Source organism: Hevea brasiliensis, chromosome 11, assembly GCF_030052815.1.
Source record: "Hevea brasiliensis isolate MT/VB/25A 57/8 chromosome 11, ASM3005281v1, whole genome shotgun sequence".
Taxonomy (NCBI): Eukaryota; Viridiplantae; Streptophyta; class Magnoliopsida; order Malpighiales; family Euphorbiaceae; genus Hevea; species Hevea brasiliensis.
The window spans coordinates 2,905,344-2,975,885 of record NC_079503.1 but is presented as its reverse complement, the minus strand read 5'-3'; the positions used below and the strand labels follow the sequence as shown (position 1 = coordinate 2,975,885).

General features: G+C 35.3%; 7 protein-coding genes across 8 annotated transcripts; 5 read left to right on the top strand and 2 right to left on the bottom strand.

Moving 5' to 3' along the window:
• The first annotated feature begins 881 nt into the window (after positions 1-881).
• LOC110661076 (peroxiredoxin-2) lies at positions 882-2,575 on the top strand. The gene is made up of 3 exons (XM_021819604.2): positions 882-1,201; positions 1,311-1,390; positions 2,136-2,575. The coding sequence occupies exons 1-3, from the start codon at positions 1,047-1,049 to the stop codon at positions 2,387-2,389; spliced, it is 489 nt and encodes a 162-aa protein (XP_021675296.2). The 5' UTR covers positions 882-1,046; the 3' UTR covers positions 2,390-2,575.
• A 24,591-nt stretch (positions 2,576-27,166) lies between these two features.
• On the top strand, positions 27,167-30,148 carry LOC110661080 (rac-like GTP-binding protein ARAC7). Its single transcript, XM_058129668.1, has 8 exons — positions 27,167-27,508; positions 27,813-27,900; positions 28,053-28,162; positions 28,483-28,546; positions 28,647-28,711; positions 28,816-28,881; positions 29,002-29,108; positions 29,775-30,148. The coding sequence occupies exons 1-8, from the start codon at positions 27,410-27,412 to the stop codon at positions 29,803-29,805; spliced, it is 630 nt and encodes a 209-aa protein (XP_057985651.1). The 5' UTR covers positions 27,167-27,409; the 3' UTR covers positions 29,806-30,148.
• A 916-nt stretch (positions 30,149-31,064) lies between these two features.
• LOC110661079 (cyclin-dependent kinase F-1) lies at positions 31,065-33,460 on the top strand. Its single transcript, XM_021819607.2, has 2 exons — positions 31,065-31,706; positions 32,290-33,460. Exons 1-2 carry the CDS (start codon positions 31,206-31,208, stop codon positions 33,208-33,210), a joined length of 1,422 nt encoding a protein of 473 aa, XP_021675299.2. The 5' UTR covers positions 31,065-31,205; the 3' UTR covers positions 33,211-33,460.
• Positions 33,461-33,659: 199 nt separating this feature from the next.
• LOC110661078 (probable plastidic glucose transporter 2) lies at positions 33,660-41,383 on the bottom strand. 2 transcript variants are annotated; one of them, XM_021819605.2, is made up of 15 exons: positions 41,095-41,383; positions 40,833-40,901; positions 40,262-40,370; positions 39,763-39,874; positions 39,582-39,649; positions 39,353-39,485; positions 38,555-38,654; positions 38,332-38,444; positions 38,153-38,246; positions 37,543-37,696; positions 36,746-36,889; positions 36,592-36,665; positions 35,524-35,612; positions 34,291-34,405; positions 33,660-34,210 (listed from the first exon to the last, which is right to left on the bottom strand). In XM_021819605.2, the coding sequence occupies exons 2-15, from the start codon at positions 40,851-40,853 to the stop codon at positions 34,028-34,030; spliced, it is 1,509 nt and encodes a 502-aa protein (XP_021675297.1). In that variant the 5' UTR covers positions 40,854-40,901; positions 41,095-41,383; the 3' UTR covers positions 33,660-34,027. The 2 variants fall into 2 exon arrangements, with proteins under 2 accessions (XP_021675297.1, XP_057985650.1); XM_058129667.1 differs by lacking the exon at positions 33,660-34,210 and having other exon boundaries at positions 34,365-34,485; positions 41,095-41,313.
• Positions 41,384-43,475: 2,092 nt separating this feature from the next.
• LOC110661081 (uncharacterized) lies at positions 43,476-48,961 on the top strand. Its single transcript, XM_058129666.1, has 3 exons — positions 43,476-43,786; positions 47,312-47,615; positions 48,146-48,961. The coding sequence occupies exons 1-3, from the start codon at positions 43,591-43,593 to the stop codon at positions 48,744-48,746; spliced, it is 1,101 nt and encodes a 366-aa protein (XP_057985649.1). The 5' UTR covers positions 43,476-43,590; the 3' UTR covers positions 48,747-48,961.
• Positions 48,962-51,238: 2,277 nt separating this feature from the next.
• Positions 51,239-57,934, top strand: LOC110661082 (protein tesmin/TSO1-like CXC 5). Its single transcript, XM_058129665.1, has 8 exons — positions 51,239-52,339; positions 53,278-53,385; positions 53,778-53,955; positions 54,640-54,999; positions 55,543-55,646; positions 55,719-55,813; positions 56,335-56,754; positions 57,340-57,934. Exons 1-8 carry the CDS (start codon positions 52,050-52,052, stop codon positions 57,588-57,590), a joined length of 1,806 nt encoding a protein of 601 aa, XP_057985648.1. The 5' UTR covers positions 51,239-52,049; the 3' UTR covers positions 57,591-57,934.
• Positions 57,935-59,197: 1,263 nt separating this feature from the next.
• LOC110661083 (peroxisomal fatty acid beta-oxidation multifunctional protein AIM1-like) lies at positions 59,198-66,858 on the bottom strand. Its single transcript, XM_058129664.1, has 18 exons — positions 66,571-66,858; positions 66,386-66,457; positions 66,221-66,283; positions 66,089-66,145; positions 65,899-65,966; positions 65,742-65,823; positions 65,551-65,606; positions 64,907-65,212; positions 64,548-64,634; positions 63,710-63,884; positions 63,171-63,292; positions 62,724-62,887; positions 61,595-61,849; positions 60,768-60,889; positions 60,564-60,685; positions 60,247-60,395; positions 59,559-59,697; positions 59,198-59,422 (listed from the first exon to the last, which is right to left on the bottom strand). The coding sequence occupies exons 1-18, from the start codon at positions 66,662-66,664 to the stop codon at positions 59,387-59,389; spliced, it is 2,169 nt and encodes a 722-aa protein (XP_057985647.1). The 5' UTR covers positions 66,665-66,858; the 3' UTR covers positions 59,198-59,386.
• Positions 66,859-70,542: the final 3,684 nt, after the last annotated feature.

Below are 70,542 nucleotides of genomic sequence, written 5' to 3'. Positions count from 1 at the left end.
TTTAAATTTAACTAGCAATTTTAGCTGTGTATTTTTGTAAATTATTTGTTATTTTATTTTCATAATAAGAATTAATATTATATATTTTATAATTTTAAAATTGCAATAAAATTATTATCCATTCTTATCAAAGATGTTTATAAAAATGATGTGTCTTTTAACTATAAAATGGTGTATTTTTGTGAATCAGAAGAAATTTATTACTATATTTCTCTCTTATGTAATGAATATAAATAAAAATTACAGAATAAAATTTGTTAGCCTTATCTAAAATTATTTGATTTACAAATGATTAAATTTTATGATTATAGATGATTATATTTAAATTATCTTATCATTTAAATTAATTTTATTTTTAAATAAAATTATTAATTTTTAAAAATTTTTGTTATTATATAGTTGATATAAATACAGATTATACGATAAGGTTTATTAGCCTTATTTAAAAATAATTAATTTATAAATGATAGAATTTTATCATTAGAAATTAATTTAAATTATTATTATCTTTTAGATTAGTTTTTTAAGTAATTTTTTTTATTGTGTTAAAAACACTTATCAAATTATCGTGGTTAATAGTTTTTGAATTTTTAGTATTAAATAATTTTTAAAATATTTTTATATTATTGAATTAATTTTTTAAAAAATATGATTTAATTTAATTTAAAAATTAAAATCAAATCGATTAAAATCGAAATTAAAATCGATCAGTAGTTTACAGAACCTTTAACGATGTATTAACGTATTTTTTTTATATTTATTAATTTATATTATAATATATAATACTATTAAATCACAAAATTTTAATTTAATAAAAATAAAGTTTTTATCTGTTTGATGATAAAGCAACCATCTTTACATTTTTCAAATCATCTCGATAATTAAAAAATAGCCGGAACCCAAAATTTGTTCAAATGCACTTTAATAGATAGCGCCATTCTGTATATATACTCGCGCTGTCTGAGCTTTCTGAATCACAGACGCTTGGGCTACTGCTTACCCTACGATCAACCCTTCTTGAAAAATCAGATACAGTTGATTAAGCTATGGCTCCGATTGCTGCTGGGGATACTCTGCCGGAGGGAACTCTTGCTTATTTCGATGATCAAGATCAACTCCAGCAGGTGTCCATCCACTCCCTCGCCGCCGGTAAAAAGGTCGTAATCGTCGGTGTTCCCGGTGCGTTCACCCCTACTTGTAGGTAATATTCTTCGTTTTTTCCCTCTGTTGCAGGTTACCACTGATTATCATTTTTAATTTTTGTAATTGAGATTTTGTTTAATTGAGGAGTTTGATTTGGCGTGTGTTAGCTTGAAGCATGTACCAGGGTTTATCGAGAGAGCAGAGGAGCTGAAATCGAAGGGAGTGGCAGAAATTCTATGCATTAGCGGTACGTCTCTTCTAAAACGATTTCTACTATTCTTCTTTTGTTTCTGTTATTTTAGGTCTAAACACTTGAATTGACTTGGATTCTGCTTCCAACAAAAATTGAACGATTTTCCTCGTAATGTTACAGTAAACGATTTACCTTTCCGTCATTTGTTGACTTTGTATTGGCAATTACCGAGAATTTAGCGAGTGGCAAATTCTTTCGATCCGAAAATTCCGACCTTTGATTTCTCCGTTTTTGGATGGGGACATGGTAAAAGAATATCCTGGCTCTCTAGTTTATGAAGTGTGTGGGACATTATTGATAAAATGATTAGAATGCTTCAATTTTTTTCTCCATTTTCTAGGCATCGGCACACGCAATTTGCCGCCTTGAATTTCAAGGAGAGAGTAACTCGTGTGTGCCTTTTGTTGAACCATGTATGAAGAGTATGCTCGATAGAATATAATTGAATGTGATGAATTTCAAGTTTCGTCCAACGATAAATTGGAAACTCCAATGACTGTTAAGTTAAAGATATGCAAGGTTTATTGAATTTATTTTTTTGGTTGAGAAATTGTCCTTGTGTGAAAATATTTTGTAATGAATTTTCTCGGTTGCGATTGTGGTTAACAGATCATTGTTAAATTTGGAATTTTTTTAGCTCTAATGCCTGCTGAAAGCGATTATCGGGATAATTATCTTGTGCTATTGTATTGTCGTGTGTTTTAACGTCCAACTCACTGGTTCTGGATCTCATTTGCAGTTAATGATCCCTTTGTAATGAAGGCTTGGGCAAAAACTTATCCTGAAAACAAGCACGTCAAATTCCTGGCTGATGGCTCTGCAACATATACACATGCCCTTGGCCTTGAGCTTGATCTGAATGAGAAAGGACTTGGCACACGATCTAGGAGGTTTGCTCTCTTGGTTGATGATCTCAAGGTGAAGGCTGCAAATCTTGAACAAGGTGGAGAGTTCACCGTTTCCAGTGTTGATGAAATCCTGAAGGCACTTTAAGTTCCCCTAGTTAGCTCTCCCCACTCCAGTTACTTTTGTTTCTAAAACTTTTATTCCCTGATGTATTGTTATCGGTAATGCTTGCAAGGAGTGATGTTTCATTCTGTTATGAATCCAAGTTCCCTGTTTGAAATAGTATGTATTGACTTAAAAAGTAAATAAAGGAGTTTGTTTCTTGTCTTAAAACGGCATGCTGCTTGTGAACTTATTTTAATGTGGTTGATTTGTTTTGTAAGAACCTTGACACAATTTCAGCTACTTTTATTTTATTATTTTAATATTTTTATTATTAAAATATATTAAATTTAATTTTAAATTAATCTTTAATATATTTTAACTGTTAAATTCAATCTGACGAAAAAGGCCAAGGCTTCCATGGTTCTTGTTCTGATTCTGGGCTTGCAAATCCATCATCCATGGGGCTATGTAATTCTTTTTTAATCACATTACACAACGCTTTACTCTTGGAAGCTAGACTGTGCAAAGCATGGATGGTTTAATTAGTCTCATCCTAAAGGCCTTGTCAACTTCTTTTTTTTAACCATTAATGGATCCTGTGGGTTGGCTGGCAAAGTTGAAGCAATTATTCCTGGTAAAAAAAATTTGCTCAACAAGCAAGTCACATTTATTTTATGTCACCACTCAACCTATAGGCCGAATTGACACTAGGACCTGCGTCAGCATAAAGCCCTCGAGGCCCGCAGTAAGCCTTACTGTTCTCAAACTCATAACTAAGCCCACAATTTAGGCTCAATATGCATATAAAATATTTAAATTAAACTGTTATAATTGTATTTTTGGTCAACTTAACCCAATAATTATCAAAAACTAAAATTAGGGGAGCCCAGCTCAACCCTGTTACCTCATTTACAACCATTTAAAACTCATAAAAAAAAATTTTCATTTATTAATACGAAAACTTAAATTCATGCAGTCCCTGACAGGCTTAATACTATTACTAGCACATGCGGAGTCCTAAATTACAAATTTGGAGAATAATAATATAATTAAGTAATCTTTTCATAACCTGAGAGGAAAGGGAGAGATTATTCTGAAAAATGTCTCTTTCTTTAGCCTGGAAAAATATGGTGAACAGGAGTGAGCGTTCGACTCAGAGAGTAAAATATCAATTTTAACCATAATCTTTATAGCTATCTAAAGCTAATGCATTCTGTTGAGTGAAATGCAACATTATCACAAATTTCATATAAATCACATCAAAAAGGCAATTTGGAGTACTCACACATCCAGTACTGTCAAACAATACATATATGAGAGCTGATCCTCTATACAGCCCTCTTAATCCAACCTATGCCAGTGAAGAACTCAAGCCGGACTTTCGCTTAATAAACCAAATCGGGGTCCCAGCGAAGAACTCAAGCCGTGTCTACCTCGAAGGACCGGGTCCCAGCGAAGATCTCAAGCCGTGTCTACCCGTCCTATCCATAGCCAACACCATACCACACGCACGCCAACTCATGCAAACTGCTCCAAATTACCACAACAACATTCATGGCACTTTAACAATTATAAATGCAACATAAAACGTGCCTAGCGTTTAACTATATAAATACATATTTATGAGTGATGCATGGGCATGCTTGAACATATAATAATATCGAAATTATAATTAAAATTAATATTTTACTCACAGTACACCGAGGACTATTGTGGCTGCTAGATGGAGGAAAATAGCTGACATCGATCACCTAATTATTAAATTATAAATTATAAATTTATTAGTACTAAGTCAAAATAAAACTCTAAAGAGGCAACAGACAGCCTAATTCATGCCGGAAATCCGGCAGAGTTTCCCCTACACCTGGGACCTACCCAACCTGCAAAAAGGCTCAAATAACACTTCTAAATTCAACTCATATCTCATCATCATTATATGGCCCCTCCTGGGCCCTCCAAACCAAGCAATACTCAAAACCTTAAAAATTACGTTTTAGTCCCTATAATTGACATTTTGTAAAAATCCACTCAAACAAGCTCTAAAAATTCTAAAATTTTGCCCCATGGTCCTTAACAATATTATAAGGCTATTGAAAAAAGGAATTGTAATTTTCTAATCACCCATGAATATTTTACTCAAAAATATTACTCAATTTCATAAGTTTTCAACAGCTAACATATTCTTAATTCAACCCAATTTAATATTCACATATTTAAACCTCCATCCTTAAGCTTCAACCAATCATATAAAATTTAAATGTCTTAATTTCAAATAATCTTATATGCCCATATGCTAAAAATCTAACTAAAATTCATCTATATTTTTCAAAAATATTTTACAATTACTCAAAAATTCAACAAATACCATAGAATATCTCCAAATAATTTTACTTTCATCATATATTTTCCTTAGAATTTTTCTCAAATTTTTTTCTGTTTAAGAACACTGCATTTATGCTCCATAAACAGAGAAATAATGAAAATAATCTTACCCGAAGCTTATCTGTGCCTCAAAAATTCTAAAAATTTTTGAGGAAGCATTTGGAAGTTAAATCATCTCCAAAGCGCACCGGAGCCATCGCCGGAACTACCGCGCATGGTGGCCGACTGCCAGTCACCGGCTACATTTGCCGGATCTGATCATACCATCATGTTCCTCTCCTCTCTCTTAGTCCATATGTGGTCTTGGATCGTCAATCCAACGGTCGGATCATCGGAAATTGTAACACCCTCCTTGTAACAACTCCGTACAGTCTATTGTTTCGGTGACCAGTGTCGGTTCAAACAGCTAGAACGTCCGGAAAAATATTTAAACTAAAGTGAGGAATCATAATTAACTCAAATATTAATAAGAAAAATTTAGGAAAAATTTTAGAAATAAAATACAACCAAGTTAAATGAGCCGGTGCCCTAGCAATGGGTAACCTAGTGAGAAGTTGCGGTTCTCGCAACTAGGAGCCCTAGACTCGGGGGAAAAATTATAAAATAATTATTGGGACTTCAGAGAAGAGTCATTGAGGTTCTTATGGCATTAGAATGCTAAGAAAATACTTAGAAAAATTTTTCTATCGGTACAGACAATTTTAGCTCGTTAAGCCAAACGGAGGGCATTTTGGTCATTTCGTCTTCGGAGATGATTTTTGGCTAACTTTTCCAGTTAAATAAATAATTTATATAACATAAAATATGAATAAATATTGTTAAAAATTTAATTACAATTAAATAGATAAGAAATGGAGAGAAAATGAAAGAAAATAACATTATGACATCATAGTGATGTCATTAAAGTTTTCCCAACAAACCCAATGTTGACACATGGCATAAACTTGTTTAAAAGAGACCAAATGGGCTGGAAAACAAAAGAAAATCAGAACTCTTCTTCCTCATCTCTTCCTTGCCGTGACCTATCCACCATTGGCAACCATAGCAAGCTTTTTCAAAGCTTGATTTCCTTAGCTCTCACCCCACTAAACCCTATACTCCCAACACAAAAAAGTGTTCTTGCATCTTGGTGATTCTTTTGGGAGCAAAAAGAAAAGGAAAAGAGCAACCCTAGCAAGTGGGGAAAACTTCACTCCATAGAGGTTAATGATCTAACCATGAATTTTACTTTAAATTCATGTTAAGGACTAAGAATGAGTGTAAATTATAAAGAAAAATTGTTGAATACTATTTGTATGTAAACCCTAAATTTCAGCAGCTTTGGTTAGGGTAATATGGTGATGATTTTTGTGAGCTAAAATGCTAGTGTGGCTGCCCACAATATGTATCTACTAAGTAGATTAATGAAATAAAATGAAAATGCATGGGTTGTAATGTTTGAGTTAGGGTTTGGTGTGAAAAAATGGGACATTGACCATGTGATGATGAAAATACATTTTAATGGTCAATTAGTGACCATTTGGTTCTGTTTAAATAAAAAATGAAGTGTGTTGAGTAGTGGGATTTGGGTTTGGTGTGGCTGGCCTTGATGACTGGCAAAATTGGACATGAGTCCAGCAGGTTTGGGCAGCAATAACTTGAATTGTAGAGGTTTAATTGGTGCAAGGCTAATTGAACATGAAACTAGAAACATAATGGCACAACTTTGGTGAAGAAACCATGCCTAGAAAACCAAATCAAGTTGACCAAAAGTTTGCCCTAATCCGGGTGACCTGCGGTCTACCTGGGCAAAATAACTAAATGAATAGTGTTTGGTCATTTCGCCATAACTCAGTGTAGAAAGGTCCAATTGACCTAAAATTTTACCAGCGACAAGCTGAGATATAGACCAACAACTTTCATGAAGAAACCTAACTCAAATTATGACCAGAACATATTCAAAAAGTGAGTTGCAGTCACTGTTTTTAACACTGTAGATTTGGTCAATCCAGAAATTCTGGAAAAATTTCAATCCGGCCAGTTGTGGTTTTTGGGCAATAACTTAAGTTAAAAAACTCCAAATTGAGTGATTCAAAAAAGGAAATTCAACTAGACAAAATAAGGAACAACTTTCATGTTGATCATTTTGCCAAATTCTCACTGCAAAAATGACCAATGGAATAGTAAAGACAAAGAGTGAAAACTGAAAATTCTGCTCAATTAACATTAAGCTTAGAAATGGTATTGGCAACCAATACCAACAAATTTTGAATGCAAAATGTGATATGTTGGGAGTATTAGAACCAATGTACCTATTGCCTATGCAAAAAGTCAATATTTTAGTTGACTAATAAAATGAATAGTAACATTCAAACTTGAAGTTCAAAAATTATGAAATTTAAAAGCGTAATATGCCCTAGTATACCTAATAAGATTGGTTTGGATAGCTTGGCATGCCAATAGGGTTCTATTAGCAGTACTGCATATGGCTTTATGTCATTCTGTGTTTTATAGCTTTCCATGTCATTCTGTGACATAATAGCCTTTGGCTATGTTATTTGAGTTGATATACTTGAGTTTTAACCCTGATAATTATTACAGCTTATTAGCTGTTCTGTTGCACACCGGGAGACACAATGTGACCGATGGTGTGATAGTCCGAGGTACTTACTGCCCAGTACCAGTTTACCGGTTTATCCAGTCCAGTCAATTAGTATGGGTTACTCGAGCAATGATAATAAACCTTATCAAATTTTAATCGAATAATAATACAAATAATATCAGAAGTTAAGTCTACCAAAAATGTAAACACACATTCTGCATATTCGTTTATTTTATTTTTTTTTTATATTGTCACTACTAAGCAGAATTGCTTAGCGTGTCGCTTTTGCCACGCGCAGGTACTGGAGACCTAGCTGGTGAGCCCAGCAGACATCAGACCGGGTGAGCCTTTAGATTTGCATTTGGAGTCCCGAGTCACCTCACACCTGCAGTGCATATAGTAGGACATAGGATTTTCGGAGCATTTTGTATTTTCGCATTTTGTATTAGTTTGGATTGTAACTGTAAACTCTTGTAATTATGTATTAATGTAAATATATGAAATTTCATATTATTGAAATTTCCTGTATAATGTATGTTGATAAATGAAATATTGAGAAATATTTATGAATATGCTTCAAGTGATGAAGTGAACAGAAAAGTTTTGAAAATAGTGTTGTGATTTGAGATTGAGATTTTGAAATTGACTTGAAATGTGTATAACGGAGTTTGGATTTGGAAATTATATTGGAAGCGTTTTTAAACAGGTTCAGAAGAACTGTTTTTCCAATTTACGGCCGGCACTCTACCGGATTTTCTATTAAATTTACGGAAAAATTCATATTTATCAAAATTGAAAATAAATGAATAAAAAGGGATAAATTGTAATAGAAACATAAATTGGTGCTCCGACACACTATGTAGCATAACTGGCTCGGCTACACTGTAGACGGGTAAGGGGTGTCACATTTAGTGGTATCAAAGCATTGATTTAGGCGTTTATGGGCCTAGATAGAGTGCATATCATTGCATTGTATTTGTAAGTGTTGAGGTGACACTGATGCAGATCTGTTTATTTTCTTATTTTGAATAGGATATGGATCCTACTTCGCAAAGAGCAGTTGATGAAGAGGTGGTGAGTCGTGCTCCACCTAGGGCTAAATCTGAGGGCAGGGGAGAATCTGCTCCACCAGCAGCTAAGGCACCTGCCCAACCTCAGTTTGCTCTATTTCAGCAAATGACCGAATTCTATGGGCAAATGATGGGGGCAATTCCACCACCACAACCACAGCCACAACCTCCACCAGCACCACAGAAATCTCATATGGAGTAACTATGAAAGCATAGGGCTGTGGACTTTTTGGGGAAGAGGGAGGATGATCCCATGACAGCAGAAAACTGGTTGGATAGAACCATTAGAGTGCTAAAATAGCTAAACTACACCCCCCAGCAGAACCTGGTGGGTGCTGTGTCCCTACTTCAGGATGATGCATATCAGTGGTGGGACACAGTAACCAGTGAGGTGCAACCTGAACGGATCACCTGGGAATTCTTCCTCACAGAGTTTAGGAAGAAATATGTGAGCAAAGTGTATTTAGAAGAGCAAAGAAGAGAATTTATCAGTCTGAGATAGAGGCAATTGTTAGTGGTTGAATATGAGCGTGAGTTTATCAGACTGAGCCGGTATGGGAGGGAGATAGTCCCTACAGAGGCAGAGAGGTGCAGAAGGTTTGAAGAAGGGCTCAATGACAATATCAAAGTCATGATCACAGCATTAGAGATCACAGATTTTGCTAAACTGGTAGATGCTGCATCAAAAGTGGAAAGATCTGAATAAATGAACAAAATAGAAGGGAAAGATAGCAGAAGAGGGGTCCAGGTCAGTCCAGTACATTTTCTGCTCCCAGTAAGAAGAGTAAGGGTCCTCCTGCTCAGAGTTCAAGACCACCACAGGATCAGGGTCAGTCTCAGGGACCCAGACCACAGTTCACACCTAGGAGAGGCCAGTCCACACCATTAGTGGGCAGCTCTCCTGGGACGGTGTTTAGGGGACCAGCCCCGGCATCTTCTGCCTGTCAGTACTGCCAGAAGTGGCATAAGGGAGATTGTTGGCGAGTGACCAGTGCATGCTTATGGTGTGGATCTACAGAACACTAGATCAAGAATTGTCTGAAGAGGACTACTACTGTTGCTCCGACACAAGCTGACAGACCTGCTCTTGCACCACAAAGGGTTAGGAAGCCCGGTAAACCTGAGGCAGCTGGTCCATCACTGAGGCTTACATCCGAGTCAGCTGAGAGGCCAGATACTGGAGTACCTGCCAGGGCCTATGCCATCAGAGCTCAGGAGGAGCAAGATGCCCCGGATGTCATCAGGAGTACGTTTTCCTTCTATAACACTTCTGTGCATGCATTAGTGGATCCAGGATCCACTCATTCCTACATTTGCATCAAACTACCCATAGAGAGGGGAGTTCCAGTAGAGGAGAGTGATCAAGACATTCTGATCATAAATCCACTAGGCCATAGTGTGGTAGTGAATAAGGTGTATAAAGGTTGTCCATTGAGGATTCAGAGGTATGAATTCTCGGCAGACCTAATTGAATTGCCCTTCCATGAGTTTGACGTGATTTTGGAAATGGACTAGTTGTCACATCATCAGGCAATAGTTGATTGCAAATTGAAGAGGATTTCTCTAAAAACTTCTGAGGGTAATAAGATCACTGTTGTGGGTGAAAGGACAAATTTCCTGTCCAATATTATCTCAGCCACAGTTGCAAAAAGATTGATGAGAAAAGGCTGTGAAGCTTACCTAGCACACGTGGTTGATACTAGGCAGGCTAAGCCAAACCTGAGAGATATACCCACAGTAAGAGACTTCCCAGATGTATTTCCTGAAGAGTTGCCTGGTTTACCACCAGAAAGGAAAGTCGAGTTTGCTATTAAGGTAATACCGGGTACAGCACCCATTTCAATTGTTCCTTATAGGATGGCACCCACTGAATTGAAGGAGTTGAAAATTCAGTTGTAGGAGTTACTCGATAAGGGGTTCATACGCCCCAGTGTGTCACCATGGGGAGCTCCGGTGCTATTTGTGAAGAAGAAGGATGGAATTTTGAGATTGTGTATTGATTACCCGCAGTTGAATAAAGTAACTGTGAAGAATAAATATCCATTGCCCAGAATTGACGATCTGTTTGATCATTTGAAGGGAGCTGGTGTATTTTCAAAAATTGATCTCAGATCAGGGTATCATCAGTTGAGGGTAAAGGATGCAGATGTGTCAAAAACTGCATTCAGAACCCGGTATGGGCGTTATGAGTTCCTAGTGATGCCCTTTGGCCTAACAAATGCACCAGCGGCATTCATGGACCTTATGAACCGTATCTTCCATCCATACTTAGATCGATTTATAGCGGTCTTTATTGATGATATTCTGGTGTATTCCAAGATCAGGGAAGAACATGATGAATATTTGAGGATTATTCTGCAAATCTTGTGAGAAAAGAAGTTGTATGCTAAGCTGTCCAAATGTGACTTCTGGATGAGTGAGATCTCCTTCCTTGGACACATAGTATCAGCTGAGGGGATTAGAGTGGATCTCAAAAAGATAAAAGCAGTGATGGAATGGAAGCTTCCCAGAAATACAACTGAGGTCAGAAGTTTCTTGGGGCTAGCTGGGTATTACAGAAGATTTGTGAAGGGGTTCTCTCTTATAACTGCTCCAATGACCAAGTTGTTGCACAAGAATGTGAAATTTGACTGGAACGACAAGTGTCAAGCCAGTTTTGAGAGGCTGAAGGCTATGCTGACAGAAGCACCAGTGTTAACAGCAATACACGGCCTGAAAAGACTTTGTGGTCTACAGTGATGCCTCACATAATGGGCTAGGGTGTGTATTGATGCAAGAGGGGAAAGTAGTTGCATATGCTTCCAGGCAGTTAAGGCCACATGAACAAAACTACCCTACTCATGATCTGGAGTTAGCAGCAATTATCTTCGCACTAAAGATATAGAGGCATTATTTATATGGTGAAAAATGTTACATCTATATAGACCATAAGAGTCTAAAATATTTGCCAACCCAGAAGGAGTTCAATCTTAGACAGAGGCGATGGATTGAGTTCCTAAAGGACTATGATTATGTGATAGATTATCATCTTGGGAAGGTAAATGTAGTTGCTGATGCTTTAAGCAAGAAGTCCATCACCGCTTTAAGATCACTCAATGCCTGTGTAACACCCCTTACCCGACTACAGTGTAGCCGAACAAAGCGTGCTACATTCGGTGCCGGAGCACTCTAACTTATCTTACTTTATTTATTTAAAAATTTTGTTCTCGTTATATTTAATATAGATTATTTTTCGATGGAGAAACTAACGAAGTTTCCCCTATTTTATTATCGTTTGGCGTATTTCAATATTCACCTGTTTGAAATTCAATTCAACAATATTTCTAAAATAAAATCTTATCCATGCTAATCATAATTATCTCATCAATCATTCTCATAATTTTCTCATATTTCTAATCTCATCCATACATTTCAATTTCATAATCATTTCCATTCATACTCAATTCATATGTAAACATTCTCAAATTACATAAGCAAAATTTTTAAATTTCCTTAATTTACATAATTTATAAAATAATTACAAAATTTCATAATTTATATGATATATAAATTAATTACATATGAAAAAGCTAATTAATTAATTTACATCGCATTCCTATTAATTACCTGTTCATAATATACATTACAATACAATATCTAAGCATTTTATACAAAATATAAAATATGATCTATATGGGCCCTATCTACATGCATTGCTGAGGAGGTGACAAACTTTGACACTCTACAGATCAAAACTCCCAAAATTCCCAGTCAAACGTCCATTGGCTTCTAGCTTCAGTACCTGCGCGAAGGAAACAATTCCATCGCGCTAAGCATTGCTGCTTAGTGGTGCAACAATATAACAAGGAAATAATATACAAATAAAGATAAAAATAAAACATAATTCAAATAATTAAGATTTATTTATACTTCACATGTGGTTTCTAAAATTTAATATGTTTTATCCTAATTTAGTCTTCTTTGAAAGTGTTTATTTCGCCAATGTACAGTAATAATGTACAAAGAAAAATGATCTGAAAATAATAAATTTATACTTATATTATTATAGAAGTCACATTTGCAATATTCATTTATGTTATAATTTTTTTTGCTAATCTTTTAGCATTTTCTCTATACTTGCTAGGTTGTCTCAGATTATCTCATAATAAGTAAATTTTAATATCGGTCCAATTCATTTCGATTCTTTCTAATAAATAACTATTCTAATTTATTTTAAGACATCTTACTCATTTATTTTATTTATTTTCTAATATTTTTAATTGCTAATATTCTTAACTTATCTCAATAAATTTCACTGCCCAAGTAACCTATGACAGGCTGACTAAACTGGATAACGGGTCGTTGGCACTGGACACCGCAGTGCCTCGGGCCGTCATACTATGGGACGCAGAACGTCAACCACGTATGCAGTCAGTATGGTTAAAAAGTCATGATAACACATAATCGGGCATAAAAGCCATGAATGTTGGCATAAAGCCATGAATACGGGCATAAAGCTATGAATACGGGCACAAAGCCATGAATACAGGCATAAAGCCTTTCGCAGTACTGCTAAAACAATACCCTATTGGCATACCAATCTATCCAATCTGACACACGTGTCTAGGCAATACAAGGGCACATAATATCATTAAATATTAATATATTGTGTTTTATGACTTTATTATTTCATAATAAATTTCATAATTTATAAATTCATCATACTATTCATACATTTCTTACATCATTCATATTGATCACAATTCACAACAATGGTGTTCATATACCATTGTACTCAAAACATTCTTCCTTTCTCTTATAAATAGAACTAATGTTTCATTTATATTTTCATGTGATTCATTTATTCATTACAATATTTATATGAATTTATAACTCATACAAAGTGTTATTATCTTATTTGTAATGGAAACATAAATCCTAATGTAAACTTCATCCTATTTATACTCAACAATCCATCTAGTTTAATTTCATTTCATATTCAAGTGGTATTACTTATGTTTTATTAGACCTACTAGTAAAGGAAATACAAATCTTAATCATATACTCACATAACTTAAATGTTTATTAAGTCATTTAGGTAAATTACTATTTCTATTCCAAGTAATCCATGAATGTTTCATGGATTCCAAATTTCATACCTTAATTTCCTCTACCAATTTAGTTATTATACTTTGTGTCTTTGTATTACTATTCACAATACTATTCACTCAAATTGTTGACTTTTTAATACATAATAAATTTATTGAACCTAAGTTCTCCAAGATACCACATTTTGCATTCAAAATTTGTTGGTATTGGTTGCCAATACCATTTCCAAGCTTAATGTTAATTGGCAGAATTTTCAGTTTTTATGCTTTGTTTTACTATTCCATTGGTCAATTTTGCAGTGGGAATTTGGCAAACTGATCAACATAAAAGTTGTTTCTCATTTTGTCTAGTTGAATTTCCTTTTTTGAATCACTCCATTTGGAGTTTTGTAGCTCAAGTTATGGCCTAAAAACCATGACTGGCCGGATTGGGCAGAACCCAAAATTCTGGGTAAAATTGTTTCTACCAGATTTGGTAATTCAAGTTTGGTTGCCAATTTGACTAGGTTATGGTCATAATTTGGGTTAGGTTTCTTCATAAAAGTTGTTGGTCTATATCTAAACTTGTTACTGGTAAAATTTTAGATCAATTGGACCTTGCTACATTGAGTTATAGCCAAATGACCAAATACTGTTCATTTGGTCATTTTGCCTAGGCAGATTGCAGGTCACCCGAATTAGGGCAAACTTTTGGTCAAGTTGGTTTGGTTTTCTGGGCATGGTTTCTTCACCAAAGTTGTGCCATTATGTGTCTAGTTTCACCTCCAATTGGCCTCATACCAATTGGAGTCACACAACCTCAATTATAGGTCAAACAATACCCTAGACTCATAGGTCCAAATTTCCTGCATAAGAGAAGCACTCCCAATTTTCAATTTCACCCAACTTCCAAACTTCAATTCACATTTATAACACTTCTAATAGTCAATAATCAACCTCAACATCATCAAATTCAAGTCACAACACAAAATTCCATATTTGAGCAAACCCTAAATCAACTTGCAATTATTTTAAATTCCAAGAGAATTTCTAGCACTAACCTTATTCCTTAGCTTCACTCAACTTCAATTCAACCTTCTAATCAATCAAAAACTTGAAGCTCCTTCTTGGTCCACCTTGGCTGAAATTCCTCTTGCCCCAAACTCAATTTTTTTTTGGTTTTTCTTGAGTGCTTTCTACTAATTAGGCTTTAGTTTAGGGTGGGCTATAATTTTTCCAAGAAAAAATTTGGTTGAGACTTAGGGTTTTAAGCTTTGGATTTTAGGTTTTAATGGAAAATTTTTAGAGAAGAAGGGAAGAAAGCAAATGGACGGGAAGAAGAAGGGAAAAAATGCAGATTTTTTGTTCAATAATTAACCTATATAATAATTAAATATTTAATGGCAATATGGTAAATAAGTAGAATGACAAATTTGAAATTATTTTGAAGTTTATAATCATTATAATTTGAATTTTCAATAATTATTTTTAATTTTCATAATTTCAATTAATTAAATTAATTTAGCTTCATTAAATTAATAATTATTATTTTTGGTCAATATTGGACCCTCAAATTTAATTGACCAAATTTTGCTCTTACCGAGTTGTCGGTTTATCTTTCTTTCTTCTTTCTTTTACTCATTTTTAATTTATTTTTCATCAATATTTATTCCTATTTTATGTCATAATAATTATTTACTTAATTGGACAAGTCGGCCAAAAATCATCTCTGAAGACGAAATGACCAAAATGCCCTCCGTTTGGCTTAACAGACTAAAATTGTCTGTACCGATTGAAAAATTTTTCTAAACCTTTTTCTTGGCATTCTAATGTCATAGAAATCTCAATGACTCTTCTCTAGAGTCTCAAAAATTATTTCATTAATTTTTTTTCACGGATCTGGGGTCGATAACTGTCTTTACCGATACTTCCCTATATGGTCACCCATCACTAGGGCACCAGCTCATTTAACTTGGTTGTAGTTTATTTCTAAAATTTTTCCTAAACTTTTCTTATTAATATTTGAGTTATTTATGACTCCTCACTCTAGTCTAATTATTTTTCCAGACGTTCTAGCTGTCCAGACCGACACCGGTCATCGAAACAGTAGAATGTATAGAATTGCTACAGTGAGGGTGTTACAGCCTGTCTGTCCTTAGCTCAAGATGGAGCTATTTTGGCTGAGTTGCAAGTGAGGCCAAACCTGCTACAGTAGATACAAGATGGGCAGAGGGCAGATGAAAAATTAATGGCCATTGTGGGTAAAATTTCAGAGAGAAAGGAAACTGAATATGAGGTGAAAGCAGATGGGTGTCTGTACTACAGAGGAAGAGTGTGTGTACCAGATGATGGGGAATTGAAGACTAGTATTCTGAAAGAAGCACACACTAGTGTTTATGCTATGCACCCAGGAAGCACGAAAATGTATAATGATTTGAAGCCTCATTATTGGTGGCCTGGTATGAAGAGGGATATAGCTGACTATGTGACTAAGTGTTTGACATGTCAGCAAGTTAAAGCAAAACATCAAGTTCTATCAGGATTGCTACAACCTATAAGCATACCTGAATGGAAATGGGACCGGGTCACTATAGATTTTGTTAGTGGTCTACCTCTCACCCAAAAGAAGCATGATGCAGTATGGGTGATAGTGGATATATTGACGAAGTCAGCACATTTTCTGCCAATTCGGACTAACTACTCACTGGAGAAGCTAGTAGAATTGTATATCAGTGAGATAGACTGCATGGAATCCCACTTTCCATCATATCTGACCGAGACCCAAGGTTTACATCGAGATTCTGGAAAAAGTTGCAAGAAGCCTTGGGCACACAACTCCGTTTTAGCACGGCTTTTCATCCTCAGACGGATGGACAGTCAAAACGAGAAATCCAGGTAAACCTAGAACCTAATTGAATTTTCACAATTTATAAATTGAAATGATAATAATAATGTAAATTATGGGATAGATCCTGGAAGATATGCTGAGGAGTTGTGTCATTGAGTTTGAGGGAGTTGGGATAGATACCTCCCGCTGGCAGAATTTGCATATAACAATAGCTACCAAGCTAGCATTCAAATGGCTCCGTATGAAGCATTGTATGGGAGGAAATGTAGAACTCCAGTATGTTGGACTGAATTGGGCGAAGATAAGCTGCTAGGACCAGACCTGGTGAAACAGACTGAGGAAAAAAGTAAAGATAATCAAAGCTAACCTGAAGGTTGCCTCAGATAGACAGAAATCATATGCCGACTTGAACAGAAAAGAGATAGAGTATGCAGTTGGTGATAAAGTGTTTCTCAAAGTCTCACTGTGGAAGAAAGTACTGAGGTTTGGAAGGAAGGATAAGTTAAGCCCTAGGTTCATTGGCCCATATGAAGTCATTGAACGTGTGGGACCAGTGGCCTATCGGTTAGCTTTACCACCAGAACTGGACAAAATTCACAATGCATTCCATGTTTCTATGCTGAGATGATATCGCTCAGACCCTTCCCATGTCATTTCCATGGAAGAGATTGAAATCCAATCGGACTTGACATATACAGAAGAACCTATACAGATCCTAGCTCGGGAAGTGAAAGAACTGAGAAATAATCAAATTCCACTGGTGAAAGTGCTTTGGAGGCATCACATGTAACACCCCTATGTTCGGTAGTGCGTTTTGCTGTCCCGGTGACCAGTGCTGTCCGGACAGCTAGGATGCCTAGAACCACACTTTAATATGAGTGAGGAGACATAAAATAATGAAATACAAGAAAAGAAAATAAAAGAAAAATAAAGGAAAAATCATAGCAAAGAAATGTAACCAAGTTAAGCGAGCCGGAAACCCTAGCGATGGGTGACCGCACCGGGAAGTCACGGCGTGGACCGTTGACTAGCCCTGGACTGCTGGGAACCCTGGAAAACATTTTTTAGGACTTAAATAGACCCTTATTGAAGAATAAATATCATTAGAAAGATCAAAGAAAAATTAAATAATTAATACAAAGAAAAGTGAGAAATAAAAAAACAGACAAAACCCGGTATTACCAAAAAATCGGGAATGCAACCCGAACAGGGGCATTATGGTCATTTGACATCCTGAATTGTCTTTTGACCTAAATGTCCATTAAAAATAAATAATATTACACTTAGAAAATAAAATGAAAAATTAGTTTAGTGGTACCTAAAGTAAATAGCAAAAATGAAGGGTTTAATGTGGAATAAGTGGAAATTCAACATATTATATGATTTAAAGTAAGTAAGTGGACCACTAAGAATCATAAAATGAATTAAAAATAAGCATAAGTGGGCAGATTGCTCCACTAAAAGATCATCTTCAACATTGAAACCTCCATTTATCGTGAATGAAAAACTCCCCAAAATCCTCCATGGCCATTTTTCAATCAAGCTCCATGCACTCCTCCATTTCAACTCCAATCACCTAGGGTTCTTCATTAAAGTTTGTCTACACATCACAAGGAAGAGTTTGATACCAAATTTAAGAAGTTTAAGCAAGGTTTAATAAGCTCCAACCATAAGGTAAGTTAGCATTTTTGAAGATTTCTTTGATAAACTTTGTATACATGTTATGGGTGTTGGTTTTGTGAAGGAAATTTTTAAGTTTGAAGAATATTGAGATATCCATTTTTGGGCAGCCTTGTAATCATGTATTGATGAAGTAATTGTACATATATTTGATGAGAATTATGTTAGTTATGATGATTTAATAAACCTAGTGAATTACTTCATATTTATATGGTGATTTTTGGCACTTGGATGGGAATTGATGAATTGTAGGACAATTTGGTGTTGAAGAAGATTTTCGGCAGCTTGGGGACACTTGAATAAATGTATGTATTCATGGAAGTGTTGGCAGAATATTGACATAGAAGGATTGATGGATATGTATATGAACTTGTTGTGTAAAGAGTATGTAAAAACTAGTAATGTTATGTGTATGTGTAATTGTGTTTGGACTTTGAGAATTAGAGTTATATTTGGTGTATTGAAGATAATTGTAATCTGCCCAAAGAGATGTTAATGTGAAGTGGGATGTGGTTTTGGTAATGAACCAAAACAGAAATGGTAGGAAAGTAAACATATTGCAAGGTAAATGTGTCATGGATGTGTGTTTAAGCAAGGTAACCAAGGGCATTGTATATTTTAGCCAATAAGTTTAAATGTGTAACCTCAATTGGTATGAGACCAATTGGAGGTGAAACTAGGCATAAAATGTGCCAACTTTCATTGAGAAAACATACCAAAATTCTGCTTGCAAGATGACCTAAGAAAATGACCAATTCGGATTAGGTGCAATTAGGACCTGAAAAATGACCAATTGGGCAGCAGTGAGTGTTTAGGCCATAACTCACTCAAAACAGGTCCAATTGACCTGAAATTTTAACCATGAATAGTTAAGACCTATACCTACAAGTCTTATGAAGACACCAAAGCCCAGAAATGACCATAAGCAAGTCAAAAAGCTTGCACAAGTTCGAGTCCAAAAACTAGCCGAACCAAAGTTGACCAAATTGACCTAAAATTGACCTAATTTGATACCATTTGACCAGCAATAGTATAATGACCATAACTTGGTCTACTTAACTCGGAATGACCTAAAATTTTGCACCGCGGTCCATAAGACATAGATCTACAAGTTTGTAGTTTTGACCGAAACCCGAAAACTGAGGGAACTAGGTCATCCAGCTAGGTCAAACTAGTATTCTGGAATCCAGCAAGTTGCATTAAAATGCACTAAACAAGGAAACGAGTTTGGTAAAACGTACCAACCCTAAAATACTATCGAATATGACATATTGATAACGTTAAGACCTAATTTACCTAGAACACATTGAGGGTCAATATATGGGTTGATTAAGCAAACAAAGGTATCCAGTGAATTGTTTATCGAACATTATTGTTAGAGGCAAATTAAATTAGCACTGAGACACTTCAAATTGTGTTTCTCAGTTACTAAAGACTCAGGAAAAGGGAAGGAAACACTGAGTCCAGACCAGGAAGACAGTCATCAGAGGTTTGTGCACAACAACTATTTCTTTTGAATTTTTCAATTGAAATAAATTATAATTATTTATATGTTATTGTTTTAAATTGTGTTTGTGCATAATAAGTATTTCTTTTGAATTTTTCAATTGAAATAAATTACGATTATTTATATGTTATTGTTTTAAATTGTGTTTGTGCACAATAAGTATTTCTTTTGAATTTTTCAATTGAAATAAATTATGATTATTTATATGTTATTATTTTAAATTGTGTTTGTGCACAATAATTTTAATATTTACTGCTTTTACTAGCAAATTTATTTGGAGAAATGAGTTATGAATAGTTTTTTATTGCTTTGGTTTTGGGAATATTATTTGGAAATCATTGTGTTGCCAACTTTGCAAATGGAAATTTTGAGATAAAATGTGATTATGGTTTGTATGAAATATTGTGATTTGAAATTGTTTTGATTCACATTTGGCATGACACTGTTGATATATTCCTCCCTCTTTGACTTATCAGTCTGGGGTGAGTGTGATTATGTTCCTCCCTTATTGACTTCCCAGTCTGAGGTGAGTGTGGATGAGTACTCATTATTCAGCTAGCTTCCTCCCTCATTGATTTCGATTATTGGGGTGAGTGTGTCTTGTCGTGGTGTATAACACGGCATGTACGAAAAAAATTGTGTCATGGCTTAAATTGTGATATTGATTGGCAACACTGTATTTTGCAGTTATTTGATCGAATTGTGATATTGATTGGCAACACGGTATTCTTCAGTTATTTGATCGAATTATGTTATTGATTTGCAAAACAATATTATTCAGTTATTTGATCAAATTGTGATATTGATCGGCAACACTGTGTTATTCAGCAATTTGATCAAATTGTGTATGAATTAGCAATACGGTATTCTTAAACTATTTGACTAAATCGTGTTATTATGAATTTTGATAATTTGTGAATTGGAGTTTAAATTCCTTATGACATTCATTGTCTTGAATTTAACTATGGTTTTACGTATCCACTATTTATATGGTTTATGAATTGTGATTTAAAGTTGTATTTGGTTAATGTTGTGCACCACTGAGACATTGTCTCAAATGATAGCTTTTATCTTTGTCGTAGGTAGACGTATGCACTAGGTCGCTAGTACCGCCAAATGAGAGATTTTTGGGTATAGTGAGTATATCACGCTTAGCATTTTGTAATCAGAATGTATATTCACTGTATGTATATTTTGTTTTGGTTTTGAGCAGTTGTAAATTCAAATTGTACCTTGAAGTTGTAAATTAATTATGAGTTATTTGACTTGTAAAAATTGTATCATATTTCCTTATCTCAGACTTTGAAAAATTTCTATGGATTTGAATTGAGAAAAATGTTGTGTTGAGAAGTATGTTGGAGTTGAGATTTGGAAATATATTGAAGTGTGCTTTTTACAGGTTTTCTGAAGAACTGTTTTGTCCAAAATACAGATGGCACTCTGCCAAAATTTTAACAGAAATTCGAAATAATCCAAAGGAGTTAGCTATTTCACTTCAGTTCACAAAAGTTTTTAATACCTGTAAATAGTGCTCACCACTGTAAAAGAAGTATGAAAAGTTTTTAAAATCCCTTGTAGTGTATTTAATGGGTTATCAGTAGATGGAGTTGGTAATTCATTAGGTATACTACGGGATCATGTTATGCCTTACAGAGGGGTAGGGTGTGACATCACATCACTGAAGAAGCAACTTGGGAAAGTGAAGAGATGATGAGGCAACAGTTCCCTCACCTGTTTGCATCAGGTAAATTTCAAGGGCGAAATTTTTATTAGAGGGGAAGAGTTGTAACACCCTCCTTATAGCAACTCCGTACAGTCTATTGTTCCGGTGACCAGTGTCGGTCCGGATAGCTAGAACGTTCGGAAAAATATTTAAACTAAAGTGAAGAACCATAATTACCTCAAATATTAATAAGAAATTTAGAAAAAATTTTAGAAATAAAATACAACCAAGTTAAATGAGCCGGTGCCCTAGCGATGGATAACCTAGTGATAAGTTGCGATTCTCACAACTAGGAGCCCTAGACCCAGGGAAAAAATTATAAAATAAATATTGGGACTCCAGAGAAGGGTCATTGAGGTTCTTATGGCATTAGAATGCCAAGAAAATACTTAGAAAAATTTTTCTATCGGTACAGATAATTTTGGCTCGTTAAGCCAAACAGAGGGCATTTTGGTTATTTCATCTTCAGAGATGATTTTTGGCCAACTTGTCCAGTTAAATAAATAATTTATATAATATAAAATATGAATAAATGTTGTTAAAAATTTAATTGCAATTAAATAGACAAGAAATGGAGAGAAAATGAAAGAAAATGGCATTATGACATCATAGTGATGTCATTAAAGTTTTTCCAACAAACCCAATGTTGACACATGGCATAAACTTGTTTGAAAGAGACCAAATGGGCTAGAAAACAAAAGAAAATCAGAACTCTTCTTTCTCATCTCTTCCTTGCCGTGACCTATCCACCATTGCCAACCATAGCAAGCTTTTTCAAAGCTTGATTTCCTTAGCTCTCACCCCACTAAACCCTATACTCCCAACACAAAAAAATGTTCTTACATCTTTGTGATTCTTTTGGGAGTAAAAAGAAAAGGAAAAGAGCAACTCTAGCAAGTGGGGAAAACTTCACTCCATAGAGGTTAGTGACCTAACCATGAATTTTACTTTAAATTCATGTTAAGGACTAAAAATGAGTGTAAATTATAAAGAAAAATTATTGAATACCATTTGTATGTAAACCCTAAATTTCAGTAGCCATGGTTAGGATAATATGGTGATGATTTTTGTGAGCTAAAATGCTAGTGTGGCTACCCACAATATGTATCTACTAAGTAGATTGATGAAATGAAATGAAAATGCATGGGTTGTAATGTTTGAGTTAGGATTTGGGGTGGAAAAATGGGAATTTGACCATGTAATGATGAAAATAGGTTTTGATGGTCAATTAGTGACCATTTGGTTCTGTTTAAATAAAAAATGAAGTGTGTTGAGTAGTGGGATTTGGGTTTGGTGTTGCTGCCCTTGGTGACCTGCAGAATTGGATATGAGTCTAGCAGGTTTGGGCAGCAATAACTTGAATTGTAGAGGTTCAATTGGCGCAAGGCTAATTGAACATGAAACTAGACACATAATGGCACAACTTTGGTGAAGAAACCATGCTCAGAAAACAAAACCAAGTTGACCAAAAGTTTGCCCTAATCCAGGTGACCTGCAGTCTGCCTGGGCAAAATGACCAAATAAACAGTGTTTGGTCATTTGACCATAACTCAGTGTAAAAAGGTCCAATTGACCTGAAATTTTACCAGCGATAAGCTGAGATATAGACCAATAACTTTCATAACCTAACCCAAATTATGACCAGAACATATTCAAAAAGTGAGTTACAGTCACTGTTCCTAACACTGTAGATTTAGTCAGTTTAGAAATTCTGGAAAAATTTTAATCCGGCCAGTTTTGGTTTTTGGGCCATAACTTGAGCTAAAAAAACTCCAAATTGAGTGATTCAAAAAAGGAAATTCAACTAGACAAAATAAGAAACAACTTTCATGTTAATCATTTTGCCAAATTCCCACAACAAAAATGACTAATGGAACAGTAAAGACAAAGCATGAAAACTGAAAATTCTGCTCAATTAACATTAAGCTTAGAAATGGTATTGGCAACCAATACCAACAAATTTTGAATGCAAAATGTGATATGTTGGGAATATTAGAACCAATGTACCTATTGCCTATGCAAAAGTCAACATTTTAGTTGACTAATGAAATGAATAGTAACATTCAAACTTGAAATTCAAAAATTGTGAAATTTAAAACTATAATATACCCTAGTATACCTAACAAGATTGGTTTGGATAGCTTGGCATGCCAATAGGGTTCTGTTAGCAATACTGCATATGGCTTTATGCCATTCTGTGTTTCATGGCTTTCCATGCCATTCTGTGACATAATAGCCTTTGGCTATGTTATTTGAGTTGATGTACTTGGATTTTAATCCTGATAATTATTACAACTGATTAGCTGTTCTGTTGCACACCGGGAGACACAATGTGACCGATGGTGTGATGGTCCGAGGTACTTAGTGCCCAGTGCCAGTTTACCCGTTTATCCAGTCCAGTTAATTAGTATGGGTTACTCGGGTAATGATAATAAACCTTACCAAATTTTAATCGAATAATAATGCAAATAATATCAGAAGTTAAGTCTACCAAAAATGTAAACACACATTCTGCATATTCATTTATTTTATTTTATTTTACTTTATTTTATTTTATATTGTCACCATTAAGCAGAATTACTTAGCGCGTCGCTTTTGCCACGCGCAGGTACTGGAGACCTAGCTGATGAACCCAGCAGACATCAGACCGGGTGAGCCTTCAGATTTGCATCCGGAGTCCCGAGTCACCTCACACCTGCAGTGCATATGGTAGGACATAAGATTTTGGGAGCATTTTGTATTTTGGCCTTTTGTATTAGTTTGGATTGTAACTATAAACTCTTGCAATTATGTATTAATGTAAATATATAAAATTTCATATTATTGAAATTTTCTGCATAATGTATGTTGATAAATGTATGTTGATAAATGAAATATTGAGAAATATTTATGAATATGCTTTAAGTGATGAAGTGAACAGAAAAATTTTGAAATTCATATTATTGAAATTTTCTGCATAATGTATGTTGATAAATGAAATATTGAGAAATATTTATGAATATGCTTTAAGTGATGAAGTGAACAGAAAAGTTTTGAAAATAGTATTGTGATTTGAGATTGAGATTTTGAGATTGACTTGAAATGTGTATAACGGAGTTTGGATTTAGAAATTATATTGGAAGTGTTTTTAAACAGGTTCAGAAGAACTGTTTTTCCAATTTACAGCCGGCACTCTACCGGATTTTCTATAAAATTTGCGAAAAAATTCAAATTTATCAAAATTGAAAATAAATGAATAAAAAGAGATAAATTGTAATAGAAACATAAATTGGTGCTCCGACACACTGTGTGGCATAACTGGCTCGGCTACACTGTAGACGAGTAAGGGGTGTCACAGAAATCTCGTCGGAAAATCAAAGAAAAGTAGATTTTCTCTCTCCTCGCCGGCGCCGAAAACGGCCACCAAATCTGGCAAAGCTGGTCTCATCTGAAAGGGCTCGCTCTTAGGAGTCCATAGCCGCTGGAATCACTCCAATCGGACGTCGGGATTGCCGGATACGAGCATTCAAAGTTTGGGACCCTTTTTTTTTTTTCTCTCTCTCTACTGTTGGCTGGATTCCGAGCTGGTGCTGCCGCTTGGGAGGTCGCCGACCAGGTGGGGAGCCGCTTAGGAGGTCGCCGGAGAAGGAAAGAAGAAAAAAAGAAGGGAGAAGAGGAGAGGAGAGATTTTTTTTTGTTGGGGGGGGGGGTTGACGCTCCTTCCGATTTTGTTTTGAATTTTTTTTTTTAATTGACAGTGACAGTAGAAATTCACTGTCACACGCCAAGTCCCATCCCCCTTGCCCTTTTTTTTTTTTGGTTGTTACATTTTACATCCCATATAAGTGAAATCTTTCGTGCTTCTTTGCATTGGAAACCTCAATAGCCATAAACTACGAATTTTCGGTGGAATTCTTATAAACTGTATTTGATTTGATTTTATGAATGCTTGATTCAAGTGATATTTTTACAATGCTCAAAACAGTTGCGCACCTGCATGCCTTAAAAGCATTTTTGTTAAACAATCATTAGATTCTAGCACTAATACTTGTATATCTGGCTCAAAAGAAGGCACAGCATTATCATAGTAAGGGTGGTAACCAAAAGTCTCTAGTAGAGTGTGAATATTATTAACTTCTAAGGTCATCACCATTAATTATTAGCAAGTTTTAACTTCTTTTTTTCCTTGTCTTTAATGGCTGTGTATATAATATACTTGACCAAGCATCTTAGGGGGAATTTTTGTCTTATTAGAGGTCTCTTAATCGATATGTGCAAAGCAATTGTCTTAGTAATATTAATTTACAAGTTTAATCAGATTTTGTTTCACAGGTGTGGGACAAAAATCTTCAATCTATAATCGAAGGTAGGATCATGATTAAGCCTAAAACCACTTGAATAGTAAAGCATTAGATTCCTCACTATACAATGAAATTAAACTAATAAGATTCACATCAAAATGTCCACAAATATACAAGTAGTTCTATATATATATATATATATATATATATATATATATATATATATATATATAATCAAGAGTGTTTTCAAGCCAATTTATACACTTTGAGGCCAAGCGCACTTTCCTTGTTAAATTTTTATATCTAAGATAAATAATTCTATAATGTTTTTCGGTAGAGTCAAATTTTAATTAATATATAAAAATTTTATTAGATTTAGTCAATAAAATAATATCATTAATTTTTATATTGAAGTATTTTGATTAGAGTTAAGTAAAATGATGCTACTATTTTTATATTTAATGATTAATATAATAATTATTTTTATCAAATATTTTTACTTTAAATCAATACAATCATTAATAATTAATATTTAATTATTGACACTTATTAAATTAATAAATAATTATTAAAATAATTAATATTATCGAATATACCCTAAAAAAGTATTTGCTAACCAGTAAGTTAATATTTTTAATGAACTAAAATTTTATAAAATAATCATTGTGTTTTGAATTCTTAATATTCCATTCTACAAAATAAATATTACGTAATGAGTTGCATTTAGTGCTATGGCTATGGCTATGAGCTTTTGTTTTTTTAGTAGATTATTAGATTTTGATTAGAGTTAGGAATTTGAAATCTCATAGTGCCATGGTTTTATTAAAAATTGTATTTATTTTTTTAATTTTAACGTATTTATCTTTGATAAAAAATAAATCTATTACAATTTTTATTAGATAAAGATAAAAAGAGTATAAAATCAAAACAGCAGCTGAAATTAAAGAGTATAAAAAAAATTTGTATAAAATTATTAATAAAATTTAAAATAAATATGAATAATTTACAATATATATATATATATAATAATAATTATTAAATAAATTTAAATATAAATAAAATAATTTTTATGAATAATACTCATTCTGTTTTTATATCATTTAAGAAGATTAAGAATATAACATGAATTCAATGAGGTGGTGTTCAAATTTCATATTCATATTCTGATACGAATTTATAGAACATGAGTAATTGAAGTCTCTTATGGCATTTATTTATGCGTATGCAATTCATAATGATCATCTACCCACAGCAACAAATAATGAGAATTTTTTATTTATAAAAAAATAAATATTGAATTTTTTTTTTATTGAAGATGGACGCACACTGTTTAGTGACAGAATATTTGAATTTGATATGTTGTATATAAGTTCAAATGATACAGTCACCATCAAGGACGCCAATCTGTTTTTGTTAGATTTTGGATCATTTTTATCTGCATTTTCTTCAACATAAAGCAAATGACCAAAGCCATAGCCATAGCCATCGTTGCCGTTAGACTTAGAGATAGAGAGAGAGGGGCCCATTTTTTCTGCATTTCAAAAAATTTTTCTGTTGGATTTGAAATTTTATTGAGAGGGACGATAAAGGGCGGTGGCCCCCTCTCACTACAGACAAAGGACTTAGGACTTCTCTCTCTCTCGGTCTCTCTAAATATATATATATATATATTTTTTTTTTAAGGGGGCTGGTAGTTGTAGTGTATCACTTGGCTAATATTCTACATATGTAGACACTGTACTCCTCCTACTCCTTCTACTTCTTCTTCTTCTTCTTCTTCTTCTTTGCTTTCAACCTTTATCCTTCCAAGCATCTTCTTTTCCTCTAACTAAACTATTTTGGAGAGTTTTAATACACTCCCTGCTTGTCTTGCTTTAGCTAAAGAACCAATCTACTGTGGAAGTTGTGGGTTCTTCATCAAGAGGATGAGTGCTTCAAAGTTCATTAAATGTGTTACAGTTGGAGATGGAGCCGTTGGCAAGACCTGTATGCTTATTTGTTACACCAGCAACAAGTTCCCAACTGTAAGTCTTTCAAGAACGCACTACTTTCTCCATTTCTTGCGCTAATTTGTTACCCTTTTCTTTGCATTAGTGAATTTTTCTGGCAGTTTTCCATATGGGTTTCTCACCCACTCAAATGGATTATAAAATAGATAAATCTTTTAGTTGGTTTTGTATCTCTCTCTCTGAAAGGGCTTTCAATGAAAGACATTCAAGCTGTTCAGTCAGATTGTGCATTTTATTTGTACATTTAAGAGTATTAAGCAAGGGATTTCTTACCATATATTTGAAATCGACCTGTTTAATTTCATGTTTGTTCTTGCAGGATTATATACCTACAGTGTTTGACAATTTCAGTGCTAATGTGTCTGTGGATGGGAACATTGTCAATTTGGGACTTTGGGATACTGCAGGTACCTGGATTTTTTCATCCAAGCCAAAAAAAAAAAAAAAAATCTTTTGAAATTCAAATGCTGCTTGTGATGATTTTCAAAGTTTGGTCAGTGGTATTAGGTTTTGGTTGGTACCTAATTTATGACTAATAAGTACTTTTCTCTAATTAAAGGTCAGGAGGATTATAGCAGACTGAGGCCACTGAGTTACAGAGGTGCAGACATATTTGTTTTGGCTTTCTCATTAATTAGTAGGGCAAGTTATGAAAATGTTCTTAAGAAGGTACAGACTTTAATGCTGAAGTCTTTTCCCACTTCTAAATTTCCTGCCCTGCACCACTTTTTCCCTTTTTCTTCTTTCACTTTCCTTGCATAGTGTCTATTTTCAGATCATATTTGGAAAAGGCGTCTCATATTTTCTATTTGAAATTAAGGCCCTATATAGTTGTTCATTCTGCATTTCATTTTCTGGTCTTGAAGCTATAAAAATTTGAAAATTGGGTTGTTTTCTACAAGTGGATAGCTTTAATTTTTGAATCTACATATTAGATAGTTATACATCAGCAACTTAATTTTTTTTATTTTCATTCTGATTTTTCCCAGTGGATGCCTGAACTTCGTCGGTTTGCACCAAATGTTCCAATAGTTCTTGTTGGTACCAAATTAGGTAATGTATTTGGCAACTTAGAAGTGTTGTAGTTCTCATTGATGTATCTATATTGACAGTGTTGTACACTAAACGAACTTATATTCCATTATGTTAATAGATCTTCGTGAAGACAGGGGATATCTAGCTGATCATATGAGTTCTAATGTTATAACATCTGCACAAGTATGTATTGTTGGTATTTTTGCTACCATTATGAATTTAATTTTTTTGGAGAAATTGTGGCCTTGTAGTATAAAAATAGCTAAAAGTAAGCTTATAATAAATAGGGAGAGGAGCTGAGGAAACAGATTGGTGCAGCAGCATATATTGAATGTAGCTCCAAGACTCAACAGGTAGATTGCTTGGAAGAAAAAATTTTGAGCATCTTTTGTGTATCATCTTCAGGGTCCATGTTTATTTTCCTTTCTCTGAATGAATTGATGAATAGTACCAATGATTTTCTGTTTGTTCAGAATGTCAAAGCTATTTTTGATACTGCAATCAAGGTTGTCCTTCAACCTCCAAGGAGGAAAGAGATGGCAAGGAAGAAAAGGCGCCGCAGTGCTGGTCATGCAATTGCGTTAGTACTTTATTCTCTTATCTCTAAGTTGATATTTTCCACATCACTCAAGCGCATATCTGTTGTCTGTTAAAAGTAGAATCAGCTAGTGGCTGAATACTTGCTTTTAGCAGTGGCATATTTGCTTTTGAATTGGTTTTCACATCACTCTTCCGAAGCTTGAGTATGTTCTACTTGTGAAATGAAACTGAACTCTTGTGGATATCATGATTGATAATTTACAACAAATCCCAAGCCAGTGGGATCCTGTACAATATTAGTAATGGTCCTCCTCATGATTTAAACCATAGCCAACTTTAGGATGAGACAGAGAGAGAAGCTGGAAGGTTGAATCATAGCTGAGATGGAGCTTTGCCCAATTTAAAGTTAACCATTTTTTTTCCTGTTTTCTTCCTTACTCATCCACTCCCCCTTCTATGATACTTAGGCGTGCTACTCTGATATTGAAGACTAGACTAGTGGGAGGTTGCAATCCAATACACTTCAATATGTTACTGACTTGTTTTTTGGGTGAACTATGCTGTTCATTGTGGTGGCATGGTGATACCTCCATCATTAGAGTACCCATCACAGGATAATGTGGCTGCAAGTTTTCCTTGTGATGCAAGTTTCACCGCCTCCACCCTTCTAATTTCATATTTTGACAAGAGCCTTTATGAATTGCAGGAGCATCATGTGCGGACGTTGTGTTGCTTAGGGCACAGTGACAGCAGATGGATTAGCCTAGTCACCTACTTTTGACTGCATGGAACAGTTGTTTTGCAAATGACTTTGGATTTTCATGGAGTGTTGATTCCTGACAGCCGGTTACATGTTTAAATTTTTATGCTTTTGTTGGTATTGTAGCCTCAGTAACCAGGTCTGAACTATGAGAACGTAGTTGTCACCTTACAGACTGATTAGAAGCTCAGAGGGAATTGTTCATTCTCTCCTCTCCTGTACTTGTTCGTAAAGTAAATTGAGTTCCATTGTTGTATTTGGTAGAGTACAATACCCGTTTGCTGCTTGTTGCTAATGCAAAATTATGAATTCCTTGTCCACCTTTCCAGTCAGGTCGTCTTATTTCTCAGTATGGGGCTGGCAATCATATTGATGATTTTTAGTTCTTTTGTGAGACAAATCCTTCTCCTTTTAGCAATAAACAGTGCTTTAAGGTCCTATCATGCAAAATATTTCAGTTATTCAAAAGAAGTTCATGACATGATATTTTTTCCCAGGCAAGAAGTTATTGGCAGTTGTTCCCAAAAACAAGCAATGAAGAAGAACAAGACCCTCCATTTTGTGAATTCAAAACATGCTTAAAAAGCTTAGCAGATATCAGGAACTTCACTAAACTGAAGCCTGAACATGTTAAAATTCCTAATTGCTTTTAACTCTGATACCTAATTAAGGGCAGATGATGCCACCTTGGACTGCCTTCTGAATGTGAATCATGACAAGCTGGAACTGTTGATTAAAAACGAACCATTCTGTCAATTTTTAGAGAGACCATATCTGAGAAATGGCAAATAGATTGATGATAACGACAGGATTCCAAATTGGCAATTTCCCTTTTGTGCACTTTTTCTCCATCAAAGTTAAAAAACAAGTGGTAGAGCCAGAAGAAGAGTGGCTGGCAGCTGACTGCAACTATTCAATGTGATCATTATTTGCAAATTAAGGACAGAAGACTGTGAGTCTGTAAATTTACAGCGGACCATTAAGCTTTAATGAACTGTCAACTGCTGTGGAGCAAATCAATGTTCTCAGGACTGGCTTCTTTGCTTACGGGCCTACACATGGGTTTCACCCGAGTATTGCATGTGCTATGCGCCCATGCAATATGATGTTCAAAGGACCCATACCCACATGCTCCCTGAATCTAAATGCTGTGTTGACTGTTGACATTAACTTTAGTTGATTTTACAGGAGATTGATTTGATTTGAATATGTGATAGCAATTAAACATTCTAATTGGCTGACAAGGATTGTCTGTCTTGACTCAGTATATGGAAAAAAAATTTAATTTAATATAAAATAGATATATTTTAGTCGGAAAGGAGCAATAAAAATAAAAGTCCAGCGTCTAATACCACCACCACCACTGACCACCAGAGCATGGACAACCCATCGCCACCACCCCCCTCCAAGAGCTGGAGCATACACACCCGACCTGAAATCATCGCCAAGTACGAAATCCATGATCGAGTTGGGTCCGGTGCCTACTCCGACGTCTACAAGGCCCGTCGCCTCTCCGATAACGTCATCGTCGCCCTCAAAGAAATCCACGACTATCAGTCCGCCTTCCGCGAAATCGAGGTCTTAAAAATCCTCCAAAACTGCCCCAACATCGTCATTATGTACGAGTACTTTTGGAGGGAGGACGAGGACGCCGTGTTGGTTTTGGAGTTCTTGAGGACGGATTTGGTGGCGGTAGTTAAGGAGGGAAAGAAGAATGGAGGGGCCGGGGTAAGTGTCGGGGAGTTGAAGAGGTGGATGGTTCAGATATTGTGTGGAGTCGACGCCTGCCACAGGAATATGATCGTGCATCGGGATTTGAAACCTGGTAATTTGTTGATTTCTGATGATGGAGTTCTCAAGTTGGCTGATTTTGGCCAGGTAACGTTGGTTTATTATTTATTTGTATGAGGGAGATTATGCTATTTGTGTTTGGTGGTGCTGAATTGATCTAAGTAGCAGATGAAGTTTATGATTGAATTGACGTAGCATCCGATCGACCATCCATGGATTTTTTTTTTCTGAAATGACGATCCATAAATTATTATTCAAATGAAAATAGGAATTGTGATTGTTTATATACAAGCTCCAGAGGATTGCCAACAATGTTTTAATTGTGCCTCATTTTGTCAAGTTAAAGGAACGAGAATGATTATGTTTTGATCTTTGTTTATGTATATCATATGAAATATATAATATGAACAAAAAAAAAAGAGATTGAGAAAGTCTGAAGCTTTTATGTCAATCTAAATGTCAGCAAAACTGTGCAGGTTAGCTTAACTTGTTAACTGTATTAGACACAGATTTGAGTGTCAGCATTCTTGACATCGAGAATGTTTTTCATCTCTGTATTCATATTTCTTGGTGTTTGCATGAGATTGTGAGTATTGGTACACAGATGCTTCGAAGTGTTTTCTTTGTATTATTCGAGCAATGGAATGCTTAGTTTGATTCTTGTTTCCAGGCAAGGATGCTGATGGAGCCTGGTTCTGTTGCTACTGATGAGAATCCTCAGCCGTATGGAGAGAACCCAGTAGACCAGGAACAGGTTTTCCAACCAGCTGTGATTGTTCCTGAGATGGAGAACCCATCCCAAGAAGCACAGGGAGACGAAGGGCAGGGTGTCATAAGACGAGATGAATCATTTAGAGAGATCATTGAATTCAAGGCTCATGATTACTTGGAGGAAACAAGTATTTGGGATGGGGATACATCTTGTCTTGCAACAGGCACAGCAAGCGATATAGGAGATGATATCTTGCAGAGTTCTTATTCTTATGAGGTTGAGGAAGGTGATAGGAATGGCTCACTTACTTCATGTGTTGGAACTCGCTGGTTCAGGGCTCCTGAACTACTCTATGGATCCACAGACTATGGACTGGAGGTTGACCTGTGGTCATTGGGCTGCATTTTTGCTGAGCTTTTAACCCTTGAGCCCCTTTTCCCAGGGACATCTGATATAGATCAACTCAGCAGAATTTTCAATGTTTTGGGCAATTTAACAGAGGAAGTGTGGTCAGGATGTTGGAAACTTCCTGATTATGAAACAATTTCTTTTGCTAATATTGAAAATCCTATTGGTTTAGAAGCCTCCCTCCCTAACCATTCCCTTGATGAAGTCTCTCTAGTCGAGAAGCTGGTTTGTTATGACCCAGCTAACAGAGCTACAGCAATGGAACTGCTCCATGATGAGTACTTCGGCAAAGAGCCTCTTCCAGTCCCCATATCTGAGCTTCGTGTACCTTTGACAAATGGAGGGCAAAATGGGGATTCTCCTGGTGGATGGTATGACTACAACGATAGGGAATCTGATTCTGATTTTGATGAGTTTGGCCCTAAGGATATCACAACCACCAGTACTGGTTTTTCTCTACAGTTTTCCTGAGCTCAAAGACGATGAGGCCTGTTTTCTGTAGCTTGTGGAATTTCATAATTTAATTATACAATATATCTTGTCCCAAAATACCCTGGACCTTGTGTTCATGTTGAAGTAATACAAAAAAGTTTTTGCTCTTGGCAAATCTGTTTCAAAAGGATTTGTAATAATTCTGAGTGAAGGAAATGACATGAATGATCTGCTTGTTATCAGAAAGTAAATTATCATGTATTGCATTGCTCCCCAGTTCTTGCCTTTACTTTTTGTTTGTTCAATATAATGAAGGAATGTTTTGAATCCGTAATTTAGCCCATGCCATTTTGCCAGTGGATATTTCCAGAATAGTTGCACGGTACATGCGATTCTGTCTTAAATCACTAGTTGCAATTTTTAATTAAATAAAATTATTGCATTCCCACCTCACTCATATCATGACATTGCAAATTAGCAATGTCTCATTGGGAATAAGAAAGGAAAATTTATTAGAAGTCCGTGGTATAAATTCAAGGAGGGTACCTAGTCGTGGATCAAAAACCCAATTTCTATATATTTGCCTACATGAGTGAATGCCTGTCCAGTAGAACTCCATAAAAAGCACTCGGCTGCTCAACAGAGTTGATCACAAACAAGCCACTGCTCAAGCTTATCATTCTTACTCTACTTTCTGATTCCTCAGCATATGAAGATGTTCTGCAATTGAGATTGATGCTTAAAGCTGCTCTAAGCCAGTTTCTTCCCCTGGGATGCTGCATATGAACGCTTTCCACAAACTTCATTCCCCCGGTGTATAATTCGCCAAGGGACATATTCAAAAGAGAAGAAATCTCTATTCTTGGGGGAGAAGAGCTATCTCGATTTCTTGGAGTGATTTTCCTTTCGTTTCCATAACATTCCTTTTCACAAAAGCTACCGCAATCATGCAAAATGTGGCAAATATAGTGTACAAGAGCTGTGGTCCAAGTTGCTCCAGCAATGGCAAAAATAGCAGGCCAACAAAGAAATTGATCACCTGAAATTGATTTTGACTTGTCATTCACAAGAGATGGACAAATGAAGGAATACCGGGAGCCAAAAGGCAAAAGAGTTTACCCAGTGCACTGACATACAGATTGCCATAGCTTTTGCCCTGATTCGACTGGGGAAAATCTCTGGTAGGAGTAGACCTGGAACTGGACCAGCTCCTAAAGCAAATGTGAAGACAAACCTGCACAGAGGTTCTCAGTTTATGCGTTCACATTCTGACATTGTAAATTCAGAAATCTACACTTTGACATCTGTTGCCCCCTGCTAACATCTTATATCAGTTTAATTTTGAGTTTTTCTAAGTGGCTGCCAAAAAGAATCAAGTATGATAATTTTCCAGTCAAAGACCTATCCAATTCATTGATCCCCTTGTAATTAGATTTACAGAGCTCCAACAAGAAGAGCAACTCTTGGATGCGATGGCTAGCAATGAGCGCGACTAGCAATCGATCATCATTATAAGAGTTAATTCATGCATCTATCTAGTTTATATTTTTGGGCAAGGATCATTCATTTAGGACAAAAGAAAAATGAACAAATTACATTACAAGGGAAAACTTCTACGAAAAAAAAGAAAAAAGAGTCATCATGCTACAACCTAGCTTTTTTTCACTCGGCATCCCTCAATTTTGAGGGTTGTTTTATAATTGTCCCTTAACTTCAATTTGTATCATAAAAATACTCAAATTTCAATTTAGTACCACCCGAAATCCTTCCGACCAAATTCTGTTGAGTACTTCAGTCAAAAGCTGACCTGGACATACCTTAGACAACAAAAAAAAAATATCTCTTTGCCTCCAGAGAGAACAGTATCTCTCCCTCATCTCCTATAGATAAATCATTTCTCTCAATTTTTTTCTCTCATCACATACTGTTCTCTCTAGGTGGTAGAGAGAGATATATTTTATTGTGTCAATATCCATATTAGCTTATTGTGTATAATGTCCATGTTAGCTTCTATTCGAAGTATCTAATGAAATCTGACTAGAGGGATTTTGAGTAGCATTAAATTGAAGTTTAACTATTTTTGTGATAAAATTAAAATTAAGGGATGATAATGAAATAATTTCAAAATTGAATGACGATGGGTGAAATTAAGCCCTGCAGCCCTAGGGTATCCTTTGGTGGGTTGGCTAAAAATGAATCTGCACATGATTAGCAACCAGCAGCCTACATAGTACATGCAAGTTGCACTTAACAGCAGCAGGAGCCAGTCGTTATATTTTAATATGATATGTATTACAAGAAATAACATAATATAATTTATCTTTAACGGTTACAAGAAAAAACAATACTCACATAAGCATGCCACCAACAGACAGGTACAAAGCTCCAGATCCTGACACATAAGAACTTGCTCCAGCAACTTGAAAGCCCATGGATACCGCCTGCATGGAGAAAACGCACCATATAAAGATAAGGCTTCTAAGATGATCATGGATTCATAGGCTACATTGATTTCACATGAAAGATAAAATTACAGAGGAACAGCCAATTGCAATAGGAGCAACAATCGTTGAGGTTCCCTATACACATATTTATTGACACGTATCTATACAAAAATTGTGTCACTAAAACTATTTATCCAAAATTTTCTAGTTTTGATTCTGATGTCAAAGTTTCAAAATGTGAAGGTTTCTCTTTCTTAAAAATCAAATCCTTACTCTGGACAGATTTAATCCACCAATACAGTGACTTATCATGCTCCACAATAAATGGCCAAATGACATAAGAAAGCCAAACTTTTTTGTGAATTTGTGATTTAATTCAATTCTTTTAATTTTGATAATTTAAGCCCAATTGTTAAAATTAATGGCAATTTTATCTAAATGATCAAATTGATCAAAATTGAAATTAAAAAAAATAATATTTTACAAAAATTAAAGAAGAAATTTAATGATCAAGACAGGAACAAGAGAGAGAAAAAAATAAATTAAAAAAATGATGAATAAAATATTATCTTTAGTTTCAAGTTTGACTAATTTGGTTAGTTGCACAACAATCAATTATAGCAATTGAGCCTAAATTGTCAAAATTAAAAGATTTAAATTAAATGCAAATTCGCACAAAAGTTTGGCTTTTTAGTATAATTAGGTCACAAGTTGCATAGATTATATTAGAACTTGTGAGGTAAGGATGCTGGGAAGTGTGGAGAAGGCCACAGGAAACTGCAGCGATGATGAAATAATGTTGCAGGAAAGCATGGTGCTACTGTGTGATTCAAATGACGTACTTTATGTTCCGTTGCGGATAAAGTAGGTTTTTCCTTTTGCACTCCAGATGTTTTCCGTTACACAAGCAGCTAGATATTCATAAAGGCAACACTATTTACACATGAAACTTCCCATGGAAACGATTAAAACCTACCATTCCAAAGAAGCTCCCCAGAAGCAACACTTTCCTTCCTAGTTTATCCATCAACACCATTGCGGCAACAGATGCTGGAGGCAATTAAGATCATGGGTCAAGAGAAAATTTGCAAAAACCAGAATTGCACAAGAAAGTTGGTGCTATGTTATACCTGATAGATTTGCAAGTCCGACAAAGACATTTGCTAGGTCTGAAGGTACTCCCGCACTTTTAAACACAGTTGAAGAGAAATAAAACACAGCATTTATACCAGATAGCTGTTGTAAAGCAAATAGGGTTGATCCAATAAAAACAACTGCAAAAGGAACACGTAAATAACAAAGCCTAACAGACAAAAGGAAAGAAAAGTAGAAAACGAGGAAGTGACTGCCCAACAAAACGCTAAACAAACACACAATGCTATCAGTAGGTAAACATCCATTGGGTTGGTTCAATTCAGTTTGAAAAGTTATTAAACCAAATAAACTAAATTTAATAGGAGCTTCCTTTCAAAAAAAATTAATAGGAGGGTAGATTGAATCAAACTGAATAGCCCGCCGGGCGGTGGGGTTGGGAGGAAATCAAACTGAACAAATTTGGTTCGTATTTTTGGACAAATTGAAGTAGTTCAGTTCATCAGTCTCGGACCTTTTTTTTTTTTTTTTTTTACTTATTTTTGATGACCTTTTTTGCAAATTGGGAGGCATAAAATATTTTCAATCTCTAAATTACAAAACATAACATTTAAAAAAAAAATAAATTTCGTTTTTCTGAAAATTTTCTTTCAATAACCAACCTGAATTGGGTACACCAAACTTTTATATTTTTCAAATCAACTAGAATTACAAAATAAATCGAAGTGAATTTTCAAATTGAGACGGTTGACGGTTCAATTCAAAATTTTAGTACAAACTGAATAGTACTCACCTATACGGTAAGAATACACCCATAAAGTAAAGGAGTATGTACCTCTAAAATGGCGACCATAAAACAATTCGGAGAGCTTCACAGTGTCTGTGTCATCCCCTCTGTCTAATTTGGATAACTCGTGCATTGCAAATTTGACATGTGCTCCGCCTAAAAGCTTCTCAAATTCAATTTCAGCTTCAGTGCTTCTTCCTTGCTGTCTCATACAAATAAAAAGCTATAATCATCCATCTTCAACATAAGCACCAGTAAAACAACAGATATTGTCCTCTTGTGGATTTCAAATCATACAATAATAGATGTTGTACTTTGCAGTAAGTTTTTGTGAGAATAATTGTTTTATTATGATTAAGGCCAGGAAGTTATCAGAATATAGCAATGCAAAAGATTGCTGAAAAATCTAAAAGATAAATATTGAGCATCAACCCAGTCAGAATGCAAGGGAGGGAGGGAGGTCATTGGGAAAAAAAATAAATAAATAAAACTGTAGCAAATAAGAACAAATTCCATGGAAAAAAAGGGATGAGAAAGTGTACAGCCTCAGTAATTAATTCAGTTGATTTTTTTCTTGATATGATAAGACAATTTCTCTTTTTCATAACCAACATAAGTAATGTACACTAATTGGCAAAAAAAATTAATGGAACCAAACCTTGTATAGCCAATGTGGAGACTCTGCACAGAACCCCATGGCAAGTGCAAGTATTCCAGCAGGAATTGCAGATACCCAGAAACAGATGCGCCACCTGATCATATTTCAAATTGTGTGCTTGAAAGTTTAAATACTGAATGTAAAGCAATGACAGTGGGTTATAAAGCAGCATATCTTACCAGCCTGCAATTTCTCCGACAGGGATTCCAATGAACAGAGCCCCCATAAGTCCAATACAGTTTGCAATCTGGATGCAGCTTCCATAAGTGCCCCTTATAAAAGCAGGAGAAACCTGCTCACACCAACAAGGTTAACCCAAATAAAAAGTTTGAACATTTTCTACAGTGACACAAAGAAAGATCATTTAGTGCTCATTCCAATGCAAGCAAATCAATTCGGTACCTCTGTCACATAAAGAGATGCTACAGGGGGACCAACACCCAGTCCGATCCCTACTAATAACCTTCCAAAAAGCATACCAGCCAAAGTTGTTGCTGTTGCACTGAAAATGCATGTCATTCCAGATGTCAACATAAACTCAGATTTTAAAGCAGAAATGTAAAATAGACAAGATGCATAGTAAGGACTAATCTGTATGCTATAATGAAAATAGAGAAGAAATGAATGATTATGCAAATTAAAAGATTCTGTAAGAATAACAATTTACAGCATATTACCCATTTGTGATCTCAAACAGGTAAAGCAGTCTGATATAGTTTGAACAGGTTACAGGTATGGTTATGAACAGATAACTACAACTCAACTCAACTCAACTAAGCCTTTATCCAAAAAATTTGGGTATGGATTCGCTTTCTCCACTCTGAACGATTTTGGGTTAAATCCTCAGAAATATGTAATGCTTCTAGGTCATGTTGTACTACTCTTCTCCAAGTCAATTTAGGTCTACCCATTTTTTTCTTTCACACCTTTTTTTTATTCATTTGTGTCCTTGAGAGTCTGCTTTTGGTTGTGTGTTAGTTTATGCATCAAGTTGTTTACGAATAGTTGCAAAACACCCATGTCTGGGACTGTAAGCTTACTTATAGTTTTTATCAATGAAGTTCTTTGGGTTTATCCAAGAATAACATTCTAGAGTAGAATAGTAACTTGGAACCTGAGTTAGAAATTGACTACCATAGCACAAAGGAAATGCAATAAAATGGTGTGCATAAGATTTGCATCAAGCAGCAGGAATATTACCTTACAGAAGCACCAATAACCATGGGCAAAGCACACAACTGAAAAGCCCGACGGCGCCCAAACCCATCCGCAATCCATCCACTAAACAGGGATCCAATTAAGGCACCACCCAAACATGTGCTAACCACCAGGCCTTCAGTTAAAATTAACTATTAGTTGGAGATTTCAATCAAACAAAGGACATCAGATTATACGAAAAGCCGAAATGGAAAGCAACATCATGTGTCACCTTCTGCCAAGGTATTTCCATTGAATCCAAGATCCAATGAGATGCTTTCAAGTGGTTCATTTACAACACTGTACAAAAGCAAATATCCAAATCATTACATCGCCATATACCAAAAATGAAACCAAGGGTGATAGGTAAAAAAGAAAAACTGCAAAACATAAGCCCAAGTTAGTGCACAAACCCAATATGGTAGCCAAATAAGAAGGATGTTATGGTTGCCACCAGTATATGTGGAAAAGAAAGCCTCCATGAAGGATTCGAAGCTTCTGGATCCTGATCATTCTGTACAAGAGCTAAACCAACATACAATGGAATCAAGCTCAAATGTCATCTCAAAAAGATTTGTTCAAATTTGAAAAATCAAAGAAAAGCCACACACACAACTGCAAATATTTTAAAAAAGGAAATTAGGTAGAACAGAAACCCAAAATTGATAATGCCAAAAGAAGAAAATTACGCATCAAACTTGAGATTTGTCATTGCTTTAGATTATTTTTCAGATCAAATACTAAAAACCACACAATCCGCTGGTGGAAAGTGCTCAGATAACCACAATGGAAGCTATGGACTATAGTTGATAATAAAAATTCAGACGATTCTATAAGCATAGCTATAAAGAAAAATGCGTGAAAAAATGAACCAAAACATCAACATTGGATACTATAGCAGATGGATTTCACCTGAATTATCTTCTACATCAACTATATTTGTATAATCTCTTGACGGCATTCGTTTGTACATTGAGTTTGCCTCACGCTGTCGTCCCCACATGCCCAAAAAGCAGCAAGCCTACACTCCAAATCACCAAATTTAGCGGTTTTAGGGTAATACTATCACAGTATGCATTCCAATTCATTACCAAGTAACATCAAATTTCTTTTGCATCAATGCGTCCTGCATTTTCCATTGTATATAATGACCTTGCTCTAATTGTTAATTATTAAAAAATCCTAGAAACAATACTGTCCAGACCAATGTTATTAGAAGTTTTTATTTCTAATATATGCCAATTTTATTAACTTTTTTCCACTAGTTAAACCTTCCCATGAAAGCCCTGAAATCTGGTAGCTAAAAAAGTTCAGAAGAGAAAAGGATCTAAAACTGGAAAATTTTAATTTCTATTTACTTAGTACCAAAACAAAACAGAACCACATCTATGGTTCTTCATAATTAAAGCCAACTCCACATAAATCCATGCAAACTTTCAATAAAAACCAAATCAGAAAATGCACCAAATTATCCAAAACAAACCGTGCGAAGAGGCTGCAGCATCCAATCAATTATTGGTGTACAGCAACAAGGAAAGCAGAATTGATAAACCTGAGAGAAAAATTAAACGAAAAAGAAAATTAGGGGAAGAAAAAAAGAGCGTAATCCGTTTAGTTTTTTTAACATCCAAAGAATAAAAATCAAACGAATCCTCATGATATCCAAAGCAAAACAGCAGAAGATATTAACACCAAAATAAGCATTCCTTCATTCACAAAACTTATCAAAATAACAAAACTAATACCTCGATTACGTTTCGACGATCCAGCCAAATACTTTATTGTTCTTTTTCTCTTTCTTTTTTTCACAGGACGAACCTTCCCGAGAAAGATTTTGAAGCAAGCTTAATTATATGCAGGAGACAAGGAAGTAGCTATGCGCGCTATCGTGCGCCGGGGCGGCGGTTTACTTGTAAATTTTAAAAATAATTAGTGAGAAAACAGAACAACAGCTAAAAGCATCACCGTAAAGCGTATTTTCTACAGAGAAAAACACTGGACCTCTTCATTGACGCGAAACGACAAAACTAAGCACGGCTCCAATTTTTAATTATCATTAATAAATTAAATAAATAATTTGGAAAAGTAAACAAAATTGGTGTGGGAGTGGTGTCTCCGTCGCGTCGCACGGGCACGAGAATCCAGAATTCGAATTTGTGGTGACAGGTGTCGTGTCGTAATTGGCTCTTGGAGTAGAGCCAATTACAGCTTGACTTGTTTTTCGAATGTGCGTTGGGTTGGGTTGGGTTGGGTTGGGCTGGGTTGGGTTGGGCTGGGTTGGGTATTAAGCGTGTTTTGGACTTCTGAGGTGACAGCAATTTGCGGTGCTCCTGATGCCAGGTGGTAGAGTTTCTGGGAGCACACAAGATAAATCTTTTCTCTGACGGCTGATAATAATAGCCGACATTATTAAATCGAGGCGGAGATTGACTCACCGATATATAATATTTATTAGATATTTTGTTAATTATATTAAATTATTTTAATATAAAAATAAACTGAATTTATATTAATTTGAAAATAATAAAATAAAAATATATAATTTAGAGAGCTTTGTGACATTAATTAATTTTAAGGTGCAAGGGGTGACTTAATCATTTATTGTCCGACAGTATTTTGTTGCGCTGAAAGATGTCCAGATCTGCACTCCTCTAGATGCTCACACTATTGTGTTAATATTGGTTGTCGTTTTTGCCCTTGCTCTCTGCTCAAATTACGATGCGTGGCTGTAACAGACAATGGACACGCGTAGAAAGCTAAAAGCATCGAACCGTGAATTATATTTATTTTCTTTGTCGATTTAATAATTAGCTATTGAAGCACATGCTCAATTAATTTAATAATTTTTTTATTAAATTTTTATTTACAAAATTTGAGCTCATTTCATATATAATTTTAAATGTATTTTCTATTTTTAACTCTATTTTAAAATTTAATTATAATTAAAAAAATATTTAATTCAATTTTATTTTATTTTTTTTCTCGTAAATAAACAGAATTTAACATACTTATTTTCTTAAAATTAAAAATCGAATTAAATTATTGTATCAAAAAATTTAATTGAATTTCTGAATTTATTCAATTCAGTTAATTTTTTTCGATTTGGATCTGTTCGCTCCCACTCAATAATTATTTAATAAGTATAAGCTATTTGAGATTAAGCTCTGTGTTTCCAGGACACAGTTCCTCACAATTCGCTTACAAGTCTCTGCTCCTTTAAGCTCTGACACGTGATGAAGCCATTAGGACCATCGCCATTAACAACAGCCTGAAACAATTTCTTACTTGAAGACTTCTAAAGCGCAAAAGCGTTGAGAGTTGATTGCGGCCTTTATTTTGTTAGTTAATGTTGTTGTTGGTTTTATTCTTGTTGTAATTGTTAGATTTATTGGATAATTGTAATTATTGAAATTTATTATTAATTTGATCTTATTGAATTTGTTCTTGGCGTAAAATTAAATTATGTTTAATTATTAATTTTGTTCTAATTATAATAAAACAATGGAAAGGGACAGGAAGGAAAGTATAACTACAGGGGAAGGGAGAAACAATGGAAACACGTGGGGAGTGGGGAGAGTGAGAAAGAGATACGAGAGAATTTAATGTGATTCAATTCCATTTTAATTCAATTTAAAGGTTTGATTTTTTTTTTTTCTGTTATATTTATAAAAATTTATATAAAAATGAATGTATTTATTATTAAATTAAATTATTACATATAAATTTATATATTTTATATATATTTTTTAATTAATTATATATATATTATTATAAATATTTAATTTAATAATAATTAAAATTTTTTTATATAAATTTCAACTAATATTAGGTGTATTTTTTTTTTAATTTTTAATTTTTTTAAAAAAACTTGATTTGGTCCCGAAACCGAACTGATATTTTTAAATTGTAATCCAATTTGAGGTTTATTTCGATCGATTTACTTTGGACTGGGTTCTAACCGAACCACGGCCGGCCTGGCTGATAGGAAATATTTATAATTATGGCAAGATAAGGGGAGGAAAGTGTAAATTTCAATATTCTTACAAGCTGACGTGTGACAGTGCAGTGAAAGTATCAGGGACTTATCTGTAAAAATGGGATAGCATTTTTTTCGCAACCGTAATTTCTTCATTTCCCTCCCTCATTCCCCCTCCACCAAAAAATAAAACAAAAAAATCTGAGGCGACGTTAGGGTTTATATAGCTCGCTCTAACTAAGGACATAGGTAAAGCAACAGGAAGATGGGTTCGAGAGACAAGGACCAAACGACATCGCATCATCAGCCCCTCCTTAGCAGCCTTGTCGTACGCCCTTCTGTCAGCGACGGCGGAGATGGTGGCGGGGGCGGCCGCGCTGGTGGCAGCGACTACGAGCCCGGCGAGGTCCGCCGTGAGCATCCCCCCTATTCTCGTCCTGATCGATACGCTGATGATCCTGGTTCGTTAATCATTCCTTTATTCATCTGGATCTTTTTTTTTTATTTTTTTTTTCTCTCCTTGCCTCCTAATGTTTTAATTGATAGAATTAAATATGAAGCTTAGGTTTACTTCGTTACATTTAAATGTTTGGATGAGTGCTTGAAACCCTAAAGCGAAGTTGTCGAGTTCTAGGTGGCATGTTGATTGTGGATGATTAATTAGCTTATTAAATAATATATGAATTATGTATATCGTGTGTATAGATTTCCAAAGCCAGTTTCAGCCCTAGAATTATTTAATACGTTCCTGATAAACGTTGTTAGGGAAGGCGCAAGAGATTGTTGTTTGCTTTTTTGTAGTTGAAATTTTTGATTTGCAGTTTTAGGTCACGTGGGCAATTTCTTACCCGATTATCATGTAAACCTGGAGGTTTGGAGTATCGATTAATTGATTTGAGAAAGAAATGTTGTCTATTCTTGTGTTAATGGTATTTAAGTTATAAGATTGCGTCATACATAATGAAATGGGTTATGGCCGTTTGTTTCTGTTGTTAAATATGCAATTTGGTTTGTAGTTTTTTGAGGTAGATATTGCAGCTAATGTTTAACAGTTTGGATGGTGCAAGTGAAGAAGGTTTTTGGGTCATGCGGTGCTAACACATTTCGTAGTAGTGAAATTTCCCATGGCTGTCATTTAATTATTTATTGTCAATGTTGTTATTACTTTTTTTTTTTTTTTAATTCATGTACTTAGTTTTGAGGAAAATTTCAGAACGATAGTGGAATACTGAGTTCATAATTCTATGTTAAGCCTTTAATGTTCTTGTTCTAAACAATGTATTTTGTATAGTTTGTAATTTAGTGTGGGAAAATATAGGATGCAATGCATTATAATTTTTGGCATGTTTCATGGAAGTGAAGAAGGTTTTTGGGTCATGCGTTGCTAACACATTTTGTAGTAGTGAAATTTCCCATGGCTGTTATTTAATTATTTATTGTCAATGTTGTTATTACTTTTTTTTTTTTTTTAATTCATGTACTTAGTTTTGAGGAAAATTTCAGAACGATGGTGGAATACTGAGTTCATAATTCTATGTTAAGCCTTTAATGTTCTTGTTCTAAACAATGTATTTTGTATAGTTTGTAATTTAGTGTGGGAAAATATAGGATGCAATGCATTATAATTTTTGGCATGTTTCATGGATGCCTTTTAAATTTATATAATTTTGGAATAAAATGGAGATGGTAAATATTGCAAAGAGAGGCTTGCATGTTCCAGTTTGACATGATTGAATAATTTGGTTTGATATTTATTTCAAACCAAACTAAACTGTTTATGCATAAGAATCAAATTAAAGCAAATTGAAATATTACTGTTTGTTTAGTTTCTAATATGATTTAATGTTGCCTTGAATGTTGAAGCTTCCATGGCCTGCTATACATTTTAGGTTAAGAAATGGTTCGCATGGCACTTTATGATTAATAGTTTCTATCTTCCTTGTTTTGATAAATTCAATTGTTGACCAATTTTTCTGTATCTCTACTGATTCAGGTCTATAATCACATTAAGTAGGCTTATAGGGACTGTCATATTGTCCAGTGCATTTGTTCTAGTTATACAACAAATAGGTTATGTGACATTTTCTTTTTGTTGTATCCATTGCTTTGCATGTCAAACATCTGGATCTACCTGCACTTATTAGTGTCGAATTGCAAATAAATTTTGCTGTTGTCTGTTACAGCTTTGAATGTTGCCTGCAAGAACTTGGGTCTTGAGGAAGGCATGTTGGTGTGAGTGCCGTCTTGGATCATGGTCTCTGGGTTTTCTATCATATTATGGTTAATATGGTTTTGGGTATTGTCATCTATCAATATTGTGAATGGTGTAGGCATCTCATTTTTGTTGTGAAGCCATTTCAATGTGTATGGTTTGGATGTTGTAGGAATGCAAAGCCATTTCCATTTGTATTGGTTTGGAATGGTGTGGGATAACTGAATATGGCATCAGCTTCAGCAGTATGTGGGGTTCTTAATTTTAAAGTGCCTAAATTGCATTTTATGAGGAATTTGCTCTTAAGGATGCTGAGATGATGGCAAGGAAACATGGGTTGAGGGGTTGAGGGTGACATCTTGTCCATCATAATTATGTCAGGATGGAATGTTGGTTTTAAGCAACAATGAGGCTGCTACATTTGGGGTCCAATGGCTGTATTTAAGTGCTGCTGGCTCAACATTTCTGGTTCCTGGCATTCTGTCATGGGATATATGTTTGTTAATGGAAGTCCTCGATATTGAACTTCCTGGCAACTGATAAACTCTAGCAGCTACTTGGATTTATGGATTGGATATCCTTTTGGGAATTGGGACTAGGCTGGCGTTTTTGTTTTTTAGTTTTCTCTGTCATTTGTATGGTTTGGGATGATTTGATTGGTTATGGGGTTTTAAGTGCATAAAAATCATGGACTTCTCTTAGTGAGTAACTTTTCTAGCTTCTGTTAGGCTCCTTAGATTTATTGTTAATTTTTGTGTAATGGGTAGCAAACTAGTTTGGGGAGTTGATGCTTGTCTCTTAAACTCTTTGATGATGGTTCCGGTGGGGCAGTGCTTCCCTTTTCTTTCATGGACTTTTAAATCATGGTCAAGCATAACTGGTGGCGGATTGGAAAATGACAAATAATACCTTTCGGATCGGGCATGCCATTACATCTCCAGGCTCTCTTGCTGTTTTGCACATCATGGTTTGTGGTGGAGATTATAGGATTATGTTCTTTTGGAATGTCTGGTTGGAACCTTTTAAACTTGCTGAGATGGTTTTTGAGAATAAGTGGACAAATTTGTAGCTGGTTCATTTTCAAATTGTTTGGCTACTGTGAAACTGTGGTGGGTCTTCTGTTGATGGTTTGTCCTGCATATGATTTCTATTGTTAGTTTCATTGATCCTGTTTGAAGGCGTGTTTTGACTAAAGTTCTTGGAACAAACTTGTGCTTGGGTTAATGATCTCTATGGGTGTCTGTAAGCTAGGACAATATCGATCTGTTTTTATCTTCAGGCTGTAGATATTGAAAAATATTCTATCTCATTGCTGCCAATGTGTCTTATTATGAAGTTATGGCTACTCCAGATTCATTAATTTGGGACTGGTAGTTCAGTACATAGGTTAGATAGGGCATCATTAAGCATGTAATGGTTGACTCATTAATGTAGAAACAATGGACTTGTTTTGTTCTCATAAATGGTGAGGTCAAGTAACCTTGGTTTAGCTGGCACTGCTCCAGTTGTGTTTATTGATAATGCGGACAATCAGTCTTGAAAGGTAAGCAACAAGGGCAGTTATGATGTGAATGCCACACTAATATTCTCTTTTTCTGGAACCTTTTATGAGGAGGTATCCCGAGTAATGATTAATGTCCAGTTTTATTAAACTGGTCATTTCACAGTTCTTGGTTCTAAAATTATGGATAGCATTACTACTTTGTATTAACAAAGTTTCTCCCTTCTATTATTGGGTTTTGCTCATCTTTAGATTTCACTGGCTTTTTTCCAGGATATAGAATACATGCAGGTTCTGGTTCGCCTGCACGTCATAGGGATGCAGATCACCGGTACAGTTCTGATTTTGATCATTCAGGGGGTCTACCTCGAGGTCGTGGATTTGGTGGCGGGAGAGATCCTGGTAGATTTCGAGATTCTTCACCCCCTTATGCTCGAGGAAGGGTTGGTGGCAGACCACCTGGTAGAGGTTTTGAGGGGCCTGGATTTGGTCCGGGGCCTTTTAGAGGGGAGGGCATCAGTAGGAATAATCCCAATATACGCCCAAGAGAAGGAGATTGGATTTGCTCTGATAACTTGTAAGTTCTAATACCCATTCTTATGACCCTTATTTGGGAAGATATTTTTGGTTATAATTTTTGATGCTGCGCATGTTGAAAAGCTGATGAACTGTCTCTCTCTCTCTCTCTCTCTCTCTCTCTCTCTCTCTCTCTCTCTCTCTCTATATATATATATATATTAATCCTCCATTAAATTTTCTTGGTCACTAGGAGCCTTTCTCTTGAATGTTTCCCATATGCAATTGTACTAGATCTTAACATTTAGTTTAAATTTATATAAGAATTAGAGTTTGCTTTTTCTTTGTCTTTAAGAGCAATTTTCTCGATGTTTCTCCCTTGCAATTGTACTAGGTCTTAACATTGAGTTTGAATTTATTTTAGAATTAGAGTTTGCTATGTGATTATGTCCCATCGCTGCAGAGTAGACTGATAAAACATAAGTTTTTACAATTTGATTTTATTTTTATTATTTTCTAATACTTGTGTAAGATAAAATCATCTAATATAGCATTCTTCTTAAAATCTCATGTACTTCTACCATGTCTCAGATGTGGCAACCTGAACTTTGCAAGGAGAGAGTATTGTAACAACTGTAAGAGGCCTCGATATGGACATGGGGGAAGTCCTCGGAGGGGATATCCTGGCCCTCCACCACCACAACCCCCTCCTAGACGCTTCCCTGGTCCTCCATTGGATATTTCCCCTGGCAGGACTATGAATGGCTATAGGTCTCCTCCTCGTGGCTGGGCCAGAGATGGCCCTAGAGATTTCGGGCCTGGTGGTCCTCCTCCTCCCAGACACGGAGGCAGGTTTTCTGATCATGACATTCGGAGAGGTCGGCCTGATTATCCTGATGATGACTACCGGGGAAGGAACAAATTTGATAGGCCAATGCCAGTGGATTGGGGTCATAGAGACCGAGGAAGGGATAACTTTTTTAATGATAGAAAAGGGTTTGAGAGGCGGTTACCTTCTCCACCTCTGCCGCCACCGCCGCCACCACTACCACTTCCTCATCAACGTGGTCGATGGGGGCGGGATGTGAGAGAGAGGAGCAGATCTCCAATTAGGGGTGGCCCACCAGCAAAAGACTATGGACGAGATGATCGACGTGGTATGGGACGAGACAGGATGGGAGATGTGTATTAGTGGAGTTAGCAAGGGTTGGACCTTGCATGAGTATGTGGGTACAGTAGGCATGTTCTGTCATTTGTGTGGTGAGAAAAGATTCTATGACAGCTTTTCTGAACTGATTAATGTACACATGTTAGGACTTGATTTATTGCTTCAACTTTTCATTCCCTTCAACGTGTATGATGATTGTGAGATTTGGAGCAGCTTTAAAGCCCCTTTCATTTTGAGAAGATGCACTATTTTTTTCCCACAAATTTTTAGCACTGTTGACGGAAGAAATTGTAGTTATAATCTTTTTGATCAGTTTGCAGAATGTCCAAAATAGGTGGAGGGAATGCTTACTAATACATCAACACCTATTCACCAGTATTGCTGCATGCATTGTTGTGAAATGAAATTCAGCTTAGAGTTTTAGAATCGAATGATAGTTGACGTGTGCTTGCTAGTCGAAGTTTCAGCTGTAGCACAGTGGCAGGGAGCTTAATTCATTATGATGAATGAATAATGATTTTTTTTTTAAAATATTTATGGTCAGATGTATTTCTGGTTTAGTTTTCCAGCGCAGATAAGTCTCTTTTTAAGAGTAATTTTAAGGGTATAATTTCCTATATCAATTTATAGAATTGAATTTTGATTGATAAGAAATGGAGATTTCACTCTTATTAACTAAACTAAGCTTGTTTGGTAAGGAATAATGAACATGAATATTTGAGGAGTTGGCATTGTGAGTAGGATCTAGCGATTTTTAATCCTCGGGTATTGATGGAGAGTTGGGTCGACGGTAGAGTTAGGTCCACCTCTTCTCCCATACCTTTCCATATGGAACCAGTTGACTGAAGGGGGAGATAGCGGGAATGAAGAAGCTTTTGCGATATTATCCTCTTTAAAAAAAAATGCCATTGGGGATTTGTCGGATCTGGTTGGCCTTTATGCATTGTTCAATTATTTCAAACTTTTCCCACTTTACGATTTATAGCAATTATTCATCAGATATTTATCTATTGTTAATCATACTTATAATCCAAATTGGGATACCACAAACTCGTGGTCATACTAAAATCGTGGGAACTCATGATATTGATAGTCATTTTTTGAGATTTTTTTTTTTAATTTATTTAGCTTTCATTAAAATTTGTATTTAAAATTTTATAAATTTAGAAACAAGTAAATTACAATTTATTAGTATAGTCATGTGAGAATAAAATAGGATGCGACAATATTTAAGATTTTTAAAATGAATTGTGACATGTTTCAAAACTCAGCATACCTGGATATTGATCGATATATAATTATACAAATTTCCCAGACAAAAATTTATTTAAATCCTTAAAATTATGTTCAATAATCACTTAAATTTTAAAATGCTTCTAGGTTTAATTAAACCTTTAATATTTAAAAAAAAACTAAATTAAGTGTTTTAAATTTTAAAAAATAAATCAAATAAACACTTGAAATAAAAAAAAAAGTCTTTTAATTTTTAAAAATAGATAAGAAAGACTGAATTATAATTTATTTCTAATATAAATTCAATCAAAGCTATACACGAATATCTTTTGATATACAGGTTTTCATCAAATATCTTCTATTACATGGGTCCTTATCGGCAAATTTGTGCATCTAATTTGTAACATTTCAATGAATATTTGCTAATTTTAGATCAAATTTGTAAGTTGTTATTTATCAAATAGTTGAAGAAGTTTTTCTATAAAAATTATGACAAATAATAATTTAACATTTTACTTTCGAGATTCGAGATGTAGCATATACTCATTTAAGATGTAGCAGATATTTATCAGTTTGTTGTAAATCAAATACATATGATGACCTTTTGCATTATGATGTATTCAGTAGATATTCATGCATGGCCTTGATGATAAATTATAATTAAATTTTTTTTATATATATATTTTAAAAATTAAAAAATTTATTTACTTTTAAAATACTAAATAAATTTATTTAATTTATTTTTTAAATTTTAAATGACTTATTCTTTTTTTAAAATTTAAAAGATTTATTTAACTCGAAGCATTTTAAAAATTTATATCACTATTAATTTTTAAGTGCCAAACACCCTTTGCATATTTTTTTAATAAAAAAGTGAATTTCATAAAAACATTTTTTAATAAAACTAAATTTAAAATAAAATAAAATTATTTAGTTTTATGAAAAATTTTAAACTTTATGAAACATATACATTTTATTTTTATATAAAGCAATGTTTTATGTTTGTAAAGTAATTATTTCATTAAAAATATTAAATTAATTAATTTTTTTTATTTTATGAAGAATTATAACTTTATTTTATATTACACATTCATTTTTTAAAAATATTCACCTAAAAAAAAATAATATTGACCGTACATTGTTTGCCTTGAAATGCTGAGCAACAGTAGCAAGTAGTAGAAAATTTCTCATCAAACACCGTAACGGTGTTTTGCATTTTACTTTCAAGTCAACAGCCCTCTTCTTTAGCGCCAATTTTTATTCTACTTTCACTTTTAACGGAGCGGAATACTCTAAACAAATTCCCTCCTTTTTCACCCCTTCCGTTTTCCAATTACAATTTGCCACATCTCAACTCTTATTTTTTCTCTTACATGGCAACAATCTAATGGTTTAAACTAATATTCTCTTACTCTCCATCCCACAACAGATACTATCCCACTAGACATTCCCACTCACACTGCTTTCACAGAAATTTTGAGTGTTTAATAATCCAACGGTCAAGGGGCTAACCATATTCCCATTTCTATGAATTCATATCGTCCGATTTTATCTTTCAATACGAACCGTAGGATAAAGTCAGAAATTAAATCCCACCATTGAATATGCACGAAATTGAATTTCAAAATGTCTTGAGAGAGGGGGAGGAGAGACGAAGAAGAACAAAACCAAAGAGGAGCCGAGCCACCTCCTACAGTTCCTCATCACCTCCTTTACACCATAGTCCCTCTTAGCTTTCTTTCGTATCAAACTGCTGTTTCTGTCTCTGTTCTCTATCTGTTTGGGGATCAAAGCGCTCTGAGAAAAGAAGGGATTTTTATTTCCTTTTTTGGGGAAATGACTCTTGGCTTAACTTCGGTGTGTAATTTTCAGCTGATTACTCTTGCATTTTTTGTATAATTACGTGTTTTGGGGGTTTTATGCTGAGTTTTTGGATCTGAAAGTTGGAGAATTTCAGTGGATTTTTCAAAATTGTGGGATTATTGAAGGGGGAATTCAGTGGATTAAAGTTTGCTTATGATTTAGTTTTTCGTCTTTTTAGGCAAGAAATTGGAAATTTGTTGGTAGTTTTATAAATTTGGGAATTTGAATTTGATGGGTGAAGGTGAGGGAAGCGAATTCCCTCCAAAAAAAGCGGCACAATCGGACACGCAGGTGAGCTCGGATTTCCCTGCGAAGAAGCTAGCGAGGCAGCTGGATTTCACGCAGGGGAATGTTGTCCTCCCAGACCATCCTCAATCGCAGCAGCAGCAGCAGCCTGTGACTCTGCCACTGCAGCAGAAGTCGGTTGCCGTCACTCCGCATGGCCAACTGCAGCAGCAGCCGCAGATGGTAGCGATGGCAGCAGCGCCGCCGCCACAACAGCATCCGCCAGCCAGGACTGTGTAAGTTTGTTTTCTTTTGCGATTTTTTTTTTCTTTTGATTGAGAATTTTTGGTTTTGGACATGAGTGTCAGTTTGTGAAATTGGTCCTGTGCGTCTACTGTTCAAATTTGCAAATTTGATTTTAATGTGTAAATTTATGCAATTTTGTGTAATTTATTCGAGAAAGTCTTGCTTTTGTTTGAAAGGTTTGGTTTGGAGTATTTAGTTACCTTGTTTGGAAATTTTTGAGTGTTCTGATCGGTGCTATTTCAATTTATATTGCTGCTCTCTCACCTTCTCTCTAATTCAAAATTTGCCTTTTGCTTTCAACTGTTGTTTTTGTTTTGCCCCTATTTTACAAAGATATGGGAGTTTTGAATTCTTTCTAAAAAAAAGACTGTTCAATCATTACAGATTATGCCCTTTTGGTTTTAGCTTAGTGAACTGCATTTTTTAAATTCATGTCTCCTGGCGCAGAAATATGGAAGAGGTATCTATTGAGATCATGTTGGATTTGAATATGAGAACTGGGACAGGTTCATAGTGTTGCCCATGTACTATATTTTTTGATCAACTTCTTACAAAGTGAGGCATAAATTATATTTTTGTTTGAGAATGTGAATAAAGCAATTCGCAATCCAATTATTATTATTATTATTTTTTTTTTTGTTTAAGAAAAACACAATGAACTGGACTTTTGTAAATGTGGTTGTTCATTTTCCATGGCATTGGTTATTTCTTCCTTTTTATTAGTGATAATTAATTTTTGCATTTGTGAGTTCTGTTCTTTTAAAATCTCAGACACTCTTTAGAAAAAAGGCACATGACCACTTTTACCGCTATGGCATTAGTTAAAACCTGACATTAACCAAGAATCATACAACTCCTATGCCACTATGGCATCGTTAAAAGTTTGCATTTTTTAAATTCGATGCTAAATTTACATTTTCTTCCCCAGAAAGCCAGAATCCCCAAAATCAAAACCAAGACCGAATGCTGAATTGAAAGACGGTACTCCAAAGAGGCAAAAACAGTGCAACTGCAAACACTCACGGTGCTTGAAGTTGTAAGTGCATCTTGATTTATTCAATAAGATGATATTTGGCTTTGCTTAAGAATTTGCTTTTTTCTTCTTCAGTCCTTAAATCTAGGACTTGCATATTTACTTGCTACGGTTAAGGTAATACAAGAGATAATGGGACTTACTAAACTGTATATTGTTGTTTTTGCCAGAATATTCTCTTAGATGTATGTAATCAACTGAACGAAGTAGAATAGAGTTTTAATTAATGGGGCCTCACTTCTTGCATCAGTTGTGTTTTACTCCTATCATTTCTTGTTACATAAATTTCCTTATCATTTTTAACTTTCTTTGTCTTGGTAACTTTTGATGCCAAGTCTTACATAATCCAGTGGAAAATATTTACTGACATGAAGCTATTTTTCTGTCTTGACTAGGTATTGTGAATGCTTTGCATCTGGAACATATTGTGATGGTTGCAATTGTGCAAATTGTTATAACAATGTTGAAAATGAAGCTGCTAGGCGAGAAGCTGTTGAAGCCACTTTAGAGCGGAATCCAAATGCATTCAGGCCAAAAATTGCTAGCAGTCCACATGGAACACGAGATAGTCGGGTATGTCAATTGAATGTAATAATTTTCAGAAAAATGCTCTTTCTTATATTTCATTAACCAAAATTGAGTCATTGTGCTTCCCTTTGGTTTCAAATTGGTTCAACAAACTAGACATCTATTCTTTTACTAATCTCTACTATAATTTTATATCTTTCTTGGATTCGGGTACAAGTGTTGGATACATGTCTATGCGCAATATGGGTATCTTTTTCATAATTTTTCCTTACATTTGGGGGATCATACCCAAGTACCCATATCCTTTTAGTGTGAGGGAATTGCTAATGTGCGTAGCTATTAAAATTGTAGTTTCATGGAAATGCTTTAATATGTTGGAATTTTTAAATATCATTTTCATTTTTTGATGTGAATTTTGTTTACTTAGAAAAATTGTCATAATGCAAGGCTCATTGCTTGTCCAATGATAGAAGTTTTTGCAGCCACAAGGTTGCAATATTTAGTGTCTACAACTGCAACTTCATTAAAAATGGTAGGAATATCTTCAAATTATTCTTCCTGAGGACATACTGGGTAATGGTCTCCAGAGAATTGAAATAAAGGAATACAGTAAAAGAGATCTCATGTTGCCCATTACTATGAATTGAATTAAGTAGATTTGCATCAACGATATTGCTCATTTTTATTGTTTTTTGATAAAGTGTACAAATTGATTTCAAATAAATGCAGGAGGAGAATTTGGAAGGATTAGTGTTGGGAAAGCACAACAAGGGATGTCACTGCAAGAAGTCTGGATGCCTTAAGAAGTACTGTGAATGTTTCCAAGCCAATATTCTTTGTTCTGAAAATTGCAAATGCATGGATTGTAAGAATTTTGAAGGAAGTGAGGAGAGGCAGGCTCTCTTTCATGGGGACCATGCCAACAATATGGCATACATTCAACAGGCTGCTAATGCTGCAATAACTGGGGCTATTGGATCTTCTGGCTATACATCACCTCCAGTATCCAAGAAGCGAAAGGGTCAGGAACTTTTATTTGGGCCAGCAGCCAAGGATCCCTCCTTTCACAGGCTTGGGCATTTTCAACAGGTAAATGCTCTTTTGACATATTTGATTAATCCCATCTAGCATGTATGGGAGAGTCATATCATAGCAAATATGATTATAGAAAAAAAAAAAAGAAAAAAAAGCAAGGACTTTTTCTTTATAAAAAAAAAATACTCTTTTTTTATGAAAAAAAAAGAAAAGACTTTTCTTTTTGATGGAAAAAAAAAAAAGAAAAGACTTAGTGAAGCTGTTTATATGTATTTTTTTTTCAAGACTATAATAAGCTAATTCATTAGTAATTCTCCTTCCTAAGATGCCACCTGGTATGATTTTTACTGGTGTTAAAGTATGTTAAGTGTTTAAGTGTGAGTGAGTCAAAAAAGGAAATAAGAAAATTCAAGACTTACATAGCACTTGGCTTTGCTCAGTTATATTCTGTTTATTTGGGCTACGGATTAAAAATGGCAACATCCTTGTGTTTTTTATTGCTGTTATTTATTTCATGATGTACTACTGAATTATTTTCTTTGCGTAATGCTTTATAACCCATGATAACAGTTAGCATGTCGTTTTCATCTTCATCAGGCAGTCCATATCAGGCCTTCTGCATCTTCCATTTCCTTGACCATCAATCCAGTTGCTCGTGCCACTAGCACAGCAACTTTGGGCCCTTCAAAATTCACATACAAGTAAGATGCCTTTATTTATAAAATGCACCAATATGCTAGTTCAGAAAACTAATCCTTATGGTATGATTGAAGGTCACTCTTGGCAGACATTATCCAAGCACAGGATTTAAGAGAACTTTGCTCAGTTTTGGTGGTTGTGTCAGGTGAAGCTGCAAAGACACTTGCAGGTATGGTGTTGATCCCTGTACATGAAAGCTTTAGCAATTAATTCAGAATAACTAAGTCCAATACGTCTTTTTTGGTTTATCATGGATGTCTTTATTTGTGCACTGATATGCTGCTTATGATGATTTTATCTGCTATGTGGTAAGCAACTCAGCTTCATTTTTGTTTTTCAATTCCAATGTTTTCTATGGAACAAGAACTTCTTTAGGGACATACTCATGGAAATTAGGAGCTTAGATTTTAACTAATTATCTATTGAAAATGTGTCAGCTTCATTTTTGTGTTTTTAATTCCAATCTTTTCTATGGAACAAAAAGTGCACGAGGGAGATATGGCAATTAAAAGCATATTATTATATTTTAACTAATTATCTATTGAAATATGCTTCTACTGGTTTAAATTCTGCACATTTAGCCTCTTTCTTGCCTTAAAAATTAAGGAAAAGGATTGAATTAAACAGTAGTGCAAATTGCCAACATTATTTGACTAGTTAGATTTTTGGTTGAATTCTTTGTACATGCAGACCAAAGAAATGCAACAGAAAAGCGGGTAGATGATCATGCAGAAACTTCCCTTGCCTCATCAACTCAAGACAGTTTGCAGGGCCAGAAGGAGGCTGATGTTAAGAAAATTACTTCCTATGATTGTTCCAGTGCAAACCAGGCTGATAAAGTTGGCCCTGATGATTCTAGCTCAGATGGTGCTGATATGCCAAAAGGAAGGCCTATGTCTCCTGGAACTCTGGCATTGATGTGTGATGAACAAGATACAATGTTTATGGCAGCTGCTTCTCCCAATGGGTTAACGGGCCATGGATGCAGCGCTACCTCACAGTTGCCTTGTGGACAGGGCATGGCAGATATTTACGCAGAACAGGAAAGGATTGTTTTAACAAAGTTTCGGGATTGCCTTAATAGGCTCATAACATTTGGAGAAATAAAAGGCAAGCTTTTTATCTCCTTTTCTCTAAAGCATCTTATGCTCATAATTGTACCATAAGAGAATACCATGTCATTACTTACAAGCTGTTAGAGTCACCACAGGTGACAACCAAACATATGTTATAGTCTGTGCTAAGTAACTAAGAACCCTGCATTGCCTTTTGATTTTGATTTTGATTTTAATGTGAAAAAATGGGCTCACTGCCTTCACTCTTTGTTCTTACCCCTTGCATTGGGTGAATAATTGGGACATCGGATGCTTGAAGTTAGGAATACTTGGTTTTATTGATTTTGAAATGGAATGTCTCCATTATCATTATAAATTGTTTTCTTCTGGTGCATGATAAATCAGATTTTATTATTATTATTTTTTTAAATTCTGCAATAAGAAAGTGTGCATCAGCTACAATCAGCCAGCTGTAATTTTCACATGCCACATGTTCTGTGGCTGGCATATACATTTTTATGATTTTGAGCTTTATGATTGTGGAGGGGCTGACTTAGTTTATGCATTGTAACATCACATGAATAACAGATTTTTATTTATCACAAGTATCAGGAAGTAATGTCATTTTCTGTTCTAACAGAAACGAAGTGTTCATCATTAGCGAGAACTGAACTGGGGAGTCAAGAAGATCAATTAATCAATGGCACAACGAGTGCCAGAGCTGAATTCGGAAAACAACAGGGACCTTTTAGCAATGGTATTGCAAAACATATCACCATACCTACATCCAAGACAGCTCAGATGGTTACTTCTATGGTTGCCACCTCCAGTAATGATCTTCCTAAAGTTCCAGCCCTTCCACAAAATGGGGATAACAAACCAATGACTTAAGAGATTGTAAAAGAGATTTTAGCTCTGAAGGCTGGCCCAAGTGGTGCTTCTGAATTTGGTTGTACTAGATCAATGTTCATCCTTGATGCAATCTTTAGCCACCATTGGGTCCATTGTTGGAACTGACCAGGATCTGATTTTATTCCTCACGTCATTAAAATATTTACACATCAGTCTTCGGCTCCAGCCACAATTCAAGTCTAAGTGGTGTATTGCAGAGCCTTACAATTACATAGGACATCTTAAGTGTTATAACATGGCAATGACCATCATAGATTGTAGATTTTTCTTGTTCTATTGACACCGTTATTAAAGAAAGAGAAAATTTATGATTTTTCATCGAATATGAAACCAAGAGTTGATCCATGAGTTACCAGAGAAGGTTTTTTAGGTTTGTTGTGCTCCTCATTACATACCCAGAGTACTTTTCTCAACAGACCTGATGCCACATGCACTGCTTGTACTCTTCATAGCAAAGTTCTCCTTAGAAGAAACTGAACTTTGTTCTCTTTTAAATGTATATATTTGTAGAAGGGAAAATATTTATGCTTCTACTTGGGGGACGTTTTATGGCTAATTGTCCTATTATATCTACAGATTTTTTCCTGTTTGAAATTTTGAATTTCAGTGCTATTCTCAGCTGATTGTTGATACTACCAGAGATGGAAATGTTAGAGCTGACTGATTTTTTGTGAACTAATCCTGGCTAGATTATATTAGAATGCTTTTGTTTGTCCAATTAAATTTTCACTGTGAAATTCATAATTTATAATAAATATTTAATTTAAGAATAACTAAACTCGAATCAGCATATAATAAATACAGCTTTTCCTAAATTCCTAATTCTTGAATCCCTAAATCCCACTTCTTCTCTCTGTGAACTGCTACGTAGAGCTGGTCTTGTTTCTTTATATTTTTCAAAACCCATATTTGCGTTCTTTTCTTTAAAAATGGAAAGTTTGATTCCTCATCGCTCTGATCGCAGTTGCCCCTTTTGTTTGGAAGATGAATGACTCAAATAAACCCCAAAGTAATTCTCTCTTTCCTTTTCTTGAATTTGCAATTTCTTAACCCAAAGGGGAAATCATTGGATTCCATTTCCAGGTAGAAAATTGAGTGGAGCAAAGGACGAAGCAGTAGTGAGTGGCGCTAAAGTTGAACATGGCTCGAGTGGTGATTCCCTATTTGGGTGCACAAAAGAAGAATTAGTAGTGCTGAAGTCACTTACGGGATTGGTTTTGTTTGGATGGCTTAACTACATGCTTGTTTGATCATCATCCGTCTCCACCTTTAAATCGTAGGGATCGGATAAATCGTTAAAAAAAAATTAATTAAATATTATAAATATAAATATAAATAAATAAAATTAATTTTAAAATTTTAAAATTCATTAAATTGTTATTTTTTTTATATATCTTAATGATATTTTTAATTTCATATAAAAATAAATTTACTAATTTTTATAATTATATTATTAAATAATATTAAAAAATAAATAAAATATATTTATTTTTATAAATAATTCATCTATTTTGTTAATATTTAAAATTACAATGCTGTATAATAAAAAAAAATAATGCACAAAAAAAAAAAAAGACTCATCCTGATTCTAGAAAAAACGTTCATTCAATTTAGCCTTTGGAAAAGAGTTCCAAGAACATAGCATCTGAAACAATGAGCCTCTTCTGAAACCAGACTCTTATTGCTTTTGGATTTATGCCAGTACAAGGAAAAAAATAATTAACTTTATTTCACTGAATCACATAATGCTTGAGCACTCTCTTCAGAATTATAGCCTACATGCGAGATCTGGACGCTGAAGCAGGGGCACTCTGCATAAAGGAAACAATGTCAAACTTTACTTGAATTCATCGGTACACTTCCAGTAAAGTTAAAATAATTGCAAAAATTTGCAGAAAGCAGGTGCTTTGAGGGGAGAAAAGTAATATGAAAGTGTATAACTCTTACCAACAACATGCCTTTTGATGCCCTTTCTTCCAAATACCTTGATGGTTTGAAGAAGTCACCATATAATTGAGACCATTTCTTCAGACTTGTATATATGTGTTCGGATCCAACCATGTCTGCCCAAAAAACAATGCCACCACTGCCACAAAAGAATGATTACCGTGAGATATGATTGCCCCAAGAAGACTTGCCATCAACTTTTAAATAACAGGTGGGCTGTCACAGTTCACAGCAGACTCAATTATTTACAAACATATGCAGGGGAGATTGTGACCATTATATGAAACTTTAACTTAGCCGACTAATGGACCATCTTAGTAGCCAAGTTCAAGAAAGAACTCATACAAAATCTCTTTGAACATAGCCACAGATGTCATCTGATAATGTGTTACAAGAGCTCAGAATTCACCTTCCATTAATAAAGTTCGTAATCTAATTCTAATTATTTGCACTGATATTATGCATTTAAGAGAAATACAGCTCATCAGCACAAAACAGTCCAATTTGTAAACATGTCTGCAAGGACTTGCAGCTCATGTGGACTATAATGCCTTGCTGCAGTATCTACACTAATCCTCAACTGCCATGTGCACTCAAAATATTTAGAACAAGGCAGAGGAAAGGTTTACAGTAAGGTTGTTTTAAAAGAGATCAACTAGGTTACTTGTCATCCACAAAAATTACTTACCGATAGGCTGGGAAACTCATTCCCAGAACAGATGCAATGTCAAGATCTGATGCTCGAACTACCACTCCCTCATCCAGAACACGACATGCTTCATTCACTACTGGAAAGAGTATCATATTCACTATCTCTTGGTCGGTGACACTTATAGACTGCCAGACATATTCCAACAACATACATTAGGAAATATTGCACTGAAGCTACAGAAAAGCAGATATGATGTGTCTACAGTAGATTTTGAAACACCAGCGCACTCAATATAATCTTAAAGTGATATAATATTGGTAATTATGAAGCACGGTAATTATGAAGCAAGGTACCTTTCCATTAGGCATAATATTGGTAAGCCGCCTAGACTCCTCAATGATTGGTATCACTGAAGGATCAGGTTTTGGCTTGCTTCCCTTTTCATAAATGTAGTACCCTTTCCCATTGTTTTTACCTGAAATGAGAAAAGTGAATATGAAGTCCTTATATCAAGAAAAGAAGGAAATGTCACTTTGATGCAAATAACAATCTTATACCATTTCGTCCACTTTTAATTAAAAGTTCAACTAATGGAGACAAGAATGTGCGATCAGGGAATGCATTAGCAAACTCTTTTCCCACTGCAACAGCAACTCCATATCCAGCTAAATCCTGAAGCCTGCAAATTAACCATAGAGATGCATGATATATCACCCATCTTAAACACAACCAAAGAAGCAAATACACATGCAAGCTTGGAAGATAACTCCATTACAGCAGAAGGCAATTCTTAATATTGGCAAACACCAACATGATTTTCAAGGATAGGTACTTCCATAGTTTTAAATGCCAAAGGAATTTCTTCTTCCAATAGATTTTACTTAATTATGTTACAGACTAAAAAGTGAATAGACCTTCATCGAACAACCTACATAAACAACAAAATGAAAAAGTTGCACACCAGAGCAGCTTAGAATCCAACAGGACCCACATAAGCACCACATAATGGTGCAGTGTTAGCTAGAGGGGAACATATTATAGTAGACCATGATTACAACATAATTTGAGCATTGCTGGTAGTCAGTGTTGCTTTCATATTGGCAATATTCTGGCAAAGAATCTAAATCCTGTTATTCTTTATCAATAGATTTTGGTTGTACAGGAAATTCCCCTTCTATAGAAGAACTAATATCCCCATTTCTTCATGATCTTGAAGTCGCACCAGAAAACTGAATAATAAAAAAAAAAAAAAAACCCTATGGCATGAAATTAACTGAAAACACATCTCAAATTGTGTTCAAGTGGTAAACGCATGCTGCAGCATATTAGATACCCACATAAAACCAAGCAAAAAGTAGATTATAGCATTAAGAAAAAAAATTACAGGAAAGGGCCCATTGGAAGGCCAAAATTGCTGATCACCCTGTCAATTCTGAACACGTCGACACCTAAATTGACCAGAATATGTGCACCTTGTGTATAGGGAAAGAAAGTGCGGTTGACTGCAAAGCCAGTGCAGTTACCCACCACAACAGGAACTTTCTTTATAGATTTCCCAACCGTCATGAGATCAAGAATTACTTGCGCAGAAGTCTTGTCCGTGCGTACAATCTCCAGAAGAGGCATTATGTGAGCAGGACTGTCCAAAAATGAGCCACATTAAACAAGACACAAATAAAAGCCTTCACAGTTTAAAAAATGAGCTTTATTATCACAAGACCTAAACAAAGATTCACATGGAAATTTAAACAGACTAAATGGTATTAAAGGCATTATTTCTCATTTTACATTTTTCTTAATCGTTCATATTTTCCAAATTAGTTTTGGGATTGAGGCTTAGTTGTTGTTGTTCTTGTTGTTCATATATTTTCCAACATAATGCATTCTTATGACCAAATAACCTTTATTAATCCCCCTTCTTCTTTCTTCCTCAAATTTAACAAGGCTTAAGGTAAACTACAGCAAATAAGTACAATCTTCTCTCTAGTGCAGGAGTGCACAATGCATAATAAGACAGAGAAACCTGACAGCTCACCACTTGGTTAATTTCAATCATCCAGCTAATTCCCGTAGAAAAAAGTGTTAAGATTTAAGTCCTATATGCAGCACAGCACTACCATCTCTTGCATAGAAGGTTAGGTTGGTGACAATTTACTGCTTGCTCTCTAATATCCGAAAAAGAATAGAAAATTCTAGACATTTCTAGTCTACAACTATAGATCAATACCATCTCTATATGAATGACAAAAGGTTCCATGAAGAAAGGAAAAGAACCTGGATTTCCTATTTATTAGAGATATATAAAGCAAATTATAGGATTCTTACTTCAGAAGGACAATGAAGAGATTATATATCTCATCAGAGGACAACTTCAATAATCAGACTGTCAACATAAAGATTCTCAAGGGAGAAGACTTTAAATAGCTTCATTGATTTTAGATATATAAAGCTTATGTAGGGATGTTACGAGTGACGATGAAATGTAAACTGGGAAGAAGATTATTAGGCCTAACCTGAAAAAGTGTGCACCTATAACACGATCTTGAGCGCTGGTCTTTTCTGCAATTATATTGAGGTCAATGGTAGATGTATTTGTTGCCAAGATGCAGTGAGGAGGGCAGGCCTTCTCAATTTCAATAAAAATTTTTTGTTTCAGAGGAATACTTTCAATAACTGCCTGTAAATGGAAGTAACAATCAGAAAACTTTTCATAGAGACCACAAGTCTTGCAGTTTGTCTTCACATTAGAGAACAAGATATTGAAAATCAGAATTTCAAGTAAACACAATCATTAAGAATTCATGACCAACCAAATATAAAATAAGCCATCACCCAATTCCACAGTTACATGTGTAGGCATTCACTGATGAGCACACACCCACACACAAAACAATTTAAAAACACACCCACACACAAAACAATTTAAAATTTTCATTATGAAACACCCAAGAGTTGCCCACCTCTATGACCATATCAACATCTCTGAATTCTGAGTAATCCAATACACCTTTGAGCATTGAAAGGGCTTTGTCTGCCTTATCCTGTAACAACTTTCCTCTTGTTACTAAGCCTCGAACATTTGCTGTCAAGTGAATCAATGTCATGATTTTCTCAAACATGGAAACAAACACGATGGTAGGATTTAAGAATAATTTTATTTTTTGGAAAATGATTGGCCTAATCACATTCCTAGTTCATAGTTTAAAGAGTTCTAATTCAGGTTTTCCAGCTGGACATATGCATAAACCAGACTTCTGTTGATGCAGAACAGAATAGAGAAATAGAAGAAAGATGATAGAGAAGAGATCAGGAGAAGAAAAGGAAGTATGAAAGAAGGGGGAAAGTCCAAAAGACAGCATTGGAAACAACAGAAGAAGGGGAAGAGGGAATTAGTAGGAAATCAATTCTCTAATTCAATATCAACAGAAGCAACCAAATAACATTGAATGGATGATAATATCAGTAATTTAATGTCAATCCCATGACAAGTAGTAACTACCTTCTATCATCTTTATTCCTTTCAGAAGATATTCAGAGTTTATTTCTTTCAGTACAACATATATGTTGCTCATAATAAGAGCAGTAGCTATGCCAGAACCCATTAGACCTCCACCAATGACTGCCACCTTCTTTATTTGCCTAGATTTGAGCCCAACATCAGTAACATTAGGCACCTGTCAAAGTAATTTTTTTTTTTAAAAATGCATGAGATCAAACAAGGAAGTTAAATAATACTAGTTGCTAATTCTGCATATCAACAGATTTTTTTTTAATAAATTAAGTATAAAAATCAACTAATAACAATGTAATTGTATGGTAACACTTATGCCAAGTAAAAACAAGTGAGGAATGACAACTACAAAAATTCAGATGCTAACTGCCATGAAAACGTTATCAAAATCAAAATCTAAGAAAATATGCTTTGCAATATCTTCTAACGTATCTAAGAATAGAGCTTAGAAAGCTACTGCATACATCCAAAGTGTTTTATGGTGACAAATTCTATTTGGTGTAACAAAGTCATCCCTGGGCCCTGGCTACAAAACCTCATGACGTCACAAGAGTGATAATAGACAACTAGTTTTCAGAGGCAGGAAGACTGTATGATAACTTATATGCCAAAATAATTTGATCCAAGTAAAAAAGTCAAAGGAGCGAAAGCAAAATGAAACCCCCCCAGACCATGTTCAAACCAACCACTTCAAACTTGATGGGGAATACATCCATAGGAATTGGTGAAATCACAAAACTTTGACTTTAGGATCATCAGCCACTAATAAATGGCCCAGAAATCAATAACAGATCCAATATTATAGATCTTGATTCATATGCCATACCTTCGATGTCGCACGCTGAGCAAAAAAGACATGAATAAGACCTTTTGATGTGTCTGATATGACTAACTCCTTGAATACTTTTGCTTCCTGCAACAAAAATTCATCCATTAACATGCATATGAGGATATCTCAGTCCAGATATACTGTTGTGAAAGTCAATTACTGCATGCTTGTCTGTAAAAAAGCATGGGACTCAATGAAAGTCAATTATTGCACACGCTAATACCTCAAAACAACAGCAAGCATCTCTTTTCAAAGACAGATTGTCATAAACCACCGATAATGGAAAATGGAACAAATATTTTTATTTGGAAGAGTTTCATCCAGGTTTAACAAACAATGACCAAGCCCATAAATACCTTTAGAACTCCATTATATCCTCCATGAACAACACCTTCTTCAATCACATCAAGGCATGCCTGATGATGCTGAGGCAAATTTGGGGCAGTCTTCTTGGCCTGTTGTCTGGCAGCTTTCAATAACTTGCGTGCCTCAGACAGGGAGCCAATCTTATCTGTCCTGTAAAGAGAACGCATCCATGGTTTGTGCCTCGCTTTGATGTCTAAAGCCCATTGCCGAGATACTTTCAGCAGTTCTTGAGAAGACACAATAACATCAACAAGACCAAGCTTCATCCCTTCTTCAGATGTGATTGGTTTGGATGACTGCAAGAGATTAAAAATGTATTATATAAACAATGCTGAAAAACTGGACCTGTAAAAGGAAATAAAATCAATTAGATTTACAAACTTGGATGATGAAGAACAAGATTCCAAACTAGGTCCAGAAGATAAAGAATACGTAATGTCACCTCACTTTTCTCAACAATAATGACAACCTTATAACGCACAGTTATACTAAGTTCAACTACCAGTATGAACATAAATGGAGGGAGGATTTAAGCTGTTATTAATGAACCTCCAAAGATTATCCCCTTTTTTTACATCTTGGCATGATTCATTCACAAGTTTTCGCTCATTAATTTAATAGAGATAAGATTTACCAGCATCATTTCAATGGCCTTTGACAGTCCTATAAGCCTTGGAAGACGTTGTGTACCTTAAAAGAATACCCACAGTATAATTTAGTCTGAAGATGCAAACTCAAATGTAAAAAACTAACGACTGCACTAAAATACAAGTGTGTGAGTGCGCACTTGCAAACAAGTGTTTCCATATTAAAAACCAATTGTACCTCCAAACCCAGGAATTATTCCAAGTGTCAACTCCGGCAAGCCAAGTTGAGTTTTAGGTGCAACCACACGTGCATGACATCCCTGCACAAAGATAACTGCACTGAGCACCCATACAAACAGAAAAGATTATGACAATCAAAATGAAACCACACAAACCATTGCTAGTTCTAAGCCACCTCCTAGTGCTAGTCCTTCCACAGCAGCAACAACAGGCTTCTTGCAATCTGCACCAGTAAAAGAAAAGAGTTAAAGCATACTGAAAGCACTTCTAAAAAGTCTCCAAATTCATTTCAAAATGTCAGAATTGAATCCAAGAGATCGTAACAGGTTAAAACAGGACAAGTACCTTCAATTGTGTTGACCACAAGATCAACAGATACATCAGGCACAAGTGACACATCCCCTGCCACAGCACAGACAATAATTGTAGGTAACTTAGAGTAATCAAAGTCCAGAACCTAAATCAATCAATTCATACCAGTCTGGTGAACCTTCTGCATGACACTGATATCAAATCCACCGGAAAATTTCCCATGCTTGCCTTCGCCGATTAAAAAAAAAAAAAAAGATATATTACCGTCAACAAAATATCACCAAAAATTCATTGAAATAACTGTATCCTTGTTCAAAATTAGATAGTCACCCGTCAAAACGATAGCTTGAACGTCGTTTCTTCTCGCGGCCTCATCGAACTTCTCCTTCAGCCCCGTAATAACTGCGCCGCCAAATTCCATAAGACGAATCACAAAGAAAGTTTACTTTCGCAAAATTCGAATCCTATAAATTAAATTTAAAAAAATGAAGGAAAGAACGAAATCGGGCTTTTACTTGGAAGCGCTAAGGCGTTAACGGGAGGATTGGACATGGATATGACAGCAACGCCGTCGTTTCCAACCTCCAGGGTGACATGAGGCTTTGCCATGACTCCTTGAGAAAGCTAAAAACACAGCCTAGAAGGCGATTGGTTTGCCAATCACTGCTGATGAAGAAGAGGAAGACGAAGAAGAAATTAGGACACACTTGCGGTCGCAGGTCCTTGATCTCCCTTTTATAGAAGCCACCACTAGTGTGAAATTGACTCGCTGATGTGAAAGTCCCTTCCCCTTGGGCGAATCGAATGGAATGAAATGTGATGGTGGTGGGGCTGTGGGGGGAGTGAGTGAGGATGCAGGAGTAGGAATCACACGTGATGAAGTGTGAGCATGTGATTGGGTAGATTTGGTAAGACATTTGGATTTATCCAATTCTTGACTCGATATTTATTGGTACGCTAGTGCTCGCTTCACTTGATTTGGCCTATTTCTGTTACAGGACATGTGAATGGAGATAATGATAGGCAATTACCAAGCAGACGGCGTCGTTTTACCTTTACCTACCAAACTTTAGACCGGTCCACCAACGTTGGCACGGCAAATGTTTCCAACACGCGAATCATGTGCTTGAAAAAGCAAGTCAATATCTTTCTCTCAGTCCACCAAAAAAAGAAAAGAGAAAAAAAACTATTTAATCCTATATTTTAGATAAATTAATTATTTAATTTTATATTTTAAAAATTAAATTATTTTATTTTTATATTTTATTTTTATTAAATTATTTAATTTTTTTATTAATTTTTTTATTAATCAATAATAATTAAATTATTATTTTTTTTTATTTTAATATAATTAATGTAATACCTTTAATTTTTAAATTTATTATTTTTGGGCAAATATTAATGTTTTAATTTTATTTAAATTTTAGAAAATTATTTGAAATTTTTCGAATTTTTAAAAATCGGGTTTGATTTCTCAAAAATATAAAATTTTGATGATTTTTAAAAATTAATTTAAAGACCACGTGGTAAAACTAAAAATATATTTGGAGTCTACAAATTTTTTTGAGTTTTCTGAAATTTTTTCGGAATTTTTAGACCTCGTTTTCGGTCCCAAGGCAGAGTAAAAAATTTAAAATTTTGTATTCTGAATCGAACCGACCGAATCGAACTGAACCGATCGAATCGAACCAGCTCCTTCTTCTTCTTCTCTTTTTCTCCCGCACGCGTTTCCCCCTTCCTCTCTTTCTCTCCCGTTTTCTCTCTCCTCCCTCCTCCCCTTGCCGCGCCGCTGCCTCCCCTGCCAGCCCAACCCGCCGGCGCACCTCTCCAGCCACCTCCCCTCGCAGGCCGCCGCCTGGAACGCTGGAAAAAGGCGCCCGAAGCGACGTGACGCGCAAGCGTGCCGCTTTGTCTTCCCGACCAAAATTCGGCCGATCCGGCTATCAATCGGACTGGGTCTTGTGTCTAAATCTATCTACTCGTCGAGAGCTTTCCATAGACACTAAGAACACCAAAATCCATCGAGCAATTTGTTCAATTTTTGCCCAGGAAGTTTTAGCCCATTTTGAATTTTGGGCTAGATTTCTCGCAAACCGTGAACCCCACGAGAAAATCGAGAGTACCAGAGCGCTCCACTCGTTGAGAGCTTCGCGGCGATATAAATTTCAAATTTTTCCGACACCGTTTTTCGGTGGGTCCCACGGAACTTCGTAGTGTTTTTCCGAGCAATAAATGAGCTTAGAAAATTCCATAAAATTTATGTACTAACCCCCGTGTTGTGGGCTTCGTGTAGGTATCTTCAATTCACGGAAATTCGACAGTTGTCCGGGTCTGTGAATTTCCAGCCAGACAGACCGATTACCGGAAAAGTCTCCGAATTAGATCTAGGTTTTGGCTACCCCATCATTGTCAGGCGTCCCGAGCATGTCCTCGAAGTCAGAATCGGCATAGGTAAACCCGAACCTTACATTTTCGTAATTTTCTAGTGCTTAAATGAGATTAAAAATCCGTAAAATATTCGTGGTAGTTCAGAAAATTATGATTATTTTTGCATAAGCTTAGTAATATTGCTAAGGACCGCGGGGCAAAGTTTTAGAATTTTTAAAGTTCATTTGGGTAGTTTTTACAAAAAGAGTCAATTATAAGGACTAAATTAAAATTTTATATATTGTGATGGATGACTGTTTGGATGGGCCCAGGAGTGGCTGCGTGATATTGAGTTGTGGATATATGGATTGTGAATATAAAAGTGCATTTTGAACCCTTTTGCAGGTTGGGTAGGTCCTAGGCATAGGGGAGACTCTGCTGAATTTTCGACACGACTTAAGACGTATTTGGTCTTTTCTTAAGTTTGTATTGAGTCAAATTTATTAAATGATTGTAATAAAATTGTCAGGTGAGCCGGGACAGCCTTCTTCCTCCGCCCAGCCGCCACAGTGACCGCTGTCAAGTCTGTGAGTAAAATATTAATTTTAATTGTAATTTCGATATTATTATATGTTTAAGCATGCCCATGTATCACTTATATGTATGTATCTATGTAGTTAAACTCTAGGCACGTTTTATATTGCATTCATAACTGTTGAAGTGTCATGGATGATGTTGTGGTAATTTAGAGTAGTGTGCGTGCGTTGGCATGCGTGTGATGTGGTGTGGACTATGGATAGGACGGGTAGACACGGCTTGAGATCTTCGCTGGGACTCGGTCCTGCGGGGTAGACACGGCTTGAGTTCTTCGCTAGGACCCCGATTTGGTTATTAAGTGGAAGTCCGAGCTGAGTTCTTCGCTGGCGCAGGTTGGATTTAAGAGAGCTGTATAGGGGATCAACTCCCATATATTATGATTGATATTACTGGGTGTGTGAGTGCTCCAAATTACTTTTTTGATGTTATGACATGAAATTATTGCTGTTGTTGCATTTCACTCTATAGGGTGCATTAGTTTTAGATAGTTATAGAGATTATGGTTAAAATTGATATTTTGCTCTCTGAGTCGAACACTCACTCCTGTTCAATATTTTTCCAGGCCACAGGAGGATATTTTTGAGGTTAACCTACTTTTCTCCCTTGCAGGTCGTTTATTCATGTTTGTGTAATTTTATAAACTTCTAGAATTTCCATATGTGTTAGGAATATTTAATTGATTTGGGTCTGTAATATAAATTGTTATTTTGGACCTGTAAAATTTTTATCACATGCATGTTTGATGGACTGGATGAGGGAGCTGAGCTCCCACTTATTTTTATGTTGATATGAGTATGTGGAGGGTGAGTTGAGCTCCCCAATTGATTATTTATTGTGTTTACAGGTAGGGTGAGTAAAAAAAACTCCCCGTTGGAAGGTCCATTTTATGGCCGGACTCTGTCCGGTTGATTTCTTGAAATTGGGCCCAAATGGGCCTTAGAGTTGGGTTAGTGAATAGTTAGGCTTACTACGGGCCTCGGGGGCTTTAGGCTGGCCAAGGTCCTAGTGCCGGTCCGGCCCATAGGTTGGGTCGTGACAAATGTGGTATCAGAGCTTAGGCTCTAGATTCTTAGGGATTGTTTGTCTAAAGTGTTGGGAAGAGTCTACTAGGAGTCACATGCAGAAAATAAGGTCCACATTCGTCTTGCATTGTCATCTTTGCTTCTAGTCTCTACTTCATATATTGTGTGCAAATATGAGTTTATAGAGCTGTGTAATGTGCAGTTTTGAATTTTGTGGGCTAATATTGCTGAATTTCAGGAAAATGCGTAGAAGCAGGAGAGCTGCCACTGCACCAAAACCCGATGTGCCTGACGAGATGTCAGCACAGGATGAGGCGCCTGCCCCGAGGAGGCAGGGTAGGAGGCCTAGAGCTGCTCAAGTAGAAGAGCAGCTGCCACCGGTCAGATCGCCTTTTTATGGCACAGGGTCCCATGGACCCCATGGCAGCTACTCTAACTGGGTTGCAGAGAACCATCGACATGATGGCGCAGTATATGGTCCACCCTCCACAGCAGCAGCAG

Bases quoted from the DNA above. Each gene is read 5' to 3' on its own strand.
- LOC110661076 (XM_021819604.2), top strand. From the start codon at position 1,047: ATGGCTCCGATTGCTGCTGGGGATACTCTGCCGGAGGGAACTCTTGCT. The intron at 1,202-1,310 runs GTAATATTCTTC...GGCGTGTGTTAG, and splicing joins GCGTTCACCCCTACTTGTAG to CTTGAAGCATGTACCAGGGT. The intron at 1,391-2,135 runs GTACGTCTCTTC...TCTCATTTGCAG, and splicing joins AGAAATTCTATGCATTAGCG to TTAATGATCCCTTTGTAATG.
- LOC110661080 (XM_058129668.1), top strand. From the start codon at position 27,410: ATGAGTGCTTCAAAGTTCATTAAATGTGTTACAGTTGGAGATGGAGCC. The intron at 28,547-28,646 runs GTAATGTATTTG...TTATGTTAATAG, and splicing joins TCTTGTTGGTACCAAATTAG to ATCTTCGTGAAGACAGGGGA. The intron at 29,109-29,774 runs GTTAGTACTTTA...TATGAATTGCAG, and splicing joins AGTGCTGGTCATGCAATTGC to GAGCATCATGTGCGGACGTT.
- LOC110661079 (XM_021819607.2), top strand. From the start codon at position 31,206: ATGGACAACCCATCGCCACCACCCCCCTCCAAGAGCTGGAGCATACAC. The intron at 31,707-32,289 runs GTAACGTTGGTT...TCTTGTTTCCAG, and splicing joins AGTTGGCTGATTTTGGCCAG to GCAAGGATGCTGATGGAGCC.
- LOC110661078 (XM_021819605.2), bottom strand. From the start codon at position 40,853: ATGCTGCAGCCTCTTCGCACG. The intron at 38,655-39,352 runs GTAATATTCCTG...ATGCATTTTCAG, and splicing joins GTTATTGGTGCTTCTGTAAG to TGCAACAGCAACAACTTTGG. The intron at 34,406-35,523 runs GTGAGTATTGTT...ACCTCTGTGCAG, and splicing joins TCTGTTGGTGGCATGCTTAT to GTTTGTCTTCACATTTGCTT.
- LOC110661081 (XM_058129666.1), top strand. From the start codon at position 43,591: ATGGGTTCGAGAGACAAGGACCAAACGACATCGCATCATCAGCCCCTC. The intron at 43,787-47,311 runs GTTCGTTAATCA...GCTTTTTTCCAG, and splicing joins TCGATACGCTGATGATCCTG to GATATAGAATACATGCAGGT. The intron at 47,616-48,145 runs GTAAGTTCTAAT...ACCATGTCTCAG, and splicing joins TGGATTTGCTCTGATAACTT to ATGTGGCAACCTGAACTTTG.
- LOC110661082 (XM_058129665.1), top strand. From the start codon at position 52,050: ATGGGTGAAGGTGAGGGAAGCGAATTCCCTCCAAAAAAAGCGGCACAA. The intron at 55,000-55,542 runs GTAAATGCTCTT...CATCTTCATCAG, and splicing joins GGCTTGGGCATTTTCAACAG to GCAGTCCATATCAGGCCTTC. The intron at 55,647-55,718 runs GTAAGATGCCTT...GTATGATTGAAG, and splicing joins CCTTCAAAATTCACATACAA to GTCACTCTTGGCAGACATTA.
- LOC110661083 (XM_058129664.1), bottom strand. From the start codon at position 66,664: ATGGCAAAGCCTCATGTCACCCTGGAGGTTGGAAACGACGGCGTTGCT. The intron at 66,284-66,385 runs GTGACTATCTAA...TAATCGGCGAAG, and splicing joins TCAAGCTATCGTTTTGACGG to GCAAGCATGGGAAATTTTCC. The intron at 62,888-63,170 runs GTGGGCAACTCT...TTCCATTTACAG, and splicing joins ATGTTGATATGGTCATAGAG to GCAGTTATTGAAAGTATTCC.